The sequence below is a fragment of the Calonectris borealis genome, chromosome 10 (genome assembly GCF_964195595.1).
Source record: "Calonectris borealis chromosome 10, bCalBor7.hap1.2, whole genome shotgun sequence".
Taxonomy (NCBI): domain Eukaryota; kingdom Metazoa; phylum Chordata; class Aves; order Procellariiformes; family Procellariidae; genus Calonectris; species Calonectris borealis.
The window spans coordinates 1,157,843-1,229,081 of NC_134321.1; the positions used below are offsets into that span (position 1 = coordinate 1,157,843).

General features: G+C 50.3%; 1 protein-coding gene across 1 annotated transcript; it reads right to left on the minus strand.

Moving 5' to 3' along the window:
- Positions 1-12,596: 12,596 nt before the first annotated feature.
- LMCD1 (LIM and cysteine rich domains 1) lies at positions 12,597-47,268 on the minus strand. Its single transcript, XM_075158578.1, has 6 exons — positions 47,163-47,268; positions 29,119-29,207; positions 26,895-27,150; positions 21,468-21,803; positions 15,510-15,725; positions 12,597-15,032 (listed from the first exon to the last, which is right to left on the minus strand). The coding sequence occupies exons 1-6, from the start codon at positions 47,187-47,189 to the stop codon at positions 14,874-14,876; spliced, it is 1,083 nt and encodes a 360-aa protein (XP_075014679.1). The 5' UTR covers positions 47,190-47,268; the 3' UTR covers positions 12,597-14,873.
- Positions 47,269-71,239: the final 23,971 nt, after the last annotated feature.

Below are 71,239 nucleotides of genomic sequence, written 5' to 3' on the forward strand. Positions count from 1 at the left end.
GTTCAAATGCACCCTACTCCTTCCGATGGGAAAAAGCGTTGCTTGATCAAGCTGGCTTGATTTCCGTAGGTACCAAAAAGAGGTTCCTCTTTAAGAGCAGCTTTGCTTCCTACCCTAAACACCGGTCTGTGTCACAGCGTCAGGGGCTGGGCCTTTCAAACACCAGCGGCGGGGAAGGGCAGCGCCAGCGCTGGGAGGCTGCGGGCAGCCGGGCGCTGGCTCCATCCCAGCCAGACCCAGCACGGCAGCGAACGGGAGAAAGCTGGTGAGAGCCGGTGCCGTTTGCATGCCACCGGCTGGCGCGTGGGTGCATGTGGCATTTCCCGTGGTTAGTGGAAAGCCTGTACCATTTTTTGAACTTTTATGGTTTAAATACTGTGCCCGACAGTCAAGTAAATTCTTGTGTATTCTAAACAAAGCAGAACATGTTGGTTGTTTTCTACTGTAAACACTAGGATTTGATTTGTCTAAACTTCTGTCCTTTCGGGAGGAAAAAAGCCTTAAAGGATAAGATATTTGTAACTTTCTTCAGCTTGTTTGTACTAAAAAAATGGAAGGGCTCTCCTTTTGGCTGGTGTGCCTCAATGAGCGCATCCCGCATGCCGAGGAGGGCAAACGTGGGCGCTGGGCAGTGTGGTCCCCCAGGCTGGAGCTAGGGCGGCTTCCAAAATCACCGGGAACTCCTCGGGTCTACCAGTGGCCTGTCCTCGGGGACTGATTTCCTGGGAGTTGGATTATTCCCTCTTTATTGGTATTTAGCAGTGCCTTGGGGATTTGCGAAGTTGCCGATATAACCGAGTTTTATCAAGAGAGTCGGCAGTTCCGCAGGCAGCGGCTCCCTGCGCTGCAGCAGCAGGATGGCCAAGAGCCGGCGACAGGGGGAGGTCCTGGTCTCCCTTTACTTCAACCCGACATGACTCCCCCCGGGCTGTGCATCCCCCCGGGCTGTGCATCCCCCCGGGCTGTGCACGTGGCAGTGACCCGGGGGGCTGCGGCCGGGTCGGGCAGCACCGGGGGGGAGCTGCTCCCAGGTCCAGCCCTGGAGCAGCCAGCTGGGACGCCGGGCTCGCCAGCTTCGGCTGCCTGCTGACCACGGAGAAGCAAGCACGCTCCCCAGCAGAGCGAAGGCGAGTCTGTGGGTAGGAGAAGTCCTGCGTGGGACCACAGCAATGCGGCTGGAGGAAGCCCCCGCTTGTGTGCGTTTGGGAAGGCAGCAGACGACCTGTGCGGCTTGGGGGGGTCAGAAGCAGCAGTCGCTGGAAGCCTGGTGGGACAGCAGGTGGGGGACAGCAGTGCTTCCAAAAATCGAATCCAAGCTTAGGATTCCCCCCACCAGCTTTTCTCCCAGCTGTATTTAATAATGCAGGCATGTGTCAGGCGCGAGTGAGCCCGACTGTCTGCAAGCGGTTCAGCTCTGCGGTTCCCGTCCTGCGAAGACCCAGCCTCCGGCAGCAAGGGCTTTAAGCCCCGGCTGCCTGCTGGGACAGACAGACGCATGGCGCTGCCGGGCTCGAGGGGCTGCGAGCAAGCCCCCCGGGCCGGGGAGAGCCGAGGGTCGCGCAGCCGAGCGCACGCTGGAGCCCGGTCAGCAGCCTCCCCGCTGCAGCCTTGGCTGGCTCCTCCGAAGGCACCGGCCGCCCCTGCAATCAGGTGCGGCAGGACAAGAAGCCCCGCTCGAGAATTTGATGTCCCTTGAAAAGTCCCTGGAAAGTGAGTAAATGTCTCTAAGTGTCACAAACTCACATTTTTCGACCTGCAAACAGTAAGGCCGTCTGTCACAAGAGATGCTCATGTCACCTCAGCAAACCAGGAACAATGGGAAATATTTTTAGCGTGGCTCCGAAGAGGAGTTATTGTGGGAGGCTGATGCACGGACAGACCCTGAGCGCTGCAGGTCGCCGCAGCTCTGCTGCAGCGCCGGGACAAGCTCCTCCGCTCTTAGAGCCGGAGGATACCAGTGCGGCAGTGGTTTTAGAGGAGTCGCAATGGAAGCCCTCAGAAAGAGACATGGTCTCATAAAGGCTTCCATTGTCACAAGGGCTTTTCTTCCTCCTTGCTCGCAGTCTTTTCTGTCGGATAGTTTATGGCCAAGCTCTGTATTTAAAGAGGTGTCTTAGAGATCTAACATCTGGCCATGGACGATGGCGTTTTTGATGGTGATATGTCAGGGTAACACCTCCACATCCTTTGGGCAGCGTTAATATTTGGACAGTGCTAAAGTATAACCAGCGTTTCTTAGTTTAGGTTAACGTCTGGCTGCGCACCAGTCCTTGCCAACCTGCGAGACACCGCCTGGATTTCCTCCCACGCCTAAAGCAGCACAGGGCTTAGGGCTTGACATTGGCACTCGGTGTTTAAACAAAACACATGAATATCTGCGGAAGTAATGCCTGAGTAATAGCTGCAGGAACAGACACGATTAAGGGCTGCGGAGAAAAACAATTAAGCTGATCAGACAAAATATTAGGAAAGCAGCTCTGCAAATACCATTTTTTTTTCTCTCAAAAATAAAGAAGGAGCCTGAGGTTGCCGGGAGCTGTGCTCTGAATATTCATGGGGTATTACTGGTCCTCAGGCAGCGCTCGTTTGCATTGAGGACGAGGAAGGCCACCAACTGTTAACCTTTGCAATTTAGTCTTTCATTTCCCGCATTAGTACGCTATGGAAAGAGCTGAAAGTGGCGGTCACGGTGTATTAGTCCTGATAACGGCTGCGTGAAATCAGGCTGAACTCCCTTGTTTGCCTGAAGAGAGGAAGCCTGGGCCCGAGTCTGGGGGGAGAAGAGGAGGATTTTCTCATAGCCTGGGAGCACGGGCAGCCCTGCCGGGGCGGGGGGACTGTCAGACAGACAGACAGACAGTGTTCCCATGGGACGAACGCTGTGACCTTTCCTCCTGAGAGAGCCGGAGGTGACCACGATGGACCCGCTTGCTGACCAGCCTTGAGGGCACCAGGTCCTGCTTGTGTCACGTTTGTTTTGGTGCTATCATCTAGGCAAGATTAAACTCAGTCATTTAAAAATGAGATGCAGAGAGCTGCTGACTCCACAGGCACTCAGGGGGATGTGCACGCTTTTGCCTTTACACTATGTCACAGGCAGGCCAATAAACTTTGGTACAAAACTGGGAGCCTACTTGGGAAGGGTTATTTTTCTTGCCAGGCTCTTGCCTTCCAGCACTTCCAGGCTCTCCTGCCTGACTCTCGCCTTTACTGGGCAGTTCTCCCTTTCTCCATCATTTGCAGGCGGTTCTTTGGGTCCGATGACCAATGTGGGTTGCTACGTGATGGATGTCGGCACTATATCGGATGCTGAAAGCAAGCCATTCCTCCCCAGAGCAAACCATCAAGCTGCAATGTGGGTGTTGCTTCAAAGATGGAAAACTGACTCACCAAACAACGCAGATCTTCCGGATCTACCCATGCTGTGTAAGTGGGAATACGGGGAGGTATTCAGAAAACATGCACCTTCTGGGGGATCTCCCCGCCCCTCGCTGGCAGGCCTGGCTCCCCGCTGGGCACTGGCGGCAGCCAGGACGTGTCGGGCAGTGCCCACGCTGCCCACGCTGCCCGCCGCCGCATCCCGCCGGGAGCACCCCCCGCGGCGCAGAGCAAGCTGGCGGGTGAGGCAGCAACGCGAGAGCTGCGAGGCTGCAGCAGGGCACGGGGCACGCTGCCCTCCCATTTCGGGTCCTGTCCCCCCCTCGCTGGGCTGCCTCCAGCCTCTGCTGGTGCTCGCTGGCGGCACTCGCCCGGGAGCTGCGGTTTGGCACCGCGGGGCGTGGAAACACCCATGGAAAAAGCAACCCGAGAACAGGGCGGCTCTGTCTCTGCTGCGGCCCAGCTTGTACAACAGCCATCTGTTTGCTGGCTTCTGCGCTTGGAGGAAGCACTGCTGAATTAAAGGCTGAGGAACAAAACGTTTCATTTTGGTTTGGGGCATGTGCATGTGCGTAAGGGCAGCAGGAAGCACGGTGAGGGCTTTGTTTGGCTTCCCCCCCCCAAAAAGGAAGATGCAGCTCCAGCGTCCTGCCCATGTAAGGCCATGCAGACACCTTGCAGGATCTACGAGACAAACCGGCTCTTGGCAAGGTCCTGACCACAGTCCCGCTCCCTGAGACAAACACAACCCAAAAACGCAGTCCCTGTGCCACCGACTGCTGGGATGCTGCCCATCGCTGGGCTGGGAGAGGTGGGGAGGAAGACCCCCCCGTGCTGCTGGGGGCTTGTACAGCCGGGGCGGGCGTCCCAAGGCATGCACTTCTCGTGCACTAACATGCTGGAGACCAGCCTGGACCCAACGGCTGGGTCTCCAACATGAGAAACCACCTCATCCCCCTGCGCAGGGGGGTGAAGGCTCTGTGCCCACGGGATGTGGGACAGGCGATGTCCCCTGGGACGAAAGGGGGGCGCGGGGCAGCCGCCCCGCCTGCACCAGGCACCGCCGAGCAAACCCGTTTGTCATCGCTGGGTTTGCAGGGCTGATTGATAGGAATGCAACCCTAATTGCAGCAAGTACGATTTTTCCATCCCAACCTGTCACTTCTTGTCTTTCCTTCAGCTTCCCATCACGTGGGTTAAAACGCCTTTTGCTAGCACAGGAACTGTGGAGAGGGATGAGCACAACAGACTTGGCAGTTCTGTAATGCAGCAACTAGGGAATAACCACGCATTAGTTGTGGAGAAGCTCAGGAGAACGAGGAGACCATTAAAGCACAGCTCTAGTACAGACAGAAGGAAAGCACTGCACTTACACCGTTTACAGACTGGCTGGTGGTGTTTGCAGCGGCATCCCCTGGAACCACCACTCCTTTCATTGTCTCTTCTCCCGCATCCCGGGTGAGCCAGCATCCGTCCTCTCCCCGGGCTGCAGCGGCACTACTGCAGCTGCTTGTCACAACTCCGCTCCCATCCCAAACCCCAGGGAATTTATGAAAACCCCTCAACGTTAGGCACAGTCAATTTATCAAGAGTAGTTAATTGAAGGCAACTTGTGTTATTAATTTGGAGATTCCCAGAATATGCGATAGTTCAGTCCCTGTAACAGCACCAGAAAAGAAAAATTGTTGCAACACGTTTTCCTTGGATTTGAAAAATGACCTTTCTTTTCTGAGTAAATTCAGAGCTGCAAAACCAGAAGGCTGGTGCTTCCAGTTGAACGGCTTTCGAGTCCCGTTTCACTAAAAGGGTTGCTTTTCAAGCCTTGTCAATCTAAGGAAATTTATTTAGGCAGTCTCAAGGGAAGGTCTTGGCAAAGTATTAATAGGTTTCTTTTATAAAAGAGACCTTTATTCACTGGTCTTTAAGTTGGCCCGTCTCTCGTTCGGCTTTTTGAGTCCATGTGCAGAGAAAATGTCTGTCTTTGACAGTCTCCATGCTTCAGCGCCGTTGTGGGGCTCCGGAGGAATTTGCTAAGCCCGTAATGAAACATCTGGCTCAACAATAACACAGCTGCGCGCGGCGCCTTCTCACCCCGGGCGGTGAGGTGCCGTAGCCCTCGGCGTTACGGCCCGACACCACTAACGCGTGCGGCTCGGTGCAGCCCGCTGCAGGGGCACGCTGGAAGCGGCAGCACGGGCAGCGCAGGCAGCACGCTGGGCAATACGCCGGTGCGAAGGCAGACAAGCTGCCCAGAAAAAATAACCAACCCTGCCGTGCGTGCTTCCTTACCCCAGATCGGTTGCAGCTTGCCTGCTAAAGGTGCATCGGGACAGAAACTGCTTCATGGCAAAGCCCTTTTCCCACTCCGGGGTGTGGACGGAGCTAGAGCGTGGGCAGTTGGAACTCCAGAGGACCGAGCGTGCCTGTAGCGTTTGGGACCTGCAGACCTGGACTCCCACTGCGGAGGTTTTGCCCCGTTTCACCGTGCTGCCGCCTTCCCACAGCTCTCACCGACACGGGCTACTTGCTTCGAGCCTAGCTGCGGGGCATGGGGTACCCAGGCGTTCAGTGGGACAGATTTCTAGCAAAGGCTGTAGAAAAGCGATGGGAGAATTATCCTGCCAACAGAATAGAGCAGTGAAATATGTCCGCAACTAGCACAATTTTAAAAAAATCTGATTTCAAAAAAGCATATTCAGCCGCTGCAGCGCTGGTCCTGCAGCCAGCCGGACGATGAGGCACAGCCGCAGCTCACCCTCACATCAGCAACTGCATTTCTTGGTGGGCTTTCCTGTCTGCAAGATGGTTTGGGCTGACACCTGGAAGTTGCTTGAAGTAGAAGTGGTTACTTGAACACTATCCATCACAATTTGTCAGAAGGCACTTGGTTTTCCAGGTAGACAAAAGCCGGTTCCCTTCAGTTTTCTTTTATTAGCAGTACAATGCAGTGCATGGACATGTAAAGTCATAAATCAGGTATTCCTGCAGACGTGCAAAGCAGGACAGGCGAAGCACCGTCGGATGAGCACTGGGCCCCGGGGCTGCTGGAGATGCTTGGACGCATCACCTCTTGAAATAACGCAACAATGCATAAAAACCTCATTGTGGAGAGATTTACTTTTTGGGTGATTTGGCTGAAGAAGTTGAGTTAAAAAGTAAATAAAAGCTCAAATCAGATTTATATAGGCGTAATTAACCTCACTTTTTATAGAATAACACATGCCCATAAGAACTTTATTTAGCTCAGTCCTAAAGCAGCAGCTGTTGCAAGTCTCTGGAAGAGCGTTTCCCTGAAACACACCAGCACTTCATGAATACTTGTTTTTGCACCTCTAAATTTTTCTCTCTGGGGCTTTTAAGCAAGTTTTATTGTAGTGTTTATATAGCTACCTCAGTCTGCCTTTGGTTTATGTTTTTCTCACCTGAAGCTGCTGAATTTTGAGTTTTATTAGTTATAGGTATCTGAAATCACATTCTTTTAAGAACTGACTGCACTAATAAAACTCTTGAAAAGTTTCTGTTTCAGGGAATTGTCTTCTGCCTAGGTATCTGATTCTTACTGAACTATACTAGAGATGAACAAGTTTTTTATGGCTGGCTGTTACCACCAAGCTACATTACAAGAGTCCCGTTGATTCCAACAGGTCAGGACCGAGTCAATTCATTGGAGAAATATCCAAGCAAACAGATTTTTTCTTGAAATACATTGTAAAGGAGAATGTTGCTTAGCTTTTCTTGCAGAGAATAAAGTGAAAGGCAGCTCGATCATCACTGAGCCGAACCTCCACCTCTGGGGCCAGGGCAAAACAGCCTCTTCCAGGTCAAGAGGAAGGATCCTGCAGAGCAGAACCACGCTCACGCTCAAAAGCTGTGCACTGCAGGAAAAGGTCAGAAGAGCGCATTTCTCCCCCCTTTAAGGGTTTCCCTACCTTTTCTGCACGGTCCCAGAAGCGCAGGGGGTGCGGAGCTGGCCCCCAGCCCACGCACCGTCCGTGCCCTACAGCGACCAGCTCTCACCCTGCCACCACTCATTTGCTCCTGATGACAGGGCTCCTTCTTCACGGGTTCAGGGCCCATAAATAAATCACAGTGCCCAGGTGTTTTCCATAGCCCTCTGAGGGAAATGTTAAATGTCTCCAGATCTGCCTGCCCTCCGGCTCAGCCTAGAGAAACCTGTGCAAAGCAGTGGTGGGAGCAAGCCTTGCTGCGAGACGCCAACCAGCTTCCTATCCCTCCTCAGCATTGATGGGTTAGTTGACGCCTGCCATTGAAGGTGTAGCCCATTGACAGTAAGACACGGGCCTCCTGTCACAGGGACAGCTAGTTTTCTCCTACCCGTCTGAGCCGAGAGATTTTATTTCAAGTTTTGTTGTTTGTCTTAGACTAGAAATTGCAAATATATACAAAGAATCAGCATTCACTGAGGCAAAGGGCTCCCTTCCTTCAAGCCCACCTCCCTTGCTAAGTTGTACAAAGGCATCGCTCCAGCCACTGCTCATTTCGTAATTGTTTTTCTCCCACCTTCGCAGTGGAGGCTCCCCTCGCTCCCGTGCAGGGCAGCGCACAGGACCCCCCGCAGCCGGGGCCAATTCCTCCTCCGGCCCCAGCAGACGCGTGGCCCTGGGCTGGGGACAACCCCGGTGGCGACGGGGGGGACGCTGTGGGAAAGCTGGGAGGAGGAAGGTGACCCGAATGGAGCCGCTGTCCTTAAACAGCCTCTGCCTTTCCACTGGCGAAATCCTCCCAAATCACAAACAGACGGTCCCTTTTTCTTCCTCAAATATTTCTTAAAAAAAATAAAAAAGGGACCACAAATAAGACAGCGCTGCAAATATTTGTAGATTCAGACCAGTTAAGCTTTGAAAAACTTCAGCTTGCACAACTTCAGCTGAAATGTGGTTTTTCCCCAGTCAATGGTTATTTTCTCTCTGCCGACGGGCTCTGCCCTGCCTCCCACCCCCCCGCCTCCCGGCTGGGTCTGCAGTTGGGGGGAGGAGGTGAAGGACCCCCCCGCGCCCGGCACAGCCCTTCGCGCCCCGGCCGGGTCCGGAGGCTCGCCCCTCGGCTGCTGGCATGTGCCAGACCGTGGGCTCTAGCCCAGGGCCAGGGCTCAGGCACGGCCACCCTTCCCCGCCAGAGCTGCCACGCTCCAATATTCATTCCTCCTCCATTAAAGAGATTACTTTCAAAGTGCTTCCTCTCCTAGACCATCTCGAGGGAACGCTGGGGGTAACTGCACTCCCTAAGCCCGCTAAATAGTTCACCTCAGCTAAGGAAGCGCTGGGCCATGAGTCAACGTTATCCTAATATTTAAGCACCTACAGCTCTTGCAGAGCCAACGGGGAGGGCTTCCCCAGGCACCCCTTGCTGCCCGCAGCCAGCTCCTCGCCGTCGAACACGGCGCTGCAGGCAGGGCTGCAGACTGCAGGGGCAGCGACCGCATGGGCTGCGCCGCCACACACCCGGCCCCTGCGCTGCTGCTTCAGACTCTTCTTCTTCGGCTGTCGCAGCCCATTTTACCAACGCCAGCCAGCGTCTTGGACGCGGGGATGGCAGTGTGCTCTGGCCTCTGAGAAGCAGCAGCATCTCCGACCTTCCTCCTTCCCTCTTCCTCGCAGGAGCCCTCGCCCCACTGCAGCTCCTGTGCTCCTGCCCTTCCCTCGGGCAGCACGCCCGCCCCGAGACCGGGAAGGGAACCGAAGCAAGACCTGGGAGACTTTCATATCCAGAAATAGTTTATTTAAAGTTTCAGGAACATTCTCCTGTATCGTCAGTCATATTTAGGAGAACAATTATACAGAACATTTGAGTTTAAATTGGAGCTGAATGTTCACGTAGGAGGCACAAAGTCCTTGTGCTTGCCATCTTTGGCCATCGACAAGAGGAAATTAAGAGGTTTGTCCTTTGCAGATTCACAAGCTAAAACACTGGCATCAGTTACTGCAATACGTGGTGCTCAATCGACCATTAGACAACGCAATGTATCCCTGTGCTTCCATGAAAGAGCTAGATGAATATTAAAAACCCACCAGAAGAGAAGTTCAGCTCACCAGTTCAGCTCCTACGGACTGCTCCGAGCGGCAGACGCCAGTGCTTTGCACCGTCCGTGCAGCAGCCACGCAGCAGCGTTTGAAATGAGCTGCGTCCATGGAGAGGTTTCACAGCAGCAGCACTGAATTCATGTATCGGCAGCACAGAAAATGTTACCGGCCCCATAGCACTGTCACCCGCCAGCTTGCCACCTCCCCGGGAAGGGTGGCCGAGGTCCTCGGCACAGCGTGGTGCTTGGTCGGTGCAGTGAGACCTGTTCCCGTACGCGGCTGTTACGAAATCCCTCACCCTGCCCCATCCGTTCTCACTTGGCAGAGAGCAAACCTGGCGCAGCCGGGACGAGCATCCCAACGCCTGGATTTTCCAGTTAAAGGAACCCAGTGCAAAGCTTGGGGAGAAAACAAACAAACAGACAAACTCAGGTAGCCAGCACGCCCGGCACACAGGAACAGATGTGGAGACTGGGCACGTCTCTCTGATCAAAGCTTGACCTCCATGCAGCATCCCGAGCACGGAGAGAGACCCGTGTCTGAAGGTGCTTACCCCCCTAGCCGTCCGACCGCAGCCAGGCGAGAGGCTTTGCCCCTGAGCCGGTCAGGCGAACACGAGCTGCTCGCGCAGGGCTGCCTACAAACAGGGCTGCAGGAGCACGGCAAGTCCCAGGAGGTGCCCACGCAGACAGGGTCTGAGCATCCCATCGCGCCCCGTTCCCCGAACTGCTGCCTGCTTCTTCATTAGTTTCCATTTCATCTCCCTACCCGCCTGGCCCCAGCACCATGCGGATGAGCTGAATCCGCAAGCGGGATTGCTGACACCGTCCTCCATCGGAGACCTCCGCTGCGGGAGGGGAGGGAGATCACGTTAACTGGCTGGGGCTCGAGCGCTGCGCTGTGCCCTGAGCCCTGGGGTCCCAAAGCAGCCTGTCCCAGCTAGAGGTCACGCACACAGCCGGGCAGTACAGACTGGTCTTCGTACAGGGGCGTTGATTTGAAATGATGGACTGGGCACAGCTGTGGCACAGGATGCTTTACAAGTAGTGACAGAACACAGTCTTTGCCCATAGCCTATTCCTGTCGTACAGGAACCTCGTGAAACACCTTGATTTTTATTAATTTTCTGGACAGACCTTCCGTGTATTGCTTGCTGATGGCTCTCTATTAGACAGGCCAGCGTACCCCTGTAAATTTAACTTTATTGAAACCCAGAGCTCGTGACCCGCAGAAGGCAGCTGCAGCAGCCTCCTTTGTTCTAGATGATAAACTATAGCAAAACACAGCGTAATGTCTTCACTTGGGGTGAATATCTGCTCATTTCAATTTTAATATCAAAACTAAAGACTCACATATGTTTTGAGCTGTTAGATGCATTAATTTCACGCTTTTGCTCCTGACACTTGAGAGGCACAGGATTTTGTTAAGCTGTTTAATTGCAGTAAATTTTTTAGCAGACAGTATTTTACAAGCTGCAAAATACCTGAAAGGCTCGAGTGGATGCCAGAGGTCCAAAAAGCCTGAAGCAAGCATGTGTATGCTGAAACAGGGACTTTAGAGAAGAATTACCATTTATAGATCACAAAATCAAAACCCAAACATGCTACAGTGGTACCTTTTTTCCAAGTAGCCAAATAAAGGCATTAGTGATGGAGGATTGTGTTAATGGAGATGGACTGTGTAAGAAGTGGATGCTACTATGTGTGGACTGCAGTCACAGTCCACTAAGACAAGCCCAACAAAGGTGCTACCATTGAGGACAACCCTTGTACGTGAAGTGGCCTTGACCTCTCTCACTCAGAGACCATCCCACCGCAGGGAGGGTGGTGGGGATGACCCAGCCCTGCCCTTACAGCCCCCGGAATCATAGAATCATTCAGGTTGGAAAAGACCCTTAAGATCATCGAGTCCAACCACTTCTCCCAGTCTTCCTGTTGTTCTTCCTCCTGTTCCTTCTCCTACTCCTTTTTCCCCTTCTCCTCCTCCTCTTGCAGCTTTTATTTCTTCTATTCTTCTGCTAAACACTTCCTCCTAATTTTGCTCATCTTTTTTCTTTTTCTTATTTTTTCACCTTCCCCTGTCCTTCCTCCTGGTCCTCTTTTCCCATCATATTCTCATCCAGTCCCTCCTCCTTTTCTTAAACTCCTCCTCCTACTCTTGCCTCCTCATCCAGTTGCTTCCTGCGATGGCTGGGGACAAGGGGAGGGCCACCCACCGTCACAGTGGGCAGCAACGCAGTGCTGGACGTGGAGGCAGGCAGCGCTCTCGGCCTTACACCTCCCTCCCCGCTGCCGTGCTGGGGTGCCAGCGCACCCCCCGAAACCCTGTCCTCTCCCAGCGCCTCTGACATTTACCCGAGCTCCCACCACGCACATTCTTCTGCAGCAGAGAAAACAGGAACCACCTCTTCTCCACTGCCTCCCCTCGAGGCTCTGTTGGTTTTTAACCCTGGCAGTGGTGGAAGGGCGATCCCTCCCCGGGCCGGGGACCGCATGAGAAGAGGGGTCCATTGGAAATCCCACCCCAAAGGGCTTATGCATAGGTGCTGCCCCACAGACACAGCAGACCTGCCACCCAGAGGGAGGTGGGAACAAGCTCCCCCCTCTCTGCACAGAGGGGCAGGACGAGGGTCCCCATCCACATGGGTTTAGTGACAGATGTTCGAGGTCAGACGAGCATCCCCCACCCTGGGGACATGCCCTAACCACCCACCATCGTCTCTTCCGGACTTGATGCCCACCATATACCTCTTAAGCTTAGTTGGTGTCAAGTGCTCAAAAAAAAAAAAAAAAAAAAAGGAAAAACTGTCACTGCACACTTTGTGGGACTCAACAGTGTCAGTGCCCAGAGCACAGCACCCAGCTGATGGGGTCCCCCAAGCCCCCCACCCTGCAAGGCGGGGAGCGGGACCACACTGCCTGGCACAGACCCCCCCAGCTGGGGAGGGTGGGTGGCTGCAGGGGGAAGCAGCTCCGGAGCGGGGACAGCCAGCGTCCCCATTCAGACACGGACGTTTAAGGAACGCCCCGCTGCGGTCAGGGGTCTGGCTCACCCCTCCCCTGCGCTCAGTTCATCACAAGCCCGGCAAGAACCCCGCGGCCAGCCGAGGCAAAACAAAGCAGAAACACCCAGGGAGAAGACTTTTCTGTGGTGGCAGTAGTCTTTACTTCTAAAAACTCAGTGTTTTGTTGGTTTATTTTTTTCCCACAATTAATTTTCTTCCAGACACCTGTGTAACGGCTGTGCACCCACCTCGTAGGCAGATCACTCGAAGAGGTAGCCAGCTCTGTGCGCAAATGGTCACTGACGTCCCATCAGGAAATGCTGTTTGGATGTTAACACCTGGGCTGAAATAGCGTTTCATCGATGATCACACTACTCCCAGCACTGCTTACACTGAGGGCGTGCACTTTTGGCTGCCTTAACATTGCAGGGTTTAGAACAACAATGTGTCTTTAAAAAAAATTCAAAGATGTAAAGACATTTCCTTTGTAACAAAATGAAGAAGAGGCAATAAAGCTAAGCACAGGGCTTTATTTTTCATTCCCACTTTACTTATAACCAAAGTGCCTGTATCCAAGGGAGCTTTATTATTCCTCGCACAACTTCAGGTCTACACACCCTCTCTTGACTTGCAGCATCCGGCCGGGTTTGCAGAAGCGACACCCCCAGGCACTCAACGCATCGTTGACCAACCCGAGATGGACAAGCGACCCCGGGAGCACGTGCACCGCGATACCCTGCACACACCTCCATCACCCCACAGCTACGGCTGTCGCTGCCACCTCGGGATTTTCCTGCTCTGCTCCAGCTCCGGAGCAAGAATTTCATTTACTCTTTAGTTACCCCAGCATTTCCAGGAAAGTCAACCACGCAAGAGCACAGGGCTGGACCGAGGAGGAGGAGCTCACGCACAGGTATGTCTTTACACACATCGGTCTCACCCACCCAAAGATGGTGATGGACATGGCCTGCTCCTCCCCAGCAGCGGAGCGGGGCATCCCCCGACACACGCGGCGGAGGGGCAGAGTCCGGCCCGGGCTTGCAGCAGGTTCAGCTTCCCCCAACTCTCATTTGCAAGTTACTTTATCATAAGCAAGCAAACATCCACAGCATGGAGCACGCTTTAAAGAGAAACCAGCATCTTCTGTACCAGAAAGAAAACCTAGCAATCGTGAGCTCCTTGCACTCTCATCTCTGCAAAAAAATATTCCAGTTCTCTGGCAAATAACGTAGACATTTAATATAAGAAAAAAGACCGAGCACACAGACATCTGCCAGCCTGGGCTACCTGATATTTTCAGTGACTACCAGAAGCATCGCATGACTTAGGGAACAAATACTATGCGCAGACTCAGTGCCGGATCCTGGGATGTGTCACCCCTGTCAGATCCAAGAGGGGACGGGGGAGCTGCGGGAGGAGGAGCGGGGCAGAGCCCGGGGCGAGGGTGCTGCCGGCTCCGAGGGGAAGGTATGCTTCCCTGCTTCCCGGAGGGGGTCACTGGTAGGGAAAAACTGGCATTGCAGCATTTCAGGCACAAACCCCCCCGCCAAGACAGCTTAGGCTGCAAAGCTGTTTTCCATAAAATTCCTGGTCAAACCCAGCCAAAATAAAGGCCCATACTTTAAATGCTTAACGACCTCCAGCATCGCGGTGGGAACACAATGCCGCTCTGTGGAAACACGCTCGCCTGGAATAACAGGCAGTCGGAGGCAGGCGAGAGGCCGGGGAGCCTGCTCGGGTGGGACCGGCCAGGAATGCTTTTGGCATTCCAGTTTCAGGGCTAAAGCTCGCACGGGTTGAGCCAGTCGGCTGCCCCGGGCCAGAGCTGCGCCCTTCCCGTCCCGCCAGGGTTAAAGCAATCGCCCCGTGTGCCAACTCATTGTTTTTACATTATTGTACTCTTAGGAGGAGAAAGCTACAGCTACATGTCCTGCAATTTTATATCATCTCCTTTCAGAAAGTAATCACCCAGGTTAATCAAATTCTTCAAACCCATTGCTTTAGTACAGTTGTCAGCAGCCTGTTAGCATAAACTTCCAGTATGGATTTAAAAAAATACGACCAACCCTTGTTTTTGACCAGGACCGTAGGTTTAGTATGCCAAAAGTTACTTTTGAGATGTATTATTTCCGAAAGACTATTGCAAGATCTTAGTCATAAGAAGCTTGGAGAGACTTTATAAAAACCAGCACAACACGGAACTTCCTTTTCGGTCCCTCCTAGCCAGATACACCGTGTACCTCCCACCCACAGGCGAACAAATTTCCTTTGCTTCCTCCTCAAGGAAATATTCTCCTGCAAGCTGTATGGGATGCAAGGGGGCACTTAGTTGCTTGCAAGTGAATAGCCAGGCTCTAATTGTTAACCTTCCCCTTCTCATGTGCTTGTCAAATGACCCCAGTCCTGGCGGGACCGCGGGGAGCCCGCGTCGCGCCCGGGCTGCTCCCCGCTCAGAGGCGTTTGCTTTTGCTGCAGGTGGTGCACAGGAGGCTGGCCTTGTCCAGAGCGAAGGGTTTGCCGGTCAGCAGCGTCTCGCACTCCAGGCAGGCAAAGTGCTTCTTGTGCCAGGCCATCCCTTCTGCCTGCTGGTAGTCCTCCGAGAAGATGATCTGCAGGACAGACAGACAATTGCTTATTTCCACCATCTCGCCAAGCCGGAGCACGGCGGGAGCGGGGAGAACCAGCCCCACACCTCCCACCATGGCTGCTGGCCATGGAGGCCAGGCTTTGGGAAGGGGTAAATAAAAGGCACAAGGGCTGCTCCTGAGCAATTGAGCTGAAGTCACGGGCTGCAATTAAGAACTATAAAACCATCAGGTTTTAAATGCAACTGGAGTGGGTTGTTGCTCTGAGTTAGATATGGCACAGCCAGCTGAGACCGTCATTAACGCCACGCTGCTTTACCCCGTTTCCTTTAGGCAGCTCCAGCTCCCCGAGCAGCCGCAGCCCCGGTGACCAGCACCAGAAGGATGCCGCTCCCGGGGGGCAAGCAGGCTAACGCACGCCAGAGAAGCCCCGAATCAGCCCGCGCCAGGCCCCCAGCGCAGGCGGGGAGGCCGGGCAGGGGGAAGCCGGCCGGTCCCTACCTCGTCGCAGCCGGCGCAGCGCGGCCGGAGGCTCTCGCAGTAGTGGCGCCCGCACCAGGCGGCCCCGCTCTTCCAGAAGTAGATGAGGTCGACGAGGGGCTCGGAGCACCGGCAGCACACGAAGCACGCCGGGTGCCACTGCCGGGAGTAGCCCGCCCTGTCGGCGTACACCACCGGGCAGTCCCCCGGCACCGCCTGCTTGCAGGTCTCGCAGCGCTGCAACAGAGAGGCGGCGAGTCAGCCTGGGGCCGGGCGCGCGTCCGGCGGGAACAAAGCAGCGACGTACAGGGCACGGGACGGATATTTACTACAGATGTACTGATTCACGGCATCTTTTCAACGCCTCGTTCTTAACCCCACAGCTGGTAGGAAGCACAGTTAACAAAACAGAACAACACTCCCCAAGCCCGTCCTCAACACTTCCCACTTCTACATGGTCTGAAGGACCGACTGTGTTCCTGCTCGACATCCCATAGCGCCAAGGAGGGCAGTGGAAATAAAACGTTTAATTCCAGGACTGCTACGCTGTGTGGCTTAGGTTGTTTTTGTTTGAGCTCTTGTTCTGTGAAGGGAAACTTGAGAATGCCACAGCCAGATTTCACAGCTGTATCTGCTTGGAAAGCCCAGCGAAGGCACCAGTCCGAAATGAGGCTAGAGAAACAGTGCAGCGAGGTGGAAGGGCAAGGAAACTCTAAACTGAAGAGAAAGCAATGGTTGCAGCTCGAGAAAAGTGCTAGGAAAAATGTCTCAGTTGTGCAGCAGGACTCGGACATCACAGAGAGCATCACAGGGCACCCATGGCCAACAGAAGCAACATCTCCAAGCCTATCGCCCCACAACCTGTGCAAACATTTGGACAAGTGCTGCGTATGGACAGAGTGTAATATAATGTAATATATTTAATAATTATAATATAATTAAAAATCATTATAAATATATATTTGCCAGCCTTCACCTGGAATACCGTTTACTTTCTTCCAGCCAGATCCTCAGGCAGGTAAGAATGGCACTACCCACCATCAGCTAAGTCTGGCCTTTGGGACCCCCCCAAGCTAAAACCAACCTTCACCAAAATCCAAAGGTTCTCCAAGAAAGAATTAAGACATCCTACAGCGCAGAGGGGCAGCATGTCAAAGATGTTATTTTGCATAGAGGTTAGGAACTTTGGTCTTTACTCACTGTTTTTTTGATATATACTTCTATGCATAAGACAGATGTCACTGTACAGATTTCAGCACAGTGCTTTCAATTTATAACAGTCCAGAGACAGAATTAGATTTGGCTAATCTGATGATTAATTAGCATCTATGCATATTACACACAAGACCAACTGGGTTTACTCTTTATCTGTGCCTGCAGAGTGATCCTGCGGTTAGTTAAGAGCAAGCTTTAAAGCTCTCCTCTCTGAAGGTGACGGCTGAGGGGCTGTTATTTAAGTTCCCATTTAAGCCTGGATAGTCCAGGTCAGGCTAATAGCTGCTGGGTCTGTGCTTTGTCACTCCCTAAAAGAAGTGCTCTTGAGTAGCAGCTGGAGTCTCTTCCAGCAGAGCCCTTGGCCGCAAGGCCAGACTTCCACCAGCACGCTCCGCAGCAGGCTGGCCGGGGCTTTTACAAAACCAAGAGACAGCGCGAAGCAGCTTGCGCGTCGCACGTGTTGCGGTTTAAGCTGCCGGCCCGGCCAGAGCACTTGCACAGCGGCGGGGACAGGGCTGGGGGGTCGGGAGTCTCCCACCGCGCTCAGACAGCGATTACAAACGCTCTGATTTAAGTCAACAAGTTTCTAATAGGTGGGTAGAAGAGACACACAAACCCGTTTCTCAGCAGAAGGTAAACCAACAGTTCCTGAGCTGCAGGAGGGCCCCAGGGATGGGGCAGGGACAGAGGAGGGGACCTCCCGCAGGTGTCCCGAGGAACAACCCCCCGATGCCACCACGGCCTGGGAAGCCCCGCGCTGGGAGCGCAGGACCCCCCGGTGATCCTCACTGCTCCAAGCCCAGTAAAGCAGCAGCAGAAACGGCCTCTCTGGGGTGCAGAGGGAGCGGGGTTCCTCTATGAGCTCCCCAAGCGTCAGACTGCAGGCAAGTTCCCTCCCCACATCCAGCCCCTTTCGCTAGTTCACGGCACGAGCGCTGAGAAGACTATTTTTTATATCTAAGGAGTTTTCTTAAACTCATTTCTCCCTTTACAGCGGAAGGCTACAGGTCTTTCTGCACCCACCAAGTGGCTTGTCTTTGTTTTGTTACTATTAATTCTAGCACACCACGCATTTTGCTATTGTCTCCTCCTTCACTCAGTCTGGATTTTCAGTAACGGCCCCACAGTCCTTGGAGCGGTTCCACCAAGCCGACTGGCATCTCCTATTTTACCAGCAAATCCCGTATGACGAGCGAAGGCAGCGCAAGGAGACAAAATGTTTCCTGGCTTGGCTTTCCTGCGAGTCTGAAAGGGGATCTGTCTGCTTACACGGCTCCTTCCACTGTGAAGGGCTTCAGACGCATTTCTAAGTTCTCCCAAGACCAGGCCAACGAAGGAGTCAACTCCAGCAGAAGCTGCGCTGTTTCTGGTCTGTACGAACAAGAAAAGCGGTGAAGCTCCGGGCACGCCGGCCTCGCTGTCAGGGAGGGCAGACGGGCTCCCATCATACGGGACCCAGGCCGTATTTTTCCCCACGCCCCTGATACCTCCCCAAGGCACCAGATTTGGGCGACTCAGGGCACCAGGGAGCCCGACCCTGCCGCTGCCTCCACAGCGTCACCCCCAGAGAAGCCGCCAGACCCATCCATCCCAGCCCTGCTTATCTTGCAAGATCTAACAGCGAGAACAAACACGAGCAGCTTTCCAACTCCGAGCTCAAGTTTCTTGCCAATAAGAACTGTTAAAAAAACAACTTATTTTGCTGCTTCTTTCTATGGCAATTATTCACAGGGCTTTTCCTAAGCATCATATAACTTCCATCCCCCTGCCATTTACACACTAAAAAAGTGGCTCTTCAAATTTAAGATGGGATTACAGCTTGGTACTCATTTTACATCTCCAACAGGTAGGGAGAGGAGTGAAGACTTTATTAGCAGAGTTACCAGAGGTGCTGGCCAAGAAAGTGTCCCGTTCTCCTAAGCTTTTTCAAGCCTGCTCTCTCCACTGGCTGCTATTTTGCAATGACAGCTCCCACAGAAGGAGCTCCCCAGACACCACAAGGCTCCCCCTGAGCACTCACTACATTGCTGGCCTCAAGCTTTTTGGGACAATGGCTAATTTTGATCAACTGCTTCAGGATTTGATTTGATTCCAACACAGTGGCTTTTAACACCAGAAGACCTTCCAGTTCTGGGAGGGTTAAAGATGACTTTATGCTCGGTGGAGAACATTCAGCCCGTAGGACAGATGTATTACAGTGATGGGGCCCCTCTCTGCAGCCGAGACGAGTTCAAAAAGCTGTTTGAGCTCAGATGCCTCTCTCGTGGTGATTTACATTGGCCCTGTATATTTTCCTTTACACACCAATTTCAACACAGCTAGCCTGAGTGTGCAATAAGGGGTTTAACCACCTTAGCACAGGGACCACACAAACACCTAAGGAAATCATTCCAGCTTGTTTCTTGGTGCAGCATTGGTGCTTTCTGGGTTCATTCTCTTCTACTGCAAGGGTGGTGTGGTTTTTTGGGGTTTTTTTTTGTTGTTTTTTTTTTTTTTGATGGTTTTTTTGTGGGGTGTTTTTTTTTTTTTTTACACCTAATCTTCATAAATCTGTAGTTCAGACTCACACCTTGATCTGAAATAGGCTGAAGTGAAGCTGCTGGTGCTGATTAAGAGGTTTGGTATATAATAGATTCAAATGGGTGTCCTGCTTCTAATAGACTCAATGAAGAAATATCACACAAACTGCTTGAGAATCAGGATCTCCAAAATAAGCTATTCAGCACCGTATTTTCCCCCTATGCCCCTGCACAGGCACACGTATCTTCTCAAAAAGCCATCTTCGTTGCTGCAATCCTGCAGGTCTGAGGACAAACGTGCTCCCCGCTGAGGACAGCAAGCCCTGGCGTGGCCCTGGGCAGGCTGCTGGCACTCGTGGGCATCACCCGCGGCATCCCAGGGAGCGGTGGCGGAGGGAGGCTCAGGCGAGCTTCCTCAGGCTTGGGAGCAGGCGGCATGTTCGACAGCCAGGGTTTTGGAGACACACAGGAGATGATCACAGGTGGAGAGGTACCTAAACCTCCACCCCTGTGGTGTGCTGACCTACATTTCAACCCAGAATACATCGACAACATTAAAACCTTCAATGTCTTTGACTTCGTGCACTTCATTTCTCATGGTCCCTTTACATCCATTCTCAGCCTTCATATAGCTCATTTTGCTCCACCTACTTACTTCGCAGTATGTGTGAGGCTGAAAAGTGCTGTATCTCATTTTTCTATGGCAAAACTTTTCTTCCATAGTTTTGTAAAAGCCAGTAGACCTGGAAGTTTAGCATATTTCAGATACTGGGAAACAGTCCATTCATATCAGGTCAGCTGCATTAATGCCTGCACAGGAGATCAAATTAAAACGAACAGTATTTTGTTAGTGGGAAACAGGAGGTCCGTCTTCAGTGCGGCAAGAAACCACAGTACTCCTTAAGTCTGCTGCGAGCTGAGCTGCACAGCGTATCCGTCAAAGTGGATCTCCTGCAACTGCTTTTGAAGCTGTTCCATTTTTCAGCTAGTGCCTCTAGAAAAATGATGCGTTGAACTACAGAGAATAACATCACAGTTATGTATTTATTTGGAAGGACAAACTTGCAGTCTAAATAAACCTCATCGCTAAGTTGACTTTTATTAATATGTTTAATGGACACCTTCCTTTTTTGGCTAGTTTTTAGCTTAGAATTCTTTGTCCAATTCAGTATTTTGCTGCAATGGTGAAAAGCTTTTACTGTATCACTGGACTCTGAAAGTCAGATGCATGTTAAGAGAAAAGGCCATAGCAGAGGGGAGACATTACCCAATATGGAATGAAAATGAAAACTGCCTTTAACATGTTACAATCTCAGTGCAGTAATGGCTAGAAAAATCTTGCCTTAAAAACACTCGGACACCATTTTTTTCCCCAGCTTTAAATCCTCTGTTGCAAGTTACCCTCACAAGGGCTGTAGGAAATCTTCACTCACCATATTTTACGATAAGCATTTGTTCAGCAACCACAATGGCCACTGCAGACAGCGCTGGGAGAATACCAGCCTAAAAGGGTGTTCGGGAATCTCAGTCATTTCCCTGTGGAAATGTATTTTTACGCCAGAGACATGCATGGTCTGTTCAAAGTTCCCCTGAGCGATTCCAGCCCTGGGAGCACTATCTCCATGTTCACAGCTTTGCATTAATTAGACTGAGCCACCACCTACTGTCACTTGCGGTCTTTCCTCTTGCATTGGTCTGGAAGCCTAGCTGGAAACGCTCGCTAACTCGCAGTAAAACAGTTTCGGATCTTGAGTACCTTATTGACTCACAATCACCCGTGGACATGCCATGCTCAATCTTTCAGAGCTGCCAGGAATCCAAAGCTGAAATCACCGGCTCCTACAGCCAACGGGAAAATTTGCTTACCTTGATAGTTCAGCACAGCTTTTGCTGTGGGGGGAGGGAGATGGTGAAGAGGGGATAACCCCCCCCCATCCCTGGCAGATGGATACTTGTGCTCAGCAGGGCTGGCAGGAGCACGCGAGGGGTCCCACCGGGGTCCTTCACAGTGCGGTACCAAAGATGCAACTGGGCACCGCAGCACTGCTCCGGTAGTTTGGAAAAGCACTGCAGCAGCCTTGGAGAAGCCCACAGGAGCACAATGGCGAACAAGGAACAGATAACCCTGGCTGGGGCAATCTTCTACCCCCTCTAGTTGAATCTGTTCCTGAAAGCTCCCCAGCCTCGGAGCAGAGCCGGGACGCCCCTGCCAGCCCGCCCCGCCACCGCGGAGCGCAGCACTTACGTAGTGCCCTCCCACGGGCGCGCGCTCCAGGGCCCCGTTGGTGGACTCGGGGGGTTTGTCGGCAGCGATGCTCTTGTCTTGCGGCTTCCCCTCCTCCTTCCCGCCGCCGCCCTGGCCTGGCAGTGCCACCTCCCCAACGCCCAGCGCCTCGGCTTTGTACTTCTTCACAAATTCTTCCATCAGCTTCAGCTCGTCCTCCGCCAGGCCGCGGCACTGGGACGGGTCCTGGTCGTACAGCGGGAGTTGTCTCATCAGCTGCCGCCGGCGATAGTACGCCCCGTCCGTCCCCGCCACCGGCTGCATCTCCTTCGGGATCAGCTCCATGTACTGCATGGCCTGGGATGGAGAGAGCACCGAGAGCTACTCTGAGCCGCCTTCGGCAGGGAAGCACGAGCTTTCTGTGTGCGGGTGCTTTGCAAACAGACACTCTGCTCGCGCCGCGGAGCCGTGCGGAAAACGTGCCCCGTCCCCCCCTTCCCCTTTGAGCTGGTTCTAGCCTACACTTCAGAAACAAAAGGCTGAACTTACCCAGATGCAAGAAGCAGCCAGGCTATTGTTAATCATTTCATCCTCAGAAAACAGGTTGGGTGGATTTTTGAGGATTTTTAGTTTTGTTTTTTTTTAAAAAAAAAGACACAAAACAGACCCCCCAGGAAAGCAAAGCAGCAAAGACTTGCTTCACTACTTTGCACCCAGATCCCAACACACCCTCTCCCTCGCCAGCACTAGCATGCCACTATTCCAGGTAATTTGACAACAGGGCTGCTGAGAAGACCAGAAACCCATAAACATCAAAACCTGAGACCAGCCAGCTTCCCACTGCCTCGTGCCAGGACAGGGAGAGCTCCGGGGAGCGGGTCGGAGGCTGCACCAAGAGCACCCCATAGCCCTCACGGGCTGCATGCAGCATAATTTACAGTAAAAGATACCTTTTATCAATTAAAAAAAATAATCTTAATACAAGAAAAAGCAGTCGGATCGCAGTTGAGTCTGTATGACAGCCACCAACTCTACCCGACTACTGATTCTGCAGTAATGGGAAGGCGTTTGGCCACTGGTGCCCTGCAACATGGAAAGTAAATGCCAGAAAACTATCCAAAATAAAGTCTCCTACTCAACTGGCCACTAGCCACTACCTTAAAAGCAGAGTAAACCGTGATTTTGCAAGAGGTCTGTCCCACGCTGAATTAGCGTCTGCAGGACGATGGGGTCTGTACAGTTAACTTCTTCTGGCCGGGTGCTAAGGGAAGGGAGTTTCCCACTCAAGGCATTTTTCCTATTGTAGTGTGAAGAGCTAAGGGGCAGCCAGTTGGCTCTCTGCCATTCCGCTTTAAAGACCAGCATCCAGCTGCATTAGATTTGTTTCTTACTTGGTCAGCATTTGAAAACTTAATTTTAAAAAAGTAGAGGAGCAATTAACTGTTTACGTACATAGTCTGGTTCAGTGTGGCCTTTTAAACACAGAAACGTTTGCACAACACTGAACAACTCATCACATCTGTAAAAACTTCAAAGTCAGCTTCCACCTCAGCTACTTTCAGCCAGACAGGAGCACTGCAGGGCAAGATTCCTGCCTGAAGATTTGCAACAGCAATAGATAAATGATCTAATGGAGGCAGGGCTTTTTCCCCATTTCTTGGAGTGCACGTTAACATCGCTGCACATTATGATCCTAGACATCAACACTCAGTATATCGTGCCTCCATGCAAAGGGTAGGCTTGACATCCAGAAGTTTACTGGGGGAGGGCCGTCACCCCATGGGAGAAGGTGCTGCTGGGGAAGAGCTGGTCAGAGAGCTGCAGGACGCTGTAGAAGTGATCTGGTGCACAGATGGCTTTCCCAGAAGTGAGAAATCCTAATAGGAACTACAGAAGCAAGAGTCAAGAACTCCCTGCCAGCTCCTCCCGGGCCTCACACAGGCACTGCCCCACAAAGGATACTGCCCGGGGTATCTGACAACCGGGAGGAGCAGCCACCAAAGCCTCGACGCTGTACGACCGTGAACGTTAAGACAGCACATGCTATGCAGTCTGCTCTGGCTTGGTTCAGCCGCAGCAAGAGTGCTAGCAGGGTGCTAGCAGGATCTTAATGGAAGAAATTCTTAAATCCACCACAAACGTGCCAAGACTCATGAACGCTTACACCAGAGCTACGAGAATAGCACCGCGCCAGCACGTGCAGCTGAAGCATCCTGCCCCACTCCAGCACCACAGTCCCCGCGGCCAATACAGAATGTCTGTGCTGGAAGTGAGAGAGAAAAGCAAAGTCTCAAGCCCTTCCTAAAAGGACGGTTGGACTGGTCAGTGGCAGGTTTCAGTATCTGCCCAGACGTGTGGTGGGATTTCACTCCCTGATCAAGGGAATGCTTACAGTTATAATTGCAGATGTCATAAAATGTGTCCAGAGAATAGATCAGGGAAGAAAATTCAAGCTGACATCAAAAACTGAAATGAAGGATAATAAAAAGTTGTTTCTTTTGCTGCTACCATGTATTATCATGGTCAAATGCTTTACTATATTTCCTTAGCACAGATGATCTTGAGGAAGAGCATTTTAAGTTTTCACTGTTAACTACTGGATTTTGGAGATATTTTATGATCTGTTCTTTTCGCTTTCCTCAATCTACTTCATAACTTCTCCAGGCACAGCTTAATGAAAACACGCTCTGAACTTCCTCCTATTATTGGACCATCCAATCAGGATAACAACATTAAAAACAATCCCAAGTTTCCAGCCTGCCTTCAGAAGGAAATCACTGGAGCGACTCAGTTATGCACTAAAAGCTTTCTGGCCCAAATCCCTTTTGAACTATCCCGAGAATGGCTGACATCCAGCATTTCTCCCAAAAGTTTGTCAAGCTGATCTTCAAGCCAAGATTTACCAAGGTTGTCTTCAGCTGTCCTGCACGTTGTTTACTTGAACCAAGATATCTTGCAGGCTGTTCAGGCGCTACAAAGAATCCCACAGCTTTCCTGAAGCACCTCTGAGCTGCCCCCTCGCCAGCAGTGAAACCTGGGTTTCCGATAAATCCCGGCTGGTCAGCATGCTTAGTAAGTCAGGCTGGGTGGGAAGAGTGCCATCATTGTTCTCCCCATCCCTCAGGAGCTCCCCGATTCCCCCCAGACCTGCAGGAGGCAAACAGTGGTTAAACAAACATTCCGGCGGGGCCAGCTCCTACCGAAGGAAAGGGAAAGGAAGAGGAGACTACGATTAAACAGCCCGGCAGTTGGATACAAGGGGTCTCAGTCCTCCGTTAAAGCCCAGTGGTCTGCTCCAGTTAGCACCACAGCTGCATTCCCAGTACAGACCGCATGCCACCCCCAGTCAGCCTTTCCAAGGGGGTGGTGGCAACTGAGTTTTAAGAAGAAATAATCAGTCTGCCTCTCGGGTCTGCAGCTGCAATTTCACTTTTGTTTCCCCAACTCTTCTTTAAAAAATCTGGTTGCAATTTTGAGCAGCTTTAAACTATTTGTTTAATTTGAAGAGCAAAAGCTGTCCACTAATGACAGTGTAATATGTAGTGTTTTTAGTACCACAACACAGTTAAAAGCCAGTTAAATGCTTTCCCTCAAGAAGTGCTCTGCTGGCTAATACACACCGAAACCCACTTCCACTCGTTCCCACATGGCAATATTGCTCGCCCGGACAGAAAGCAGGCGCAGGAGGGAAGGAGGGGCTGGGGGCTCGGTTTTGGATCCAGCCCTCAGCATGGGACCACGTTCCCCATCTCCCCTTTTTACCCCGAGTTCTCTTTACAAAAACCTAAACAGAAATATTTTTTTATTTGGACCAGACTACGTTTAGCTGTAAGGAAAAAAAAATCCCAGCTCCAGTGCTGAGTCTGGGAGGGCTCCTGAGGTGGCAGCACCGGGCAGGGCTCGTGCCCACGCAGCAGGAGCCGCGGGCAGGGTGCTCCCGCGCAGAGCTCGGCTCAGCTTTGCTCCAGGCCAGGAGCTTTGCCTCGGCACGACAAGCTCCCGGGGGAGCAGCTCCGCAGGCCTGCTGGGGACAGGGACGGGCGGTGGGAGGGTCCCCGGGCACAGGGGCTCCGCGCCGCGGCTCCGCTCGGCCGCTCAAGGATGTTCTGCAGCAGGAGCTGGGGGCCCCGAGGCACAGCCACCCGACCGCCCCCCAGCACGGCGCTGCCCACCACAAGCAGAATTTAAACCCCCTTTCCCCTGTCTGCTTGCCCAGCAAATCCGAGACGAAATTAAAGAAAACAGCATTACAAAGAAGTTAAGCCACGAAGCGAGCACTGTTTCGGTACTCCTACGGACACTCGTCGGGGCTGAGGTGACGCAGCATTCAACAGGAAACAAGGCTGCGTTCTGGGGAGCTTTAGGGGCATTTGTGATTTACAGAGGCACAAGCGAGCACTAGTTGCTCTCCTGGTTAATAAACCTGAGATGTCAGGCCTATTTTAAGTCCAAGAGTTTAACGACTACCTCAGCAAGCAAAGAAAATAATTACTATATTAAAGAGGAAAGTTATTTTGCCATTATCATTAAAGCCCATTTCCATAACAGAATAATTTACAAACACAGCTCTGGATTTAGATGCAGCATTAGTTCTTTCCACATTGATCTAGTTTCTCTGCTTTTGAGACAGACTGAAGCATAATTTCCTGAAGTTTGCTGAAAAAACCCTGCAGGTTAGTGGAAGTGTCCCAGCTAGCCACCTCCACCTGCGCTGGCCGGTTCTGGGACAGGCTCACACCCAGACTTGCAAGAGGTCAGACTCAACAAGCAAGGCAGGACCTCCCTCTCCAAGAGGGAGGTCAAAGCCCAGGCCAGCTCCTCCTGCCAAATGAGCCCCCCAAACAGCTTGTCTCCACTGCTGCTCCCAGAAGTCTGGTCCAGGCACTCCATGCTTTTAGAGCAACGAGACAGGTCTCTGGGGTTAACTCGTTGTCCTTGTGGGTGTCCCACAGCTTGCACAGCTTTCTCCCTCCTTGGTGCCCTCCCGGGGTGTTTGGGGAGAGGACCAAATCCCAGCCCAGACGCCCCAAGAAGGCCTGGAGGAATTGCTCCCAATTCCAGCCTGGGGTTTTGGAGCATGCGAACGCCTGCGTGGGCTGCACAGGCGTTGTACAACTGGCAGGAGAGCGGAGATGGGATCTCTCCTCAGCAATGTTTTTATTGGACATGAGCTTTACCAAAGTAGCGAGCTTTTAGTTGTAAAACCCATTAAGACTTCTCCTAGAAATGTAAGCAAACCTATAAAAACCCAAAGGCAATCCATTCCCCTCTCCTACCTACTCTGGTTATTTACGCAGTTTTCCAAAATACAAAGTGTTACGTACATTTTTGCTCTGCGAGGCAAACCATATGTTTTACTGTTTTCCCCGATAACTTTATTCCAGAGCCGAGTTATGTTCTCCATTAAGCAACACAACTACCAGCCAAACGTGCCGTGGATGGTCTTACCAGCTTCTGGGTGAGCCCCGGGGGAGCCCACTCGTACGTGATGGTGTCGAAGGTGGGGTCTTTCCGAGAGACGATGGGGTTGGTGATGATCATGCGGTTCCTTTTGTAAATGCGAACGCCGTCACCGCCCTTCACCCGGGCGGTGAGCGTGGCGTACTTGGAGTCTGACAGCAGGCGCCCAATTTTCCGGTCGTCCTCCACGTCCGAGCTCAGGCTGTGATCCTCCTGGCTGCATTTGCATGACTTGCAGATTTTCCTGTGGGTGACAAGCAAGATCATCCTTTCGACGCGAGCTGGGCCATGGGAGGCACGCGATCATGCGATGGCTGAGCCACCGAGCATCAGCCTCTTTCAAAGGTAAGCACAGACCAGGGTTATAGCATTAAATAAGACTCCCGTGGCCTGAGCTGCACATGGGAATTGAATTCATCCCAGAGGGGTCGGCAGCGGCACGGAGCAGAAAGCTGCAAACCCCTAAGTGCTGTCCCCACGCAAAAGCAGCTGCTGCAGCACTGATGGACTGCTGCCTCCCACCCGCCGCGCGGAGCTGCTTCAAAACCCCTTCAAGCATCACTAAATCTTCCACCCTCACCAGTCTCCAACAGCCGAGCGCTAGCCTCACCTCTTACGAAGCTTTACATGCCATTAAAAAAGTGACTGCTAAAAGAAGAATTGATACTTAAGTATCTATCATTCTAATTATAATGGCTATAAGTCATAAAGATAACTCTATAAGGCCACTCTCTACTGGCCAGCTTTTCCATCAAATGCTAATAGCAAAAGGACAAACTAACTCTGATGCAACCTCGAGTGTTTCAGCAGGATCTTGGAACAAGTATTATTCAAACCAGCCTTTAATTGAGTCAATCAAAAAAAGTAGCAATTCAACCAAATGAGTGTTTTAAAGTTTGGATTTCCACGCAGCTGAGGTACTGAAATTGGGAACCGAAGGCTGCAGGACGTGATTACATGCCACCATTGTGAAGCCCCCTGAAGCATTTCAGCAGCACAGGCAGCAGAGCTGCAGGCTCCTGTGCACCACCGCAGCAGGGCCCAGCCCACAGCAAACAGGAATTCTCCAGGCTCACATAAAGAGTCTAGTGTTTTGCAAGACAACCTCAGAGGGCATTAGTTCTTGTTTAATTAGTGATATCTGGATAGCTCCCCTCCATTCAAAGCCCCCTTTGTTTCTCCCATTTCAGTGTGCAGGTAGGGCAGGGCAGCAGCACGGCCCCTGCCCAGAGCCCAACACGCAGTACTGGTCAGCTCCCACCAGCTACGGATACTGGTAGCTATTTACCTACATCAGCGTTTTTAAGAGGAAAAACTGAAAATAAAGTATCAAACACCAAGATGTTTCTGGCACCAAGCATAGCATTTCAGCCATCAGGGTGCCCAGGACAGCCAGCAGCAACAGCCACCGCGGTGCTGCCGAGGGGGACGCAGCACCGAGCCCGTGCCAGCGGGGCTTTGTTCCACCCCGCCAGCTCTGCACCCACGCTCGCCCTCAAGGACGAGGGTGACAGCCAGGCAGTCGGCACAACTCCTTCCGATGGCACAGGATTATCCTTTGGGTCAGCATTTCCCTGCCTCCAAAGCAAGCAAGGAGACGCTTGCTTTCACTAACTCATTTCCAGACAATCCGGGCTGGGAAGCCAGTGTGCAGCCGGCAGAGGATCCGTGCCCCAGCGCACACGCTGCGCAGGGCATCGGGTGCCTCGCGCTGAGCGCAGCGTGCAGCAGCTTGGGCACCGTGCTCCGTCCCAGCGTCCCACTGAACAGCACCAACCACGCAGGGCTGTGCCAGGGACGGCCCCAGGGCAGGTGAGACCCTTCTGCAGGCTGGGCCATCTCTCACCCCCGCTTTCTCCTCTTCCCAAGCCACAGCGCGCTGCCAAGACCTGCGCCCAACCTAGCAGAGATAGTCTCAACTCCCAGGGAGCAGGCAATGTTAGGAAAAGCATGAGAGTCTCAGCTTGGTTTAAGCATCTGTGGATGAGATTTTAGCTCAAAAAATGAGAGCAGGACCAGTGAGGGAAGGGGGATGGAGAGCAGGGAGCACGAGCATCTTCTCAACTCAGCAGTTGTCCTATCCAGCCAGCGTGTCCTCTCTGCACCTCCCAACACCACTCAAGGGCTCTGCAGTTCTTCTTTGCACTCAAAGTCACCGGACAGGACCAAACGGACAGTGTCGGGGCAGGGCCCATCACGGCCAAGACCTTACCTCCAAGAATGCGGCTCGAAGCCCGTGCACGTCCCTCTGCAGCGTAAACAAGGCACACCTCTTCCCGCCTGCGGCTGGCTCACCGACATCTGGAAAAGGACAGGACACCAGAGTTGGAAAGGCTTTATCCTCAAAGATCACCCGAGACTAGGGTACTGATATTGAGTTTTGCCCTTCAGATGCTGACTTCTTCAGCCGTGCCTTACGTCCTGTGAAGCCTCAAACCTCTCAAATGCCATTTGACCACTGTTCGTGCAGACCTGCTACAAGTTTGAGCAGGGATGTTTGGGACGAAGGTTTTCACCTTAAAGTGAGCGAAGATGGCATGTCTGGGACGCATGGGGGAGATGGCACATCGAACAGTGCACATGCACACACACTGGGCAGCCACCTTAATCTCGTACACAGAGGCCTTCGGTCTCATTAAGGCGTTATTTTGATTCAGCTTCTGTATTACATATGAATCTGTGCAAGTCAGAAATTTCATGCAGTGAGACCTGGAGGTGCATTGCCATGACCTGATGCTAAACTTGCTTTACTGCAGCTTGGACCTCCTCGGCCTTTCTACAGGGGCTCAAGTGTATTTTGGGAACGTGGCATGTTTCCACGCCTCTGGTGCTGGGTTTTACGGGTGGTTTCCACGGTGAACAGGAAACATGGCAGAGAAAGGCTCCAGGGAGGAAAGACGGGGGGGGGGGGGGGGGGGGAAAGGGCTGTGGTTGTGCTGAGCTTTCTGCTGCTCACCAAAACCAGAAGAAAGTCACTTAAATACATGGGGGCTGACTGCTGTACAGAGACGGTCCTAATAACCTCCCAACAGGAGAGCAACAAGTGCAAAAAACCACAACAGGAGCCAATAACATTGAAAATAAACCTATTTTAGTGTCTGCGACATGGATTTATCAAACACAGCTTTTTGAATGTGAAGAATGCAGGAGGGCACGATGGGAGACAAAACCAAAGTACTGCAGGAAGCATCAGGGAGAACTGACACCTCGGGACACTGAATTTATCTCAGCCTGGTTGTTTTTACAGAAACTTGCATGCTCCTGTCTGAAAGGCATTTGTTCCCTGTAAAATGGGCTAAGGAAAACAAGGCCAGTCCCACCCCCAGGACACCCGGCAGAAGCAGTGGCAGCATCACGGGAGCTTCGCCCATCTCAGCAGAGCTGACCCTGTGCAGTCAGATTAAACTGCAGGGTGGTCATCCACCTCCGCAAAACCCTCACACTTTCGGTCCTCAAGAAGCATTATAAAGTGTCAGTCTCTTGCAGTTTTCTGACCGCTCTGGACCTCGCAGCCTGCATTTTCTGTTAAGGCTTGACACATACAGATCTCATTCCACCATGCCCTTTCTGGTGCTTGCTCCCGTTCATCAAGTTTTGTAGAAGATCTTTAATCTCTCTCGAAATACAAACTAGTTCCAGGCACTGACTCTTCATTTGTGCATACACATTTAGAGCCCATCAGAAGAACAGCTGAGGCTGCAGAGGTTTCTAATGCTGGAGAAGGGTGTTGCCTGCCTATACAACCTTAATCTAGTCCATGTGTTTTTCTGTGTTATGATAGTCTTTCATTACAAGATCATGCGCTATTTAAATGAATATTGTTACGCCTCCTCCGGCCCCAGCTCCTCTCCCCGCTCCGCAGCCCTCATCCCCTGCTCCCCCTGCCAGCCCCGTCCCGTGCCCCCCACAGCAAGGGCACGGCGCTCCCCAGCTCTACACCAGCATGGGCAGAGGCCATCCTTGCCAACACCTATTTTCAAACGGAGGGATCCATAGCAGCAAAAGAACAGAGGTCGGTTTTAAAGTGTGGGTTTGGGAGAACGTGCTCAGCTCCTTCACCCTGCAGCGCTCTGTGTGGTTAAAAAAAATAAATTCCCTTTGAGGAGGCTCTGCAGGGACCCTGCACGGGTGGCCGGGCACCGCAGGCAGCGGCTTAGCTGGTGCCCAGCCCTAAGCTCTGCCCAGCAGCGCCGGGCCCCGCAGCTCCGCTGGGATGCAAAGCTGGTGGTTACGTTGGCAGCCGCTCCTTCCTCCTGCTCCCTGCCGCATCCACCCGTCCCGCGTCCAGCGCCAGCCCCCGGGCTCCTCAAAGCTCCCGCAGGGACCTGGGGCACCCCGAGGTCCCCTCCAACATTCAAACTCATGTTCTGCAGCCTTCAAGAGGAAAAGGTTCCTTGATGGCACTCAGTTAGGAAAGACTTAATTTACTTGGAAAACCTAGTGTTGCTAATAAGGACAAAGCTTTTATGAATAGATGGTTCTAGAAATGGTCAGACACTGCCAATTTTAAGGTAGAGTACAAGCCTTTACATGCTTTTTTGTGAGAATTAAGGCCCCATACAAGGCTGCTCATCCTTGAGAAACGCAGCCCAAAGGGTATGAAATGGCCCATTTCAGCTCACTTTGCCCAAGGCACTGCTATTTCATTCGTGCCTCGGCTTTCACCTGTAGTTTCCACCTCATTTTTCACCTGCAGTTTTCCAGATATTTTGAAGCCAGTGAAAGGACCTCTCACCCTGGGAATTCATAAAAATACATCTTAAAAATGGTCTTAACGTATGCACACAGGCTCCCCCCTGCCTCTAATATCGAGAAAAATAGGACATTTTTGATTCTTCAGCTATGTGCCAGCTCTCCAGAACAAATAGACATTTAAGTTTCCAGCACAGACCACTTACAAGCTTGCCAGTTCTGGAACTGTGCGCTAGATATCTACTAACTGACAGGGTTTTTTACTGACTCTGATCTTAATGAGCCAGACAGAAGCTGAGAATAGGCAAGGGACTATGAATGGTTGTTTATTTAAAATACAAACATCTGGATTACATAAACTAATTTGGAGAAATTTCATTACATACAAGGAGGAAAGCAAAGGGAAAAGCATTGTCAGTAGCAAGAACCAGCATGTGACACCCCAAGATGACAGCCTGGTGCTTCAGAGTCCAAGTGTCAGTGCAGGAACTCACAGTCATTGGGGGGCCACCAGCCTGGCACCTCCACACCGATACATAAACCCAGCATTTCACTTTAGCGAAATGTTAACAAGACCCCTTCTTGGTAATTTATTCAACCTGGTAATTTGTTCTGCTTGTCCAAATGCAACTTCTGCTTCATGTCCCAGGTCCAAGTTTAACAGAGGTTAACTGCTCTTTACTCAACCTGAACCCCACGGAAGTTACCGCCTATGAATCAGCACTCTCCAGAACACTCTCCAGAGCAGGCTGGCACTACCCATCACCCCAGTCAGCTGGAGATCTGTGTCCAGGCTGCTGGATCTGTCTTAGACACCTACCTGACTCCAAATGCTGCCACACAATGCCTTGGCCGTGACTGCCGCTGCCAAGGGCAGGGCGAGCATCCCGCAGCCTAACAGCTGGCAGAGCTGGGGTCAAACGGACTGAGCAGCCCGCTCTCCGAGGGACGGACACGTCCCACGAGTGCTTCCGACCCAAGGGGCACCCTGCGGCACCGGCCATCTCTGCAAGGCTTACCGGACCAGCCCAAGGGAGGCAGGCTGCACCCTTCCACCCGCTGATCCGCCACGGCACCTCTGCCCGCCCCCCGGGAATTGCTTTTGAACGCCTAGGGTGTCTCAGCCCAAACAGTAAAACGGATCACACTTAACACAGCAAAGCCTCAGCTCTTATCTTAAACTGCCTTTATTGTTCCACTTGAAGAACAAACCCATTGGCATCAACCAGTGATCCTGGCCTTTGGGATATACAAAAGCTGATCATCCATTTAATAAAGACAAAACTAAACAAGTCCTAGCCCTGATCTTTGGCCACATACAGCTTTAGACATGCGCAGAAGACCTAGTCGCCAGCCCTCCCATTTGTGCACTGCTCTAGCCAGGACCAGACCACATGCCTTTGCAACCAGGAGCTCCAGATCTCCTTGGAAACTCCTGCTTGCAGTGACTCACCGCTCCTCACCATGCAAGCTAGCTGCGAGTCTGAAGCTATAGGAAACATACGGGGGAAACGATGCAAAAATTGAGAGGCTCTTCAAGGCAACACGTGGCTCCTGAGATGTTTCCTCAGGTTTCCCTGCCTTCGGAGGTGCAGGTCTCCAGCAGGAGGGGAAGGCGCTGGGACGGCAGCTCATCCCCACCACTGCCTTCAGGGCAGCTCGGGTGGCCCCGTGAAGCCTCGGGGACATCCCTGTGACACAGCAGACCTCGCCAGGGCAGCAGGAGCAGCCTGGGCAAACGGACCTGAGCCCCCTCCGCATGGGGACGGGGCACTTACCCACCGACCGCTGCATCGCCTTCCCCTGCGAGCTCAGACCCCGCCGGGCAGCGTCTCCTCGGCACGACTGGAAGCACAGCCACATCCCTGTATTCGGAGGGCAGCGTTATTCCTCGCTCCCTCAGAAGTGGAGGGAGGTTTGAGCCACTCATTTCCACCACTGTGCAGGGGCCAAACATAACAGGCATCGCTGCCTGTTTTTCGGGCTGCCTGGTCAGCAGGACTTCCTGCCCAGATATGGAGCTTCTCCTCGCAGCTCCGCTCCAGCTCCTCAAATATGCATAAAAGGAGATTTCTTTAAGAAAAGAGACACATAAGACACCGCAAAAAACCCAAACCCTGTACGATAATGCGAAACAAATGCTCCCCAACTACCTTAGACTCCACCTATGCCCAAGCCCATTTGGGAACTGCAGTGTTAAACAAGGAGATACTGAAGTTTAAGATAAAGAGTTCGAAGACATTTGTAATGCTTTTAAAAAAAGCCTGTGTCAACAAACTGCTTGGAAGAAAAGCAAATTCTGCTCACCATGACTAGATATACAATGCATCTTAAGACTTCTGTTTTGACTTTTTTGTCTTATAGCATTCTTGCTATTAAAAGAAAGAAAGCAAGTCAGTGCAGAGGAAATTCTTAGGTAGTGAAATGATAGGAAATTGAGGCCATTTTACCCACAAACACATCTCTGAACAATCTCAGGAATACACTAGTAATACCATGGTTCACTATTTTACTGGCCAAAGGCAGGGCCATCCTAGACACTGGTAAGTTCACTCAATGGTTGGAAAATAGAAAGCCTATAACGCACAAGTGACACGCAAATCCGTCTTGGTTTAGAGTTTGAGGACTCCTTTGGAAAGGAACACTGAGCTTCCAAGGCAGGTCTGGTGACATGGACCCCTGGTTAGAAGTTACGAGCAGGTCAGAGTCCAACTCCACCAACCTGCTCCATTCACAGTTCAGCTGAGACTTCAGAAAGTTTTTCTGGATCAGTTTTCTCTGATCAGCCCAGCACACCTTGGCCAATGACCCTGTGCCAAAGGGTCTGCTGAAGCTAGTTTGACAATTGAGCTTCTTGTGAGGGGACTGTCCTCAATGGCACATGGAGAAAACACTGTTTTCACATCCACACAACTTGAAAGTCCTTCCAAGAAGTGGAAGCTTCTTTCCACTCTCCTCACAACCAGTTCAGTGCCAGAGATTTAGTACATCCACAAAGTGGAGACTTCAGACTAAGGTAGGTGTTTCCCAGTGAATGCTCCTCTAGGACCAACCATGCCATGCCCAGACTAACGCTACAGGCAAATGGGCCAAACTTCTAGACCACAACTGGGCCAAACTCAGACCTGCCAGTGCTCAGACACACCAGCTATCATAAGCACAGGCCCCCAGAAATGTCTCCTCCCTTCTGGAGTTGCAGCTACATAAGTACTCTCCCTCTTATGTATAACTGAAGATATATGTTCACAGAGCCCCGTTAGCTGTCACGGTTTTGTGGTCTCCGCACACCCGGTCTAAAGCTGCCAAAAGGATCAGTAGCAGGATGGCTGCCGAGATCCTCCTGCAGGCAGTGATGAGCGGGCTGACGTACTGTACAGTAAGGAAAAACGTGCCTTGGATGTATTTAACATCGCTTTGTGCAGCCTCAGAAGTACAGGGTGGCTCCAGCACCCTGCTCCTGGGACACATCCCATGAGACCCAATTGTTTTATTAAGTACTGAGTAGAAGAAAACTAATGTCCATATAGAATTTTCAGAGCTTACAAGAAGGCCAATTAGGGAAAGCTAGCATCCTCCGCTAATAGCTGCTTTTGCAGAGAGGTTGGTTTATCTCAGGTCCTTGCAGAATCACGAAGTCCCACTGAACACCCGTAACACACAGATTAACCCACCGAGTGCCACGAGAACCCATAGCAATATTCTGCTTTCCTTTATGACCTTAATGAGTTTGATACACGAGGGGAATCAAGCAGAGTAACAGCAGAGCAGCACCTAATGCAGCCAAGCACCTGCCTGAGGGGCTGTCTGACTCCTGCAGGTCCCTCCCAGCCAGAGGCACCCACCTTGGCTAAGAACTTGCCAAGGAAAGCAGCCATGAGTCTGGCACTTGCTTTTCAGTGATGCTTAATTTTCATCCTTTTCTTTTGCTATTAGACTGCCCAGACCAGGCTGCTTCCTACACCATCTCTCTTTGGCTGTGCACAAGGCACAGGGTCAAGACAGACTTGATAAATTGGTTTTGACCTCCAGCAGAAGCATGCTACGCATCATGAGACCACAGCACAGACAAGGGACTTGGTTAAGTGACAGACAAGGGGAAACAGGAAAGTGGAGCAAGCTCCAGCTGCTAAATCAGTCACTGTAACAAAAGGATGGTAACTAAGTCAGGAGATCCTTATCTGATCAGGGATGTTTAGACCGTACTCCCTTGGAAGACCTTTAGTCCTCTCTTCTGCATGTCCACAGGGACCTCGGTCTAATCACAAAAAGAGTTCGTAGTAGTCCTGCAGACTAACACCCTGAAAGGCCAGGGTACCTCCTAGCAGGCCAGTGTCACCATTAGCAGCACATACACCACGTACCACAAGAAAACGCAGGGCAGCTTCGGCCAGAAGAGGACATCCCTTTGGTCAGCAGCAGCACTGGCCACCGCGCCGCTGCTGAGGTGTCAGGAGCCCAGCTGGCAGATGAATCTGGAGTTGCATCCTCAGAGGAACTCAGGCATGAAATAATTCAGAGTTTCGGCAAGTTTGGCCAACGTGGTTATTAATCAAAGACTGCTGAAGACCCATAAAGCTGCTGAGAACATACACCCTCCTGCAAGAGTTGGTTTCTCACGCAGCGATGGGATGGAAGGCAGGACTCAACTCGTTTGCTTTGACTCGCTGTGCTAGATGCCAGCAGAGAGCACAAGTTCTAGCAGAGCAGGTTCGCGAGGGGGCTGAAGGGTCACCCCATGAGAGCCTTATTCCTCCCCGGCACTGCTGCATGAGTCACCCGCTGCTCTCCAGCCTCGGGAAGGCTTTTGGGACCGGCTGCCGCAGCTCCAGAAGGGTCTGGCAAAGCGGGGCCCTCCTGCTTCTGCAGAGTTTCTGGATCCTGAAAGCACTTATTGCACAACACCTTATTTGGAGGCTAAAACCAGCGATGGAGACACGTAACTACCTCAAGTATGTTTTCTCCTCCTTTTTAGGAAGGGAAGAGGAAAAGCTGGTTTCCAAAAAGTTACTACAAGTTCACAACAGCTCTTCAGAGCCGAGGTCCTCGTTTCACCTCTCCTCGCAGGCAGACTGCTCCCCCAGCGCCCACGGCAAGTGCAATATAAACCCCTCTGGGCAGCCTCTGGAAGACCCTCACGCAGTGTCAGCGCTTGATACCGTACCCTGATAAATCATAGCCAGGGCAGAAGAGAGCTTAAGTGAAGCCGAGGGAGACATGAACACTTTGGGTGGGGTTCCTCCAGCTGCAACAGAGTTTGGAGATTAACAACTCTAACTTTGAGAAAGTCACTTGAACAAAGAAAAAGGGAAAAGTCATGATATTCACACGGGTGGGACCAGTTTGCTCAGCAGAATTGTTGAGAAGTTTAGGGATATGGATAGATAGCAATTAATTTGTTGTCATTATTCGACTATAATAGAGCTAAGCTTGCATAACAATAGGGAGCTAACTCAGCTTCCTTAAGGATTTCCAATAACTGGAGGGTGCCAGTGTTTACATCTAACAGAAGAGGTGTCTGTATCACAGCAAGGGGAGTGCTGCAAGCTCTGGAAAAGTACACCACCACCACTTAAAGCTAAGCAGTATTTACATAGGCTGCGGGAGAAAAATCAGCCAAGCCCAACAGCAAAATATTAACACATCCAAGGGGCTGTGTTTTAGTTAAAAGCAGGAATAAAGCCAGACTTAGTACACATAAAAAGCCTCTTCGGTTGCATCTTCCTTCCTATTGTGGGTGCAGCAGGGCAGATTTGCTGTAATTGTCGTATTTACACAACCATGTGTTGCACCCAACTGTCCCTTCCCAGCATACATGCAGTTGCCTCTCCTCCAGGAAGGGTGGGCTACCTAGCAGCCTGTTTAACCAAAGCCAGGGACTTCTGAACTCTCCTCTGAAAGTACCACCAGCACATAACATCAGCTATGGCCAGAGAAAGCTTCTCTGGCATGCCCAGAGACATGGAGGCATGAGCTTCCCCGGCACAGAGAGCTGGCAAGCCCACCGGTGCCAGGTGACCTGGGGCTGGTCACCCAACGCAGCCCCCCAGCCCCAGGGAGACCCTGGGCTGGAGCGGGGCACTGCCCTGGCCGCACCCAAAGCCTCCTTCGGAGCACTTCACTTGGGCAGCGAGGGCGAGAACTCGGGTCAGTGACCTCTGCAAATCCATAGGGCACCAGCAGCAGGGACAGAGCCATCAGAGACCAAGATGCAGGTGTTACGAGATTGCCCTAAATTCAAGGCAAGGCAGGACACTGTTGTGCTAGCAATGAACAGATTCCCTGCTGCCCCCCCAAATCTTCTGGTAACTAGAACTACTCCATTTCTGAGCCCATACTGTTCTGTATGCTATTGGTATAAGGTATCAATGTTTCAAATAGCTATATATAGTAAAGGTAGCGCGCAGGTAATATTCACTCTGAACTAACAAGAAACCCACATCAAATAGTCTCACTCCTATTTTAATTTCCTAATTCAAGGTGAAAAGCAGATGCACCAGAGGAAATAAGATTCTCAGCTATCTGGTCAAATTACCAAGATTGTTTTTCCCTTCAGTGGTTCCTGTGCTGGCAAAATGTTCACATCTAACAAGTCTGAACTCACAGGTGATTGCTTGAATGAGGCCCTTTGATTTTAATCATTTAACTAGCTTTTGTATATACATTTAAGTGCAAGGGCAGTTATTGCTAACACTCCAAGGGCAGGAACACATACCTGCATTTCAGCACAGCGATGCTGAAGGCTGAGCTATCCGCTAAAGCTCTGCATTCACAGGGTGCAAGTGAAGTGCACGTCAAACATCAAACTTCATTTTTGGTGTAACCTACATGATCGTCTGGAATTTCAGGTAAGCACTAAAGGCACTGAAAACTTAGCCTAAATGTCCCAGTAAAGGCTGTGTGCCTCAAAAAACCCACAGCTTTGTTTAGATAGTTAAGCAAGTAATTACTTTGAATCCTAAAATACTGAGTTAAGGTCCTTTTGCCATGCAGAAGGGCCCCAATCAACCCTCTCCTGGATGGCAGAAACTTCTTTTCAAGAGCTTGGCCTCAAGCACCTTAATTCATGGTTTGGATGGGCAATCTGTCTCCCTCAGCATTTTCCTAGATAGTTTTCCCATCCTGGAAAACCTCTTAATAAATTCCTTGAGGAAGGGGATCACCTGCTTCTCATTAAACATGCCTCTCAAACTTTTGGGGAAAAATTACCCCCGAAAGACATCACTGGAGAGCTAAAAGTTCCGAAAAGCTCTTTTGTGGAGTTGTCCCTCAGCATCCAGTGCAATGCACAGCCTGGGGCAAGTGCTGCTCGGGCGCGAGAGGAGCAGCCGCTCCTCCGACCCGGAGGGCTGGCAGAGACTGGAGAAGCAGAGTTCTCAGCCTCGGCTCGCTGCGGGTGCCAGCGTCGGAGCCAGCACTGCCCCAGACTTCTGCGTGGGAGGGCACAACAGCCAGCGATGCCACCCCACTTCACTCTTCTTAAGTGCACATTAGGAAGTCCACTAAGTGAGACGCTGAAGGAACCCAACAAACAAGCCCTGGGTGATATGAAATACCCATGTCCCAGCTGGAGGACAGGGAGTTCAGCCTGAGTCCCCTCGGCTTTGTTTTGGCTCATCCTCTCTTCTGGAACAGATATTCCCCAAGTCTCACATGCAAGAGCCCTGTCTGGTTTCACCACTCTGCCATTCATCAGGGAAGATGTTTGCTGCTTCTGCTTATCAAGCGGAGCCAAGGCGTGACATCGGTCTGACACCACCGGTCCCACACGTCAGTCCGCTCTCAGCCCAGGGAGGTGTCGCTCACCCCAGACACACACGACCTGGGAGTTTGCATGCAACGAGGAGGGGGAAGTCAAAACTAAAGCATTTGGACCAACTAAAGCACAAAAATCTACTAGCTCTAGAGGTGCTCCGGGGATTTGGATTCTTCTTTCCACTTTGTCAGCGTCAGCACTAAGGACACTGATACACCAGAGCAGAAGAGCCACGGCAGCAGAATGCCACTCCTGAAGCACATTGACCTTGTCCAGCAGTTTTACATATTGGGCATTACGCTAATTTTTTGTCTCCTGCTAATGACCAGCAAACGTCCTCCTTGACTGTACCTGATGTCTGGTGAGGTCCACTTTCGGGTGTGCTCAGGAGCCAACTCCCAGTACTGGCACAGAAGAAAACTGTCCAAAACGGCTTGGACCTGCTGAAGGCCAGGCAGGAGGGCTTACCTCCAATGGGAAACTCAGGGCTGTGCTGGACAAACCCATCTGGATTTTAGAAGGGGCTCCTTGACAGTGTCTGCAGGTGGAATAAATCTGTGCAAGGGCAAACAACTACTTTTAGACATGCATTAATCAATATACACACTTACTACTATGATTTTGACTGAGAACAGCAAAGGATTGTCTTGATTCATTTTTTATAGACAGAAAGCATCTATTGTAATCATGACCTGAAAGCAATTTGTTTCCCTGCCAGATTCTGAGCAAGCACAGTTATCCAAATTACTACACTCACACAAAAAAACCCATCACTTACAAAAGACTGTCTTTCATCTCAAATTCTCTGTATAGGATTTTGTTTAAGTCATGAGTGAATGAGTTGGTATCATCTGGAATACGGGAAGCACTTATTGATATTAAACTTTGCAGAGTAAGTAGTTTGTTGCCTTTTATTGTAGCAATATAAAGACCAGGGAAAGGCACCGATATCTGAGAAAACTATTTCAATGGAGCTGCCAGATCCCAACCTACAGGATGACAGGGATACAACAGGACCAGAGCCTCTGCAAATATCTCGCTCTTCCAAGAGCACATAGTTGGCAGCATTCCTTTCTCCACTAACAATGTGTGAATTAATGATAAGAGAAGGGCAAACTTTGAAAAATAAGATGAATAGATTTTTCCACAAGCAAGACAGCACTTCAGATACCTGGTCTTAATTATAAAACCAAACCAAGGTGTGAGTAGGTGTATGGAATGGGAAGAACCCACCCAAATTTAATTAAACAGCAGCTGTGCCGAGTTCCAGAGTGCTCAGGTAAGTGTCTCATTGTAATCATCAACTACTTCAGCCAGCAGCTCTGTCCTTCCCACCTCCAGCACCAGGAGAAGGTGCTGAACTACCACCAGGAACGGGGTCCCTCAGCACACCGCCATGCTGCACTTCAGGAGCTGCTTCCATCAAATCTCTGTACAACGCCAGGGGTTTAGTCCTCCTACATACCCTCTCTGATAGCTCTCCCATTTGCATTTCACAGCTGAGGAGAGACAGGCAAGCTGAAGATGTGCCCAAGGGCACAAAGGCATTTCACAGCAGAGGAAGGGCAGAGGCACGCCTGGGCCACCCACCCCTCCTTCACCCCGTCCTTCCCGCGCTGCACCTTCACTGGATCAGCTCCGAGTTTTCCAAGGATCTGGCCACCATCACAAACCCCTCCAAAACCTCAAAAGGCCCATCCGGCTGTGCAAGAACGCAAAACAAAAAAGGCTTAGGCACAAAGTGCTTAAGAGGAAAGGTGCAGTAAATCAGCAGCCCTCTGACAGCTACTGAGAGGTTGTCACACCAGCCTCTGGGGCTGCAGGTCTGTGTTCCCACCCCAACCGTCCAAATCCGGGAGAGGTACTTTAAACTAGGCAAAACACTACTCCGTTACTCTACCCTGATGCTCCGGATTAAGGCACAGGGCTGACAGGAGCCGGCCGGCTGTCCTCCTGCAGACTGGAGCTGGCACTTGTGGGTGCTCTTTGGTAGTCCAAGAGACTTGGCAGCACGTGCCATAGGAACACAGGGGATTTTTTTTTCCCACTGGAGCTTCATAATCTTGACACAAGCTACCCTCTTATATAGGGGGAAAATAAGGTGAGGTGCTTTTGAGTGACACATTTCCAGGTCTTCAGAAAGAGCAAATGAGTGAGTCCAAGTTCATTTTGTAGCTGGCGATGCCCTGAACCCTAATGCAGAAGCTGAAGGGCTGTGCCACCTCAAATACTGGCAGGGCATGGGCAACCGCCCACAATGCTTTTGGGCAAATTCGCTTTCCTATGTTCCTCTGATAAGATGATAATTTGCTTTCCTATGTTCCTGTGACAGGTTCCTTCCCAATGAAACACTACCTGGAATAATTTGCCAAAGACTATTTAAACCTAATCCTGACAGAATTTAGCCCATTGTCTGAGTAGGTAAGGCAATCAACCCCCAGCATTTAAACCTTCCAACAGACACACACGACTGTGCTAGAAATTAATAATGATATTTGCACAGCAGTTTGTATACAACAGCCACCCAGCTGCTTCAGTGCTTCTCTTAACCAAGGCTTTAACATTGCAGGCAAAAGCAAAAGCTCCTTTCCTAGAAGCATGTATTTTTGCATGTCTGAAAGATACAGCAAACAGCATCCACAATTACGTACTAGCAGAAAAAAACCCTTCTATTTTCCTTATTTCCTACCACGCAGCCATCCTCCTCCATTTCCCTAGTATTTTCATTTGTGCTGCTTGGCTTCCAGGTGAGCCAGCCAGCACACACTCCTGTTCGCTGGTGCCTCTTTAACTCACCGGATCACCCACCCCTCGGGACGAGGACGAACAGGCTTTCCTTTCCCTTGCCTCCGATCAGTTCAGAAGAGCTGTTCCTGAACAGGTTTGAGCTATTGCACCTAGTGAGCTACACATTAACAATTTATGATGCCTTACCTGTCAGCAATTAAGTCAAAGCTGCTCTTCTTTTCAGTTGTATCAACTGCTTTTAATGCCCTTTCCATTTGACTCATGAAAGCACGGACACCAACGTGCAGGGGAGTGCAAAACCAGCACACCCAGCAAGAGGAGAGTCCTCCATTGCAGAGGGAAATAACTGCTCTGGAGCAGTTCAGAGACTTTCGGTAACTGAAGGGATGAAGTCAAAGGGTTCGCAGTAGGCGAGATGGTTAAGAGTATGAGGAGGCAGGCTGGTAACCAGCATTGGGAAACTCTTGCTCTTCCAAAAAATGCAAATAGCTGCCCTGAAATCTTTCCCTTTGTCTGAGCCCCATCTTTAAATGAAGCAATAGCTTCAAGCTAGGACATCCGAATACCTCTTTTCCTGAATGGCTGAAATACAATATTTCCTTTTTAAAAGAAAAAACTCAGCCTAAACAAATACTCCAGACACTGCCTCCCTGCAGGACGAGAGGGATTTTGTAACTTGTAAATTGTGTTTTATGGGACTCAATTTAGCTCTGAGTCCAAGTCCCCAAATAAGCTCTTTAACCCATGTGCTGCTTTATGATTTCATATCTATAAATACTTGTCCAGAGCTCAGCCGGTTTCTGCATTAAGATCAACATCTGTTTCCCTGCGACAGCTGCAGCAGCGCTTCCTCCCCTGGGCTCCCACACAAGGACGCTGTTCCTGGAGCGGGGCTTTCGGCCCCGCAAGCACCCAACAGGGGCACACGGGGCAATACAGACACCTCCCCGGGCCATCAGCCAGAACAACCTGTCACCGACACGGGGACCAGACCCCTCGCCCACCGAGAGGAGGCTTTACAGAGAAGGTACCCACTTTTCATAATGAAGCTCTCAACTTCTGCTAGTGGAGACTGTAACCAGAAATCGTGCACAGGGAAGAAGCCTGCAAGGGATAAATAACCTTCTGTGGTCTAATTGTTAAAAGTTGAGGTCCAACTTTCAACAGCAGAGATGAAATTGCTTGTACAGCTACTGACAGCGTATACACGAACGAGCACTGGCACGTTTAAACGACTAACGCAACGGCTTTGCAGGCACGCTCACTGCAGCTACGGCGCTTGCCGTCTTTATCACCGCGTGCCCAAATTGCTTGAGAGGGGTTTTGGACAGCATAGCGATTTGGCAGAGGCGTCCTGCAGAAGACTGCTTCTGGGTGTGACCCCGTTACCTGGGAGCTCGGTTCTTCCCCCACGAAGGCAGCCACCGGCCCGAGCGCTGCCGTGCTGCCAGGAAAACACAGCCAGGGGTTCAGCCCAAGGATCCTGTACACCTCGATCAAGGGATACAGTTTATGAAAAAGTGAATGGAAAAGCCTGGTCTCCAATGTATTCCTCAGGTTTTTTAAAAAGCTCTAAGTTTCTGGACTTTATAAAGGGCAAGTTCCCAATCCTTAATAGCATTCCCATCCACGTCTGCAGATACATGCAGAGGAGTCTTCAAGAGTCCGGATACTTTGCTGATGGAGAAGGGAGGCTTCTGCCTCCCTCCGAGACCCCGAGTCACCCAGACCCCTGCGCACACTGGGGCTGATTTATCACAGCAGCAGCGATGCTTTTTTCCTGTCCTACAGTCTGCTTCAGATATTTGCAAAAACCCATGCTAAAGAACTGAAGAAAGAAAAAGCTAAAGAACCAAAATTTGTATTAACTGAGTAAACTTTACCTTGGCTTTGAACAGTCTTTTAGCTTAGTGGGTTATGTTCTTCTCCTGACAAAAAGGGACTGAATTTAGTGAGAACAGTACACAAATCCTGCTGCCTGCTGCCTGCACAGTCCAGCTGAACCAGCTCCAGTAACGCACGAAATGCCAGCCATCACACTTTATCTTTGTTTCGGGTTTTAACTCTCCATTTAGAATTTAATCTAAACAACCCATTTGCCAAACAGAATGCCGTCCCACTCATGCTGTTTTAATTTCCTCAGAAAGAATCCCATAATACACTAGGCAAGACATCAACAATAATTAAACCCAACAGTGATTGAAAATCAAATTTTCAGGGCTTTGCAAGAAGCCCTAATGAGTTCCAGACTTGCCTTCCCCGACTTGCTCAAACTGGTTGCGCGACACTGCCAAGCCAAATTAAAATTTGACAGTATTCCACCCCATGCCCAGAAAAAGTGCCCTTCTCCTGATTCAGGAAATTAAACAGCCGTCTACTGCGAAGACGCCCATTTGTCTTTGGACATGTATTATTCAGAGAGTGATCCAAGGTCTGTATTTTTTTTTCTTGTTTTTATTATGTCATTTCATATCCCTTTTGAAGTGCAAACTAGCCGGGACCCTTCCTTTTTCATACTACCATGCCCGATTCCAGTTCAGGCGACTTGTCAGAAGAATTATGCAGACACGGGGCATCCCACCTCCTCGCCCCTGCGCACCTCCTGCCCGTGCGCAGATGTCGCAGCAGAACTACGCCCTCCCACTGCAGACCGTTTGTGCTATTCCCTTCACAGATTTTAGTGAAATTACAGTTAAAGACAACACCTTGTCCTTCACCCTTCCACCAAGGGGAGCTAAGGATCCAGCCACACGGTTTGGAAAGGCTTGAGGGTTCCTGCATTTGCAAGTCTTTCAGGTGCCTTGCAAGCCCTCCGACACGCCGCTGTGCAGCCTCGCAGCTCCATCCCCTGTTGCGATGCCCGAGGAGCTCCTGGGAGATGGGTCTAGCGCAGGGACGGCTTTGCTGGGGTGCGTTTCTGCTCCACAGCACAGACCTGCTCAGCCCTCCTTGCTGCCCATGCCTAGCCCTGCTTCTCCGCTCCCTCCCACGCGGGCCCCCCACGCCCCATGAGCAGCGCTCTGGACAAGGCAGGAATTGAGCTGCTGTCTGACAAAAACAGGCTGACCACAGCCCAGACAGCACACAACCCACAGCTGCAGTTGCAAGCGTGAAAACCGACCCTTTTTCATGGGCAGGATTGATCTCCACTCAGTGCCTGGCAGGAGCTTCCCAAGGCCTCCAGCCGCCATCCAAAGGTGCCCAGCCCACGGAAGCTGTGGCAACCAGGACCCTATGGACATGCCTGAGGGTTATCAGCAACAGGGACCCGCGGGCAGAGGACACCTTGCTCCGAGTCTCTGGGGATGAGACACCAGCGGAGGCCATCCCGGCAGGTCATTGCTGAGCCCCGGCCACCCCCTCAGGGACAGGGTCACCCCGCAGTGCCGCACTGGGCAGCCTGCCTTCGACGGCAAGGGACAGGGAAGGTAGGCAGAGCTGGAAGGAGGAGGGGAGGGAGAGAAGGAGGAACCCTCAGTCCCACCCAAAAATCAGGTATTTCAGGCAGGACATGCAGAGAACGGGAGCATTGAGCTGCAGAGGGGAGCGCGGTGCAGGGCACAGCCCCGGCCACCCAGCCTGCGACACAGACAGCAAGCCCCGCTGCCAAACACCAACATCTGCCCAGGGTGACCTGCGAGGAGCATCCAGTTTTCCACAAAACCCAGCAAATATTTTGCAGTGGCACAGTCCAAACCTAACGGGATAGAGGGAGCTACACCTCGACAACAGAGACAGGCTGACCTTCCCATCCAGACAGCCAGGGAGGGATTTCCGAGGACAGCGTTGGCAAGAAATTTCTGACAGAAGTTCATGGCAAAGGGTGCCATCCCCCCAGGGAAGGACTGGAGGTGCCCCTGTGCCCAGGCAGTCCCACAGAGGCCAGTCCCAGGGCACAGCACTCAGCACTGCCCAGTCGGGGCCATCTGGCATCAGGAGATGGGATTACAACAGTGTGGAAACCGAGAAGTGCTGACATTAGGTGTTTAACTCATCTCCTAATTATGCAGTGACAAAGGTACAACAAGTAAGGTCGTAAGAGCAGCTGCTCCCTGGCAACCCATTCCACACATTTTTTATTTAGCAATTAAAATCCCTTCCATACAGCTTAATGCCATGCCAAGAGGGCGTTTCAGTTATTCTGGTTCTTTTGCTCATCAAAAGACACTGTGGCAGAGATTTCCTGGGGAAAGCAAGCCTTGGACAGCCTGAGCAAGAGGAGTGAACATTTTCCAGAGGGTCTAAAAGGAGACAAGCAATCTCCCCCAAAGGACACACGCGCAAAGCAGCAGTGGTCAGAGTCTTATGCAAGCTAATTTAGACAACAAACAGTTGCTTTTCCACCAAAAGCTTTGCTGAAGGAGATTTCTTGTATAGAAATAAGAACAAACCTCGTTGGACACTGTGGTTGGGCAGACCCAGCACGTGCCTGCGTGGCCACAACACAGCTAGATTTGCCCTACTGAGACGCAGGAAAAATTTAAGTACTTCAGAGATTATTTTTGTCCACACTTCACCCTGAGTATTTAATAACTCACACAATACTCATGCTCTGTGACATTCCTTCTCTTTGCATCTGCTGCTTCAGTTCCTTACTCAAAACCAGTATAACAACAGTCGCTGAGTTTTGCTCCAGAGGACTCCAGCGAGTTTTGAGTCAGGCCACATAAATACAAGCAAGGAAAGAAAGAAATGGGAGCAAACTGCCACCGCACGCCCGGTGCCAGATGAGCGTTTCCCACTCAGACCCAAGAGGGCTCAGCACCTCCCCGGGGTCAGTGAAACATGTCAGCAAGCACAGCCGCTGGTACAGCGCAGAAGACAGGAGGTGAGGGGATAACGGGGGAAAAAGAAGGAAAAAAAGAAGTTTTACAGCCCTGCGGGTGACCGCGGTTCCCAGGTGCGCGCCCGTCCCTCCGCGCACAGCCCAACGCCCCTTCCCAGACACGCAGCCGCTCCCCGGTACCGAGCAGCCCCGCCGCCGGGCTCCCGAGGCGGCCACCCAGAGAGGAGGGAAGGGGAAGAGCCCCCACGGGCGCCCGGCCCCGCCGGCGCGGACCCACCTTCTGCACGCCGGGACTCAGCTCCATCCCGCGCCGCGCCCGCCGCTCGCCCGGGGCGCGCCGCCGGGCCGCCGCCTTTCATTGGCGACCGCGGCTGCCCCGAGCCGCCCTCCGCCAATCCGCCGCCGGCAACAAACTTTCCTGCCCAATGGCGTGCGGCGGGGCGGGGCGCGCTGGCTAACGCGCGCACGTGTGCGCGGGCGCGGCCCTCCGCTCCTCAGGGCAGCGCGGGGGGCGCGGGGCAGCGCAGCCCCCGCCGCAGCGCCCGGGGCTTAAAAAAAAAGAGAGGGCAAAATAAAAAAAAATAGTGTTTTTAGGCGTTCCCGCCCCGAAGCGGCCGGGCGGGGTGCGGAGGGGAGGGGGCCGGGGGCCTGGGGGTACCCGGGCGGTGTGCGGGCCTGGCCGGGCTGGGGGAGCTGGCAGCTCTCAAGGCAAGTCGCCTTTCTTGGCTGGGCTGGGGCCATCCCGCCGTCCGGCCGTCCCGCTGTCCCGCCGTCCCGCTGTCCCGCTGTCCCGCCGTCCCGCTGTCCCGCCGTCCCGCTGCCCATCTGTCCCAGGCGCTGACACCAAGCGTGGGGAAAAGCATTTCCCAAATCAGAGAGGAACGTGCTGGGGCAGTTTATCACAGGAGACACACGTGGAGTGTTTTTAGCAGAAGAAACTGTCCGAAACCATGTTTCTGCTGCTATTTCAATGTATGTTAAGCGCTGAATGATCACCTATTGCCTTTTGGGGTTTTGTACAAAGACCCTTTTGGGTTGTCTTTACAGCTTGCAGCAAACATTCCTGCCTTGGCAGGAGGTCCAGCACAAAGCCCCTTTGTGCAGGTGAGGGTGAGAGGGCTCCACGTGCTCCTGCTCCCCGCTCTCTCGCCCCATTCCCCCCTTGCCACTGTTCCCCACCGTTCTCCCTTCCTCGTTGTGCCGGAGTCCAGGAAAAACCCGTGCTGAAATAACAGAAACCAGGATTCAGCTGCCTCCTTATGTTCTGTGATCAAAGCAGAGCTACCAGGAGCAGGGAACACAATCACAGCTCAGGACTGAACTGTCTCTTTACAACTGTAATTTGAAAAAAAAATCCTGAACTCTTGTGTTGATTTAATATCTCACACGTCGGTACATTCTTCTGAGATTTCTCACATGAGTTCCCGCAGAGAAAGGAAGCAGATACCCCGGGCTCATTTTGACCTGAATTCAGTTTCTGAGGGTGCTTCACAATTAATTATGTCCCTTTTGCTGATCTGCTTCCACATGTGACCCCGGCAGGGTTTGTCAGAGCTCACATTGCATTTTGTCCCCAGCACCTGGATATGCTTTTCTGAAATGAAGGAATACAACTTGCAGTGGCCATGTGGAAAGGAAAATGAGTGAATGGCAGCAAAGGCTGGTACCTCACTGGGAGGAGACTGGGAACACAACACAGGCGCCTCTATTTCCTGTCTCGTGCTCCAGCCATGCTCTGCTTTGCTTCCTACATGGTTCCTCAGTCTGCAGAAGAAGATAAGGACTTTCTGCTGCTTCCAGCCGTGGGATGCATTGCCTGGGTCCATGCAGAGGGGGATAAATCTGCCCAGTGCCTCAGGGGGAGCTGGGTCGCTGAATTCTCCAGTCATGCCTCAAAATCACCCAGGGACAGTGATGGCATCATTCTACAGCTGGTGCAGGCCGGGCTCTCCTCTGCAGGCCTGTAGTGCTGGGGGCTCTCCCTCTCCGGCGCGGGACTGAGCGGTCGATGCCTCCCAGGATCTGGCCCAGGGAGAAGGGATTCAGTCTGTTCCAGAGAAATAATTGGGATGGAGCCCTGTAGGTAATAGTGGCCTGATAGAGCAAACTGGCCAAAGGCATCAGGGGCTGGCGAGCCTCCGGAGAGCGGGAATGTGCCCTGACACGCAGAGCAAATACCTGGTTTTTTAGAAGAGGTATTTAAACAGCCTCAAAAAAATCTGAGTTAAAAAGCAAAGGCAGAGGAGAAATTCTGGAGAGATTCAGTCCCGCTGGGGAGGGTGTTTGAACCTGACCTTCCAGAGGCATTTTGGGAGCGAGCAGAGGGAACAGAACAGGGATATTGTTTTTCAAACCCATGCCGTGAAGGGCTTGGCAGCCCCAGGAAACATTTGAAATGGCAGTGGGGTGACATTATCTCACTTTCCCATCGCACACATGCACGTGGCAACCTGGGAAATAGGAAAGAACTTACAAAGGGATTTCTGGGAGCCACGAGGCGCGGGGTGACGGGCCAGCACCCCGCGGGGAGCTGCCGCCCGGCCCCAGGGACAGCTGCGCAGGTCCTCCGACAGCTCCCGCGCCCGCCCGCAGCCGAAAGGCGCGCTTCGGACAAGCACGGAGGGAAAGCGATCTGTTTGTGGGTGACGAATCCATGTGGCAGGGAGATGTTACATGTAAAAGTGCTGGTTTGGGGGGAGTTGTTTCTTGGTTTTAGTTTTAAATAGCAGTTGTAAAGATATGCAGCAGCACGCTCCGGATGCCAGGGCAGTGACCAGGCTCTCCTCGTGTAGCGAAGGCTCTTCATCAGCATGGAAACAATGCTTGACACAGTGCGTAATTAGGCTCTATGATTTCTTACTATTGGAAGATAATAAAACCAAGATTAGAATAAGATTTAAAAACATCCTAGATGCTTATATTTACAATAAAGTACATCTGGAATTGTAACTAATGATAACACAAATAAATCATGACAAGCGATAGCTAAGCATAGCCAGAGTGAGATGCCGTATCAGGGTGGATTATTTCTGATGCTCAGAAATCCCTTGAGAAGCACCTGATAGCGGCTGCTCTCAGAGACGGGAAACTCAGCCAAGCTGGATGGTGCCTGTTTTAGTTTCTAGGTTTCTGAATGATTCAGCCTGTCCTCAGGAATAAACAACCATACATGTTGTCTTTCAGGATGAGATCTGCTCCAGCGTCACGGCAGGTTGCGAAGCAGAGCAAAGTGCAACCAGGGCGAGGCGAAGGCAAGTTAAAGTCGGCTCCGAGGAGGACCCGACCGCTCAAACGGTGCCTCGGGAAGGATGCCAACGCCAGTTATCACTGACGGCCTCTGAATAATGAGTCTGCCGCTATACTTAGCTCTTTGCTAGGAAGAGACAAAATCATCCTATGACTAAACACAGCTAAATCTCTGCAGTAGTCATTCCCCATAAATTGCCGACAAATGGGCAAAGGGGAAAGATGCTCAATTATGAGAAACAGAGATTTCAGCTTCCTGTTGATTCACCAGCAGCTTTTATCAGGACAAAACTATCCCCTCAGAGGTGTCACCAGACTATTGCTTCCTGAAGTGCACTCGGGGTCAGCTGAGGCAGGAAGCCTGTACCACGGGCAAAAAAATAGTTGCTAGCTGATATAATGGCAGTAAGAGGTTGGCATTAGTAATCGTTTCTGAACGAAGCAGAGCTCCGCTCTTCTTCTGACAAGATGCTGAAGGTGAAGCCAGACTTCCCGTCTCCTTTGAGTTTGTCTTTATTGGTCTGCAAGGTCAGGAGTTTATTGGAGTCGCTGAGGACAGGGGAGGAGAAGACATATTAGGTCATCTGCGGAGGGCCGTCTCTCCTAGTGCATCACTCCCCATGATTTAAAGCGTCTTAAGCAATACCCATTTCTCAGGTCAGAATCTGTACTTTCTAAGATGGATTTTGCAAGGTCTAACACAGTTGAGTTTGCAGCTTTATTCCTCATTTATATTCTGCCACTTGTATTGTTTCAGCCGTGGCTTTGAAGAATGGAGCAAGCCGCTTTCCAGCCCTTCTGACTTTTGAACCTGGAGAATGGAGGCCACGTCCCCCTGCCCCGTCCCGAACCCCGCGCGCTCTCACCGGTCGCTGCGCTCGGCAGAGAGGGAGCCGCTCACCTAGCCCGGCCCCCTGCCCCTGCACCAGGGCCGCGTCTGGAGCCGCAAGCCCAGCTCAAAAGCCTTACTTCTTGCAGCGGAGACCCACCAGAAGTGGGAAGAAGAGGGTGAAAAAGGAGAGGAGCCCATGGGGTGCTGAGGTGCGGACAGGCACGGTCTGAATTAAGACAAACTCCTGGCCGATGATTTCCCAGATCAGCTCGCTGGGCCGGAGCTTCCCTGTCCCCTCCTTCACCGCGGCTGTGGCACCCAGTCCTGCTTGTGCAGCACAGCCCCTGGCAGGATCCGGCCCCGGCGCCAGGGGGGTTGCAGCGTGCTCAGCGCAGTCCTTCGTGCCAGACCTCGGATCTGGATTGCCATCGCGGCGGGCACAAGCCCACGTGCGTCTGCCTGTGGGTCCGCTGCAGGTCTCGCCCGTGGGGAGGGGAGCCCTGCCGGGACACCAGCAGCCCGGCGGGTCCCGCCGCGGGTGCTCTCCACGCTTACGTGGAGCTTTGTGGGCACACGATGTACGTCAGCCACAAGGACTGAAGGGAGACCAGTCCCCGAGCCGCGGCTTCATTTTCGCTGCCCTTGCATGTGTGCAGGGGCGGGTGCTGGCGCCCGGCCCTTACCCAGTCCCTCTCCCTGCTCGGGCTTCTTCGGGGAGCGGGACGAGCCCCGAGGAGCTGGAGCGGTGACACGGGGCAAGGTCTGCCCGAAGCTCCCGGCTGGGGAATCGGGGCCAGGCTGCGGGGGGGGGCTTAAGACCCCAGAGGCGCAGGAGCAGGCTGAACCCCGCGGCGGGCGAGGGGCAGCGCTGGGGGAGCAGAAGGATTTTCTTTGGAATTTCTTGATTTCTTCAGGAATCCCACATGGAGGAAAGGGCCAAACTTCTGCCTGGAATTGATGCTGACCTGCTCTGTTGGGAAGAAATAAAAGGCATCGCTGCAGAAAGGGGGATGAAACCTTGGAGCTGAAAATGAATTTTCCTGCTAACGAGAAGGCTGGTGCCGCTGGGCTGACAGAGCTGGCCTGAGCCTCACAGAGCAGCCGATGCTGCTCTGCCCCAGGGCAGAGCCACGCTGATACTGTTCATTTAAAAGGGCTGCTTGACCTGCTGCTTGACTGATGCAAGTGAACGTTTGGCCCAGAGACAACAGAAATGGCCCACAACTGTAAATACTTGAGATGCCGTGGACTAGTTGAAGTCACAGGCAGACCCCCGTGTGCTGGTGGGACCACCGCCGCCTCAGCGGCCGGGGGGCTGCGTGAGCTGGTGAGGTTTGTGCGCTGCAAATCAAGAAGCTAATGCTATGGTTAAAGGGATTACTGCAAACTATGCTGTGTTTTCTAGTGAGAGAATTTGTGGTATTACATTCTTGGCTAATTTTCAATTTTTCTCTTTTGTACGAACATAAAGGGATAAATGAAGTAGAAAATACTGCTCCGCAGCTGCTTTTGGTTAAGTTTTTGCCCCTCTTCCATGAACATAGTAGTAAAAATACAGATTTGGTTGAAATATTTTTGAAGAAATTTTCATCTGCTGGGCTCTCAATAAGACCAGAGCAGTCAAAGAAAAATGACAGGAAAATAAATGGAAGAAACTAATCAAAAAGGCAGACAAATGACAATTAAATCCAGGCAGCTCCTTGGTTATTGAATAAAAAAATATTGAAGCCAAATTCCTGTATGTGCTGATTTTGCCCATGGTTGTTTGTAAAGAGATATATGATTGCAGTGGAAAGGAAAAAAAATACTGCATCAACTCTAAGAAGTATTTTGTGGTAACATACTATGTTTTTTTCACTGGTCGTGATCAAATGAGTCATCTAGTTTGTAGTCAAAAATAGATCCAGTAATGTAGATTAAAAAATAAAACAGCAATACATGTGGTTATGAACACAGCTGTTACGATATGGGTTTCCTAATTTGGCTATATTCATGCAAGGTTTTTCTTCCAAAGCTTTACGCAGTTAGTTTCATCATCAAAAGATTATTTGTAGTGAGTAAAGCTCTTAAAATCATGTATCAGTCTGAGCCTCTGAATTCTGTAAGCCTATCTATAAAGTAAGAAATGACATGCAGCGTTTATGAAGAAAATTCATCATCCTTTTTGCCCTTTTATTTTGAATCAAGGACTTTTTTCACTTTTGCCTTGGCCATGCTGCTCCGAGGAAGTTGCTCCAGTGCAGACGGACCCGTCGGGAAGCGGCCGCCCGGCACAACCAGCTGCTGTGCCGAGCCGAAGCAGCCGCCAGAACGGCACCGCGCGGCTGCAGCCGCGTCTGGTGGCCCTGCGCTGCCCGGGGCCCGGCGGCGGCGGGGGTCTCTGCGGGCTGCCGGCTCTCTCCCGCCCAGGGGCTGCAGGACCCGCCGGGCTCCGAGGGACCAGCGCCGTGATGGGCAAAGCTCCGAGGTTGGCATGAGCTTCGCCCAGGGCGGGGAGCTGAGGGCGTTACGGGGCTCCATCGCCCGGTCAGCATCCTTTGCCCAGCCGGCCCCGCTGCCAGGGACGGAGTGGCTCTGTCCCACCTGGTAGGAAGACAAATCTGGGAAGGGAGGAAACCGAATCTGGGTGAGGCAAAACCTCTTGAGAAAGCCGTGGGCGTACACAAAGAAACGGAGAAATGTCCCAGAAAGGATGTTCCAGGGTGAAGGGCGGCATTTAGCTGACGTACGAGGCTGTGAAAGGTCAGCAGAGGGACCCGGGGGGCGCTGGCCGGTCACGCGGTTGGAAAGGCGGTGGAGATGACGAGGGCGGACAAAGACCAGCCATTAGAGATCATGACCATGGGAGCCAGTTGTGGTGTCCGAGCCTCGGCGAAGCCGTCCTGGAGCAGGAGGGGTTTGCTTCTGCGCTGTAAATCTTTTAGCCTACAAATGGCAGAGACCATCACCCCTAATTCCTTATTGTGCATAGTAAGTGCATGTAAATAAAGCAGTGGCCTTCTGTTTCGGTCCTGCATCATGCATCTGTGTCACCCTCTCTGTATGTGTCTGTATAGGCTTTGAGTTGTCTTTATTTGAGGACTGAAGAGTTATGGCATTTAAACCTTTACTACCAGAGTGAGAAATCTTAGAAGTGCAAGAATACAAAAGTAACAAAAGTAATTTTGCAGATCATTGTAGTTAAAAGATAGAACCATTAACAAAGTAGAACTAACCTTATCTGATGCTACTCTTTAGAGTCTGGTATGTTGTTTTATGGATTAAATAGTTTTTCATTTTGACACTAAGAGTCCTCTTTTAACTTTCCAAAAGGCACATCTGAAAACAACTCAGGAATCTCAAAAAGAAAAATACTCGAAAACAAAGATTCCTCCTCTGTAAAGTGTCTTCTTAATCAAAAGAAAGCCCCCAAAGTCTCTCTCCCAGCTCCAACTTCAAACCCTCTTTTGGAAGAATTTAAGAGCAGCCTTTTACAAAACATGTAGTGGTGCCCACCAGCCCCGCCGAATGCATCCCTGCACCTAGGATGGACAAAGGATGAAGGACTTCTCTCTATATCCTTTATGAGGAGAACACTAATCTTCATGTTCAGGTTGTGACTGTTTTCCCACTTTCTTATTTTTTTGTTGCCACTCGCAGTGCATAACCTAAGGCGCCTCACTTATTGATTACCCGTGTGATCATGTGCACTGGCTGGAATGATCTGCTTCTGCATGGTAACGTGTTGCCATTTAAATCAGTATCACGACGCTCCAGTAATTCCTTTTAAAAGGTTGCCATATCACTGCCGTTATTCATTGTAGAAGGACCCATTGTAGTTTGATAGTAGGTGTCCTGTTTTCTTAAATTAATGATATACGGCGGAACTGCTAGCATATGTTTAAGTTGCCATTTACTATAGTAATAAATATTAATCAGCCTCTAAAAGAAGAAATATGCCATTGTTGGAAGGAAGTAAAAGAAAATTTTATGTTACCCTAGGCTGTCTTGTTTCTGCAGGGACACAAGAAAAATGGTGTTTATCATTTGGTATTTCAACACAAGAACACTGTAGGGCCTTTCTAAATCCATCTAGTTTAACTGGTTGCTCACAAGTTCAAAAAACAACTATGGATTTAAAAGAAAGTATTTCTTTGCCTATAGTTTAGCTACAGTTTATCGAATGTTCTTGCAAGTTGAAACCATGCACCACTTAAGAATGAAAGGCATCTCTGTGCCATACGAGCAGTGGCAGAAAAAATCACAAATGTAATAGTTTCCATTATTTGCTCACACGGTTGTAAGGACACCAAACAACGCTGAGGGATTTCAATCCAAGTATGAGCTTACATGCCTAAAACGTGAGCCCAGCTCCAAATGACAAACCCTGCCTTGCAACGAGACTTTCGCAAGCCCGTTCGCTAGGATGGCTCCTGCGTAATCAGCTCCGCATCCATCTCTGCTCTCACGTCGCTAATTACTGTGTTTGTGCTGATGGTGGAAGCTCGGGAAAGCTCTGGTAGCTCTCCAGGTCTCAGGCAGAGCTCAGGGCACTGCACTACAGGCTTTTCTCCACTTCGCAGCCCTTCGAGCCACTGTTAACGTCTCCTCTTTTACTGTTCTCCAGGTGTGGACGCTAATAAGAACGTACGTGACAAGTGCCGGACTGTAACCAGGTGTTTGCACAGTCACCTCCATAGCTCAGAGGAGCAGGCAAATAATCCTCTTGCTACACCTCGATGGTCTGCGGGCAGAAGGGAGGAAGGTTTGTAGAGAGAAGGTAAACCTCTCCAGACTGATACAGCTGGAACCGGCGGAGTGGGTAGAGCTGGGATCTGATGAAGTCTGTCAGTTCAAAAGCTCGGCTCCTTTTTCCAAGTCTATCAGGTCACACAATAAAAGATATTATCCCTTACCTTACCCAGATTTTGTCCAAATAAGGACAAAAGGACAAGGACAAGGAACTTCACAAGACCTGCTTACACTAGCAGGGCAATTCTGCATCAGAGCTGCAAAGGTTCAGCCTTGTGCTGTAGCCACAAAATCATCTTTTCCTTTGGAGAGGCTTTTGTACTTCTGGTAGTAATAAGTCCACTTATTAACCAGTAAACTCCTTTCTTTCATTAATGTTTAACCAAAAACGGCTAAGACTTCAGACTGTAGCTGGAGCTCTGACACACTGAAATCTCTTCCTAGCCCCGCGATGCAGGTTCACGGTTTGGTGTGGGCTGTTTTAGCTTTTGAAAGGGATCTGCCCTGACTGAAAGGGAAGGAACGGGCCACTTTCACCTCCTTTTGGTCTTGGTATGTAATTCGGAATCAACTTGCCAGTATAAATCTCCTCTTTTTTTCAAAGCAACAGCTATGGGAGCCATTTTTGTGGCACCCTGAGCATATGGACTTCTTCAGGGGGTGTCTTTATGAAGCTGGGGGACTGAACGCCACGTGCACGCTCATCTGCATCGTCAGGCAGCTGAAGTGCCTTTCCAAACCTGGCTCGAACAAAAAGGAGCAGCTTAGGCCAGCAGCTCCTTTTATCATGAACAGTGAATATTCCCTTTCTTTTTGCCATTCATTTCAGAGCAGATCATTCATGTTCCATTAACACAGCACAGGATTTATGTCTGTGATTTAGTAGGTACGAGTTACCTACTCCTGTCTCAAACACGTTGCCAGAAGTCTGGCATGCAACCCCCTCTGACATTACATGGGCATTCCCTGTATTTATCTCCATTCCTCCATTAGTTTTGTGTTAATCTTGTTTATTACCTCGTTGTTACTCTTTAAAAACTGCCAGCTCATTCATCTCGCAGAGGCTCCCACTCCGATGCTGTCTACTAATTTGATTTAAGGAGCTGTAACTCTTTCGACCTGTCACTGGAAAATATGCCCTCCTTTGGCTCAGGGCTGCTTCAAGGAGCTCACGCTCTGAACCAGCATCCAGATGGAGGGGCCACTAAAACACATCTCTGTCCGAAGAGTCAGGGTGGGAGAGAAGCACATCTGAAAATGAGACTTCCCACGAAGAGCCCTCATGTTTTTAGTCAACTGCCGTAGGGACGTACAAGCCAGGGTCAGGCACCTCTCCCCTGCTCTCGTGGCGATGGTCACGCAAGCTCAGGAGGCTGCAGGAGGGGAAAGTAGACCTGAGGTTTTCCAGCCGCCAGTCCAGATGTGGGGACCCTGTGAAACCCTTACCTCCCATCGCCACACTCGTTTCCCTCCATCTAGATTGTCTCAGAGGCGTCTTGGGTGGTGATGTCTCTGTGGGCAGAGCGTACGCACACGCTGAAGCGCTGCCTGGAAGCCAGCGAATGCTGCTCACTGAGAGAGCGAAAGTTTCACCTCTTCTGGGAAATGTAAACTACCCTTTGAGATCTCTGTTAATCACCCTTGGGGCTCTCCCAGCAGAGCTTTTCCTAACAAACCCGCCTGAACAAGGCTGCGCCCTAACCCCCAACACCCTCCCTCCTTCAGCCCCAGAGCGCCGGGAAGGTGATGGAAAAACAGCCCAGAGACACGGAAAGGCGGGAGTGCTGAATTGGGAAAACTAGAAATGGAGCCGAGAGACAGGGCCAGAGGTGCTGAACAGATGACCTGGGACGACCGACATGTGCTGAGCACATGTTGGGGTCACTGACACCTGTAATTGGGAAAAAGGGAGAGGATGTTTCATGATTTTAAAAGAGAAAGTTATTTCTGTTCTCTGGTCGGGTCTTTGAAACCTCTCCCTCCTGGGAAATGCATATAAATGAGAGTCATACTCAAGTTACCATCTAAATAACACCGATATATTAATATTTTAATTCCGTAATGTAGGCTCAGTAAAATAAACAATGCCAAAATGTAGGACGCAGTGATGTGCAAAATGGAAAGTCTCTTCTCATTTGCTTGAAGCAGAAATGATCGTGTTTCTTTTAAGCTAGATAGCTTATTCTCAGAATGATGGTGCGGAACATTTTTCTGTGTATGCATCATGAATGGAGCTGAAATACTCCTGAGTAATAGCAGTTGATCATAATATAATAGGAAAAATGAGAGAATGATGTTACAGCTTGCAGCATACCTGGATCCTACGCAAACAGACTTAATCCGCTCTTCAAGCAGGGGCTCCACGACCGTTAAGACAAAGTCTGTGTCCTTCCGTAGGACCCAACATATAGATTTGATGTGCAGCAAGGATGAATGCCCAGTTAAGCTCCCAGCTAAGTTGATACTGATGTTGACTCACATTTTCTACTGGGTGTGAGACAGTATCTGATCTGGTATAAAGCTGGCGTAGCACGGACACGATACACGACCTGGCATAACGTGAGGGGGGACAGCCCCCCTCAGATTTGAATGTGCCGAATGCATTTGTAATCGATGAGTGCATCATGTGTCTGTGGTGTTTATATTGGGGACTAGGCACTCTAAAGCTGTTTTTACAGAAGCATCACATGATGGTCTGAGTTATAATCGGGAGAAGGTGCCGTTGGATATTAAACTTACATGTGAAGTACTGGGAAAATTTGGGAAAGAAAGAAAGAAAGTGAATTGCTGGCGATGGTCGATTGTGACTGTTGTGTGTGTATCCATCCATCACAGCCTGACATACACACGCATTCACAACATGATTTTGGAATGTAGCTATCGGCCGCAGACAAAGCCAGATTTATGGCTCCTTGTTGCACAGCGGCATGTGGAAGTAAATCTGGGCAAAGGAATTTCCTTGTACCTGTCATTATACAGATTTTATACAGCACGGTTCCAGCAGAAGTATTTATCTGATAATCACATCAACAACAGAGGAAACAGAGTGCTACATAAGCATTATGAAGAGAGATGATTTTGCATCTGATATTCATTTGACTAAGAATATCATAATGCAGCTCCAAATCCATGTAACTGGACATTGGCATAGAAGAGCACAAAGGCAGATTCAATTACCGTAGTCCCCAACAGGCAACAAAAACTGATTAGCGCAGTAGAAATACGCTGGTAGGAAGGCACGAGTGAAAGCCTGAAGGAAGGACGTTGAACAGAGCAGTACACGGGTAAATGGAGTTTGCCATTTCTAGGTGGACAAATTTATTTTTTATAAGCGATAAAGTAATATAATAAATGACTTTGGTAACCTTATCATGACAGCTTGAGCTAGTGTCTGATCATTATTCTAATGCTTTTAAAGAAGAAATCTTCTGCCTTTTAGTGAATGCTGGTCTTTTGGATTGAATTAGGTACCCAGTAAGTGGTGACTAAATTTAGGGATATTCTTATGTTACTAAAATAAAATGTGAGTAGGGAACACATTAATGCAGCACACACATCCTCTGTAAGTAATATTCGTATCTGTAAGGAAAGCGACAATTTAGTTCTGTGCATAAATATTGGGGAAGAAAAGTTAGGAGTGACCCAGCTGAAGAGAAGGCTTGAACTGGAGTTCACGTCTTAGTGCACACACACGAGGCCACCGAGAGAGAAACCCGGGTGTATATTCCCGATGCCTTAACTGATACAAACTCTGGCTCCGTTCTCATGGTCAGAGTCTATTCATAACGGAGTCTTCGCCGAGGACCTTCGTGTGTCCAGCACGGCCCCTTGCTGGAGCCTTTCTCGCAGCGGCAGCAGGGATCCCAGCCAGCCCGCGCTGCTGCGAGCCCCGCGGGGTCTCCGTGCCGAGCGGAGCCTTTCGGCAGCGTGGGTGGAACCGGCAAATAGGTTAAAGAACGGCCGCTGGGAGAAGGGGTGAGGAACTGGCAGACGAGAGGGATGGCATGGTCGCACACCCCACGGGCAGGGTTGTTGCTCCTGTTGGAGCGAATCCGCAGACACTGGAAGGGTGCGGGGGGCACGCTAAAGGCTGAGCAGAAAGCCGGGGGGCATCGGGTCTGGGGACTGTGGGGCGTTGCCAGCCTGCGAGAAGGCAGAGCTTTACCCGAGCCTGTGAGGGCTGCCGTAACGGGTCGCTGACTTCTGTCATGTATGTAATTGCTATTTTATGAGGAGTAGAGAACCGTGCAGTCTAAGGAAAAAAAAAAAAAGGCAAGCAAGCAAGCTCCAGTATAAGTTAGAGCTACCCAGGGATTTTTCTAATTCGTTTTCTGGCCTCAGTTACGGTTTTATGTGTCTCTTTCCTTTAAGCAGTCAATAAAAACAGGCCTTGCTATGGCAACTACCTCCTTCATCATTTAGACAGACATAACGCATCATTCTAAGGACGCTTATGCCAATTAGCACTGAAAACTTTTATAGACAAAGTATTTTAAAGGAGCTACTCAGCTACATTAGCATTGTCCATTAACACTTTATTTTTAATCATTCAAAACGTGTATTAGTGGTCTGATTCCAACTCTCTATGGGGATAATGAACAATGGAAATTTTGCAGGGATGGTGCTTCCTTGAGAGATACGCAGTGGGAGGGAGCGTCCCGGCCTTTGATGCACACACAGAGCACGTCCGTAAGCACTCGCACTCGGAAGTCCCGGCAGAGCACAATCCTGAATCAAAAGGCAAAACTGCTTTTTTTAACTTTCAGCTGCAGCATGATACATACCATATTTGCAAAACAGAGCTTGGCGCGTCTGCATAACTCATTGCTGTGGAAAGAGTCATCAGGATGATGTATTGAAATACAGCCATCTCCATTATGGTATGCCATGTATGTTTTTAAAAGCTATTTTTAAAATTAATAGTACTCTGTAATGCTGATAAAGTAGAAAGCATTTATAATTTGTTGCACTCCCAACCTCTTTCTAAATTCACATTAGTCTGAAGTACATTTTTTTAAAGATACGATGGTTTGAAATTTATTAATAGTGTATTAAGGGAACAAAACCTTTATTATTTAATGGGTAAATCATTTTAAAGTGTTATATAAAGGCTGTTGTGCTTACTTTCTACCATTAATTTACGTCTCAATATTTTATGTCAATGCTCCTAGTGCTCACTGCCATGTGAATGTTCATGCTTGTCTCACAGGCTTCTTGCTCTTGATGGAGGGACTGAATAAGGTATGGCTGCAAGGAGACACCTTCAAAAGCTCCAGCTGTTCGTGTACCAGAAAGGCTCTACAAACGTGAATGTGAGCTTCAAGGCAAGGTATTTAATTCCACCGTGAAGGCTCCGGGAAGTAGCACTCTGCAGTACACTGAACTTTACCCGTATGGCTTTGATCTTTTCAACCATCAGGTTTGGAAGACCTGGATTTCCAAGAAACTGAGATTCAAATGGTATGAATTATTCTTCAGCTTCCTCCTTTACACGGGCACCTCTCTCTCTAAGCCTGCGACAAACACAAGGAAGGGGACCTTCTGGCGACTTACCTCTTCTCTGGCGCATGAAGTCAGGACCGGCGGAGCCGACCTGACCTCAGCAGAGCCGCTGTTCCCTGCCAGCGCCGCTGTGCTTCGCTTCACGCCTTTGCCACGCGCCTCACCGCTCTCACCGCCCGCTTCTCTGTCTCCATCCCCCAAGGCTTTGAACTACTGAGCACTGAGAATTAGCAATTATTTTTCTACCAGGTGCTAATAAGGAGCCGGGCCAAGCAGAAACGTTTCTGCTCAGGAAACGCCTTGACGCGAGAGTGTTGCTCCCAGGAGGGTTTCGCTGCAGGTCTTCGGTGCCAGGATCCGTCCCTGCCCGGGGGCGGTGGCCCCGGGGCCCGCGGCAGAGCGGGCGCTGCCGGCAGCGCAGCTCCTGGCAGGGCGAAGGTTGGGCTGCCGGGGCAGCGCTCAGCCCCACGGACGCGGCACCTGAGGCTGGCTGCCGCTGGGACACGGCTGAACTCCGACTGATCCCGTCTGCTGCCAGAATCGCACCGTATAGAATACTTGATGCAGCTGGACAAAGACTAGGGCATAAGTATGCCTGAAAGAATCTATCAAAATTATTAATGGTGTTTTTCTAGCCCTTTTCATGAGGAGATTCTCCCTTCCAACTGCACTGCCAGTGTTGGCATCCTTGATTTTTTTTTTCCAAAGAGGTTTAATTGAGCTAGGTATAAATAGCATATCAGTAAACAAGACCTTTTGGCTCTGTGAATCACGTCTAAAATATTTGCAAGCCCTCCACAGCCTCTCTGATGGTGAAGAATGTGCTCATTAGCTGGTCCAGATGCACTCTGCAATCCAGCGAGAACCTCACTTCTCCAGTAGATAAATCACTGCAATATTAATGTACTTGTTTGCAGACAACAAGCACTACAAGGCTAAGGCAGCCGCTCGAAGGGCCTTGGCGCGTGCGTCTGTTAGGACTTTCCAGATTTTCAGAGTTCCACCCAAAAAGGGTTTTGACACAAGAATCGCAGGAACTGTGTTTATTTCATCCCATTTAATTTACCTCCTGCCTCGGAGTATTCCAGAATGACTCGAAAAAATCCCATAAACAAACCTGTACTGAAAGCAAAATGGACACTGGAAAAAATAGCAAAAAAAAATAGAAAAAATAGTTTTTACTCTGAATTTACTTACTTGGGAATTTCTCAGCTGACCGTTTGTATGACAAACATCTCTGTTTAATCTTGCCTTGGTAATGTAAGTGAATAATCCCCATCATCTTCAGGAATGCATTTTGTTTTCCTTCAGTAATCTCCATGGCATTAATTATGTGTGTTTAAGTGCATGTGGAAGTGTTTGCAGCATTGGAAACTCTCTCCTTATTTCTAAAGTCAAACTAGACATAAAGTCACGTATACAAGTGGATACATACCTACACACTACCCAACTAATTACCTAAATTATAAAACAGACTTGTAGAGCTGAGGTCAAAAAGTAGAGACAAAATACCTCGAAGGTGAAGGGTACATAGAGTGTTGTTTTGACCTGAATAATAAAAGTGAAATGCTAGATCTAAAAATATTCTAGAATATACTTAGGCCCCAGATTCTTCACATTTCCTTAAAATGCAAATATGGGGATTGGAACTTTTCTTATCTTGCCTAACTCCTCTTGGAAATTTAATTTGTTGCATTTATAGACTGCCTTTTATCTGAGGATTTCAAAGTGCACTGCTGATCTTAATTAAAATGATTGTATGTAGGGTTGCGTAAGGTTTAAAACTCTTGACCAAGGTAAGGAAAACAAGTTGGTTAAAAAAAAAAGAAAAAGAAAGAAACCCAAAAGGCTGGTAGCGTACAGAACAGAGCCCAAGTCGCCTGCCCGAACGACCTGCTGACAATTCCTTTCATACTGCCGGCATTCCTGATGTCCAGTTCCACGCTGAACTGAACACTGGACTACAAAAAGACGAAACCAAGTGCTATGCTAGTTGTGATCTCTAACGACAATCCGCAAGCTGACAGGTACTTTACTGGCTGCTGCTTTTAAGTCCCCTGAGAATAACACACATAATAACAGCAGTAAATATATTTTATAAAGCTTCCCAGCTCTGTTTCAGAGCAATTGCATTAATACAGCTGATATTTTATCACTTCTGGTGGGGATTTAAGGTTAAAACTGAAACCGTGCATGGCACGAAACGCGGCCCAGGTGCCTTTCAGGGACAGGCGTTTGGAGGGTGGTTTCGTTGTGGGCATCTTCCTACCTGCGCATCTCCCCATCAGCGGGGCGTGGGGTTGCTCGTTGTCTCACAGGGCGCGGAGGCGTTTGGCTCCCTGTGGAAGCAAATACGCACCGATGAGTCTAGGTGAAAGTCTTCAGAGGGTCACCGCTGGGCACGGAAGAACCCCTGCACAGCTCTATGGGAAGGGACTCTTGGGTCATAAATGTTTCCCATTATTTTCAAGCTATCACCTATCATCTGTTTTATTCCAAAATCTGGAAGAGAAGAGTACTTGCTGTGTTCAGGAAACGCGCCCGTGAGTTCTCACTGAGGTAAAATGTACCGAGCCTCACCCCCGTGCGGCTCAGCACACTCGCAGATCCCACTGCTTGAAGTAATCTCCCATTTCTTTTGTCAGCTCTTAGATTAGGAGCTAATAAAAACCTCAAGCATAATGGATGATTTTATTTTGGTAGTCTTAGTGCTGAGTAAACTCAGAGATAAGAAATACAAAGACAGTCCCTAATATTAAACTACATATCAAAAAATTATTTTTCAAGTATTTTATAGGCTAAGAGGAGAACAGCAGCCACTCCCAAATTTGGATCCCTCAAAGAAAGCCAAAGCACAGGTTGTACTCAGAACAACATGAAATGGTCACACGTGATCTAAGGTTTGTTTGAGATTTGCTCGTTCATAAATCTGCGTTTATATTTGCAGGCAGAAAAACAGAGGCTGAGATTCTTTTTTGGGAAAAGTGGACAGGCTGAAAGAAATGTTCTTGACCATTCCACATTTCCCTGTTGTCTAACTGCTGGTAACGATTTCCCCCGCGCTCTCAGGCACCCGAGCCCGCTCAGCCCACAGCTGCAAGGGCTCGCCCCAGGCAGGGAGGCGAGGGCACGCAGCGGGTGCTCGGCCGGGACGCAGCCCTGCCCGGTGCGGCTGCTCCCTGCAGCGAGGCTCGGAGCCTCCCCAAGCCCTTCGCAGGGGCTGATTTCGGCTTTCGGGCTGAGCCCTGCAGGAAGGCCGGCTGCCCTTGGGTAAGGTACGGAAAGGTAAATTGCTATATATAATGAATTACAAGCCCAATATATTATGGAATTTCAGAAGGCATGGAACAAGGTAGGTATTAGTATGTTAATGCTGTGATCTTTGGGTGCATCGAAGCGGGTCGTCTCAAATGCACATCACCGTGTACCGCTTTAAAAGAAAAGTACTTTAGTTCTATTGCCCATTTCCAGGCACTGCACTTTCATGTGCTGGGAAAGCTCATCGATTCCAATGAATCACACGCTTTTTCTTGTGTAATCACCAGATCCCTGAACTGGCACAGTAGTAACAATTCACTTAAACTATTTGTAATCATAGGACAAGCTCCCTCAGTGTCTGTAAATCAGCATCTCTCTGCTGACTCTACTGAAGCTACACTGATTTACTCCAGATCTGAAACTACTATATTCATTTTTTTAACTCAGCCCTATTCTCTGTTGATGTGACACCTATGAAGGTCACAGATACGTCTGTGTGATGCCGTATGAAAGGAGACAGTACAAGGAGATAGTCTTCAGTAAAAAACCAGACAGTTCATTCCAGCTGATTCAGAAAAAGTCCCAGTACCGCTGCACGCGTCCCTGTATCCTCCATCACTTGAAGGCATTGGCTGTAAACCCATGAGTCCGGCCGTGGATGTACAGTTCGTTCACCCCTGAATAATTCTGCTGAGATTGTCAAAAAAGTGGGCTTTTAGTATAAACTGTGGTAATGCCTTCTGTGATTTGGTCACAAGTCTGTTAAGAGCCATTTATCAGGTTTGTTTCAGTATTTCAGAAGTACTGGTTTTCTATAAATCTTGAGAAAACAGAAGTCGGACTAATGCTCATAATATGCAAATTGCATCTTACTGAAATCCATGAAACTACTCCTAGTCTGGAGAACTCTTCTGAATAAAGCAGGGTCCCCGCTAACTTTAACTAGGTCTGTTATTCACCATTTTCCTTATTGAACAACAAGAGCTTCTTTTCTGTGTAATTAAAAGGACAACATCTGGTTATTTATTCATAGTGCGAAGAATTCCCCAGACACAGAAGAGTAAACGTGGCAGTGACCATAACGCTATGGTCAGGAGCTCCTTCAGTGGCTGAAGATGAACACGCAGACTCGCCCAGGCCCAGCAGTGTCCCGGAGAGCCCGCGGGCTCGGACACCATCCATGGACCTGGCTGTGCTATCCATGCTCCGGCTTGGGACGTGCCTCTTCCCTCAAGGAGTCCCGTCAAAGGGAGAAGAAATACTGCATGGTGATGTAATCCTCTGTGGTGGATTAAAATCTAGCCGTATGCTCATACTCAACCTTTAAGTGTAAATTAGCATCAAGAAGTACACACCCAAATATTAAGAAAATGCTGATTGAATAACAACTCCATTAAGTAAGGTAGCATCCGCCACCTAGGGAGTCATGCAAGAAATGCAGGGAAACACCTAAGTGATTAAAGTTGTAAATAAAATTTTCCTCTTAAGTGTAGACAGTTCATACTCATTTTCCCCTGCACCTGCCATGAGGCAACCTGATCTCTGTGCTGAAGGCCGTCACCGAGGAAGGGATGCCACCCTTCCTCCCACAGAAAACTCACCAAATGGAGCACAATTTTGTCTGCATGGCAAATATTGTTGTTTTAACATTGAAAGAGAACAGAAGTGCACTAGTGAGAACTATGAACAGGACGTGCGATTGCATCTGGCCGATGATGTCCAAGCAGCAGTACGAGGTGCATGGAGAGCGGTATATTGGAAGCCACCAGAGATCACTGCTTTGGTACTGGCTCCATTCTCTAACGGAGCAATGCACACAAGTTGCCTTAGTTTTTAATCGTTTCAATGAAAAATTCCTTACCTACTCACAGAGCAAAGCAAGGAAGCTGTAGACTATCACGTGAAGTCCCTGCATGAGGAATGGGTCTCAGCCCAAACCCCCGGGCACTGCATGGGCTGGGGCAGCCGGGAGAACCGCACCGCAGGGCAGGGACTGTCCCACCGCACCTGAGCAAGGTACACCTCTGGGGTTATAAAACCCACACTGCCGGATCTCATTTTCTGGTTAATAATCTTCACTTCTGCTAGCTGTTTCTAACCTGATGCTGCCCTTTTTTCCCCATCTATCTCTGTCCATTTCTCACCATCTTGAAAAATAAACCAATCATCACTGAAACTGCCAGGTCAAGAAATGAAGTTTATTCCCACAGTAAGAGCACAAGTCCTAATGGTAGACTCAGCCCAACAACCTCTCAACCACCACAGCAAAACTACAAGTAATTTATTCAATAAATTCTGCCTCATTTTCTTGTCACAAATTGCCAGTATTCACTATTCAGTTCATCACAAAGTAATTTCTGCAGACAATTCTTGATCTGAAGTTCATTTGTAGTTCATCTTCAGAATTAATTTCTTTTTGTTGGACACATTAATGGCATATTACTTGTAATTCTTCTAATGAGGCTTCCAGCATGAACACTTGCATTTGCAAGTTCAAAATAGGTTTTATTAAAATATTCTCCACTTGGTTGAAATAGATTTACAAAAATGACCAAGTAAATTCCTAAATATTCATGAGAAGTGGATATAAAATAGCCCTGAGCAAATACAAAATCAGCTAGCCAAATATTTTGGGTACCCATTTCTGGCTGGGAGAAAAGGGAAGCTGGTGGGACTCTAGGGTCCCCCATTAGTTACAGCCTGGAACTGTCAGGTTTTAGGTCTTCCCTCAATTGTCGTTAAAATTCTCCATCCTAACTAGAACACAGTTGCAGTTCTCTGCATCAAACATGTAAGAGCTCCAGACTGCGACACTGGTTTACCTCCTGTGGTCTCGCTCTGTTATTGGTGTAAGTTCAGTGGCGTAACGAGGAGAAAGCAGGCTGCCTAGAAACCTTGTGAACGAGGGGGAAGATAAATTCTTTTGTTTCTGGATCAGAGAGATGTGTGTAGGCCACGGGAGATGCCAGCTGGGGCTGGGTCTTTCTTCTCAGGGCTTTCTCACCGCCCAGCCCGGGAATGGGAGTTCAGAGGCAAAGGGGGTGGCTGAGAGGTCTCTGTGCCTCTGCCGCGGCTGCTCGCTGGTCCTGCTCAGCGGGCTCCCCCGTCCCCCGCTTTCATGGAAGAATTCCAGGGCTTTGTGTAAACCTAAGATCTTGTGGTTTCCGGAACACTGTTTCTTTTTGTGGGTTTCCTTTTCCTCTGTGACCCATGGCGTGCCGTCGCTGTGTTCAGCTCGAGGTGCCTGCTCCTGGCGGTCGGCAGCTCCTGATGAGCCGGCAGAGCTCTCTAATGCATCTGGTGAGCGCCGCTCCCTACCTCTGTTTCCCAAGAACGTTCTAGGTTACATGTCTCTTAGCAGACTCATTTTTAAATGCTTCTAATCTTTATCTACAATTTCTCATAAAAATCTTCCTACATCGACTTTTTAAGCCATTCTGTTGGAGACGTTGACTCCTCTGTTTTAAATGAATAGTGACTTAATGAGTGGCTCTACTTCTGTATTGAATCTTCTTGACTTTTTTTAGTTCAAAATCAGAATCAATAATCCCTTGATCAAGAACATGGAGATGTTAGACAATAATATTTTTCATGGCTCTACTGAGAACAAATATGTTTGATGCTTCTGTAGAGATGACAGAAACAAAAGTGCAGTTATTTTTGTCAGAGCCTTTGCCAGATTTCTCTGAGCTCTGTGTCTATCAGAAAATAAAAGGCCTTATTTAAGATATAACCTCTACCGCTGTCTCCCGCAGGTGAAGTCCCTGTCCCCTGAAGACAAGGCAGAGCTCTCGTTAAGACCTGAGTCAGTATGCTGGCTCTGGGCGATGAGGGGTTGATGCATCTGCACCTCTTTGAAAGCAAGCCAGAAGCTGGCCTTCAGGCCGGAACGCCAGCGCCCTTTTCTCTTTGTAGGAGGAACGCTTCTGCCGTGGCTTCGGCACTGACATCCCCTCTTGTAAAAGCTGGTGGGACTCGCGGCGGGAGCTCGGCTGGGGTGCGGGCTGCCTGCAGGAGCTGCCGGGGCTCACCCCGCGCCGTGGGCAGAGCTGGATGCTCCTCCCCGGGCTGCCAGGAGCAAACCCCAGCGAGGCCGCCGAGCCGAGCGGGGCTGTGCGGCACCTGCGCTGCTCTTCCCAGAGCTTCCCTCCTCGGCACTGACACACGGATGTGATCCTCACCCAGCAGCATAGCCTGTGCAGCCGGGAATAAATACCATCTGGCTCACGGAGATTTTGTGCTGCAATAGCAGAGAGCTGTCCCCGTGGCGGACTGTATATGTAAAAGCGATGTGCACTTCCCCGGCTGCCGGCGGCCAGTGGGGGACTTCGCTCCAGTAAAAATAAAATCAGCTGAGCAAGTCTCTCCCTAATCCTCTCTCATTCTTTGACACAGCCAGGGCTCAAAGGGATTTGCAGCATGTTTCTGAGGATGAAATACTGGTGATTAACAGTCATGCCAGGGCTACTCCTTGTACGTCTTTAATTTCAGTTACACAAAACAGCGGCCAAATGAAGGGGAAGTGCCAAGATCACAGGTGAACAGGTAACGTGTCTGGAGGACCTGGGTCCTGCCGCCTGGAAATGCTTCCATCAAGTCCTGCTTGCGGCAGAAGAGCTTACGGGAGATCTGTTAGTATTTGGGGTACATATATTAAAATAAACTGCATAGAAATAATCACAGGTCGAAGAGAGCTGACAGCTCTGTGGGGACGTTAAGGCTTTACGCTGCCCTGTCATGCCATAGGTGTCAAAACAAATTACGTTTTCTGGAGGAGAACTTGTGTGAGCTTGTATTGCCCTAATTTTTGAAAGAATCAAAGAATAAGGAGAAGGCTAGAAAACTGCCAAGGCTCGTACCAGAGCAAACTGGGAATTCAAGGAAGCGGTGACATTACTGGAAGGCAGCGGACGCAGCCCTGATGTACTGAGCGCCTGCGCTGTTGCACCCACGTGGGAATGGGCAGCCCGTCAGCCTGAGGCTGGGGGCCTTCAACCTCCTCTTCCCCCTTAGTAAAGCACTCGGGGGGGCATGTTTGGCAAACTGGGCGCCCCAGAGAAATGCTGCGCTCATCACGTGTTTACGCCAGTGATATTCGGAAAGCAGATTTGCCAAGCAGCAGGAACATTTCTTCAGTAAAACCTGGGCAGGCGTATTTCACATAATCGCTCATCCTCCAAAGAGCTTTTATTCATATTTTAAACTTGGCCTTAATCCTATTGTATCTACTGAGTTAAAATGAGTAATGACAGATCAATTGGAATGTTGATTGAGAAAGTCCTGAAAGGTTTGGCTCCGAAAATGGAAAATCTGACTATCTAACAACATAATACAGAGACCTCTCCTTAGATAGTAATGAAAAAATATCCCGTAAGGGAGCCTGGGCGATTCTTTACATATTTCTTGTTCACTCCTTAGAGAACAATCTCTGTCCCTTAAAAGCAGAAGACAGAGGAGGAGAAATGGGAGAAATGCTCCCTAGCAGAGCTCCAGCTGGAAGCAGACCTCCACCCCCTCCGAACCTCTGCCTCGCACATCAGGATTGAGAGCGGTTTCAGTGCAACTGCTTCGATTTTGTATCAGTCTGTGATACTCCTGACGTGCAGGAGTCATCACACATTCTGGAACTGGGTTGTCACTTGGGCCAGTGAAGGCCGCAGTAATTCTTCGACTGATTTCTGTGGGTAAAGTGTCCACTAACTTCAGCAGAAATTAGCCGTAAGTTGGCAGTGTCAAAACATGGGCACATATATCATTAATTTTACAGATGTATATAGTCATTTTGCATATTGTATAGCAATAATTAAGTATAAAGAGTGTTTGCCTTTAAAGAAGCAACAAAGTAAATCAAGTGTCTTGATAAAAGTCAGCAACTCATGCTTATCCATGATTAATTACATGCTACTTTTAAAATAAAAAAAACCCAAAACAAAACCAAAAGAAGCTGTTTGTGTTATGGAGAACAAAAATGTAACTATTTTCTTTTAACAGAGTGCATTTTTAACATTGATTCAGAGAAATTTCTATAGTTTTTAAAAAAGACTCATCTCTGGAATTAAAGAAATTTTGGATTTTGTAGTGAAAAATAAATTATTTGGAAAGGAAAATTATAACCATACAAGCAATTTCTTGTCCTGATATAAAATTGTTGCCTATGTAGTTTCTCTAATAATATTTTTCATGTCTATGTTCTTCTCCATTCAAAGATCACTTTGATATTCCCAGTGACTAGGGCTCATATACCTGTCTTTCCACCAGACATACCCACTGACTGGCATCAGCAGTTTAGAAATTGGGAAAAAAGGGCCAAAATACAAATTGTCCCCAGATCATGGGCATCTGTGGCTGCTTCAGAAACAGACACGGATCTTCCACAGCACCTATGCAGTAAGACCGATTGTTTTTCCCCAGGCGAGATGACAGTGTTACCTCCTGTAATTACGGCAGTCCCTGGAAGTTGAAGCTCTTCAACCCAGGGCATCCTCTAATTACCGCTAGAAAGCAGGGGCCGTCAGGCAGGACCCGTTAGCAAAGAGCCCTCTCGGCTTTTGGGGCTGCGGGGACTGATTAGGCAGAGAGCTGGCTGGTGAAGTAAGTACAGCTGAATGTTTTGTTCTCTCCTCCTCTGAAAAACGACCCATGGGCGCCGTCAGGGCGCTTGCACCAACCGCAAGCTCCGCTTCGCAGCGATGCAGCGTCCACGTCCTGGTGTGGAGACATGAGAGGCCAACGCAAACAACACACTGCGACTGTGGGACCTCTCAGAGCAACCGTAGAAAGTGAGG

Bases quoted from the DNA above. Each gene is read 5' to 3' on its own strand.
- LMCD1 (XM_075158578.1), bottom strand. From the start codon at position 47,189: ATGGAGCTGAGTCCCGGCGTGCAGAAG. The intron at 29,208-47,162 runs GTGGGTCCGCGC...GTCCTTTTCCAG, and splicing joins TGAGTCCCGGCGTGCAGAAG to ATGTCGGTGAGCCAGCCGCA. The intron at 15,033-15,509 runs GTAGGGACCGGC...TCTGTCCTGCAG, and splicing joins GCTGCGCCGGCTGCGACGAG to ATCATCTTCTCGGAGGACTA.